Source organism: Strix aluco, chromosome 3 (assembly GCF_031877795.1).
Source record: "Strix aluco isolate bStrAlu1 chromosome 3, bStrAlu1.hap1, whole genome shotgun sequence".
In the NCBI taxonomy this organism is placed as follows: domain Eukaryota; kingdom Metazoa; phylum Chordata; class Aves; order Strigiformes; family Strigidae; genus Strix; species Strix aluco.
The window spans coordinates 52362346-52434434 of record NC_133933.1 but is presented as its reverse complement, the minus strand read 5'-3'; the positions used below and the strand labels follow the sequence as shown (position 1 = coordinate 52434434).

The 72089-nt window shown below is 42.3% G+C and overlaps 1 protein-coding gene and 1 long non-coding RNA gene across 3 annotated transcripts; one reads left to right on the top strand and one right to left on the bottom strand.

Moving 5' to 3' along the window:
- Positions 1-42470: 42470 nt before the first annotated feature.
- Positions 42471-56402, bottom strand: DACT2 (dishevelled binding antagonist of beta catenin 2). The gene is made up of 4 exons (XM_074818564.1): positions 56034-56402; positions 50024-50156; positions 48309-48596; positions 42471-45101 (listed from the first exon to the last, which is right to left on the bottom strand). The coding sequence occupies exons 1-4, from the start codon at positions 56271-56273 to the stop codon at positions 43303-43305; spliced, it is 2460 nt and encodes an 819-aa protein (XP_074674665.1). The 5' UTR covers positions 56274-56402; the 3' UTR covers positions 42471-43302.
- A 377-nt stretch (positions 56403-56779) lies between these two features.
- Positions 56780-71857, top strand: LOC141921765 (uncharacterized). 2 transcript variants are annotated; one of them, XR_012622771.1, is made up of 6 exons: positions 56780-56918; positions 65804-65891; positions 66658-66700; positions 68970-69030; positions 69327-69442; positions 70454-71857. It is a non-coding gene; the product is annotated as an uncharacterized LOC141921765 (long non-coding RNA). The 2 variants fall into 2 exon arrangements; XR_012622770.1 differs by lacking the exon at positions 56780-56918 and adding an exon at positions 58099-58248.
- Positions 71858-72089: the final 232 nt, after the last annotated feature.

Genomic DNA, 72089 nt, shown 5'->3' with positions numbered 1-72089 from the left:
GCTTATGCAACCATGTTTTCTTCTGGGTGGGTGTGGTGGTTTAACCCAGCAGGCAGCTAAACACCACACAGCCGATCGAAATTCTTCGATCCATCATTGTTCAGCTTCATTCTTCAGTGAATTAACATCTCAAATGACTATTCAGGTCACATAGGTTCAAGTCGCTAAGGCAGAAGCAGCTTTGCCTCTTGAGGACTATCAGGCAGCAGGAAAGGTAAATAAAAGGTTTTGTTTAATGTTTAAAAGAGCATACTAATGGACAATTAGACAGAGAATTTGGGAGCAGTTTTTAAATCCACAAAAAAGCAAAGCTTCAAACACTTAGCAAACTCTGCCATCCAGGCGATGTGTTTTGAGTTAACACCACAGTACACATCTTAGGCAGCGTTGATGGTGACGGTAACAGTTTCTGATGGGAAGTGGTGGAAAAGGTTGCAGGTGTCTTGAAGAGAGCAGATAATCTTAAACAAAGTAAGTTTTCAGGGTGAGGAAACATCTAAAGTATTTGCCCCAAACTTCAGGCTTTGACTGACTTGCATCTTTAGACCGTCATGGCCACAATGTTACTGTTTGTATTGCAGATGATGTGGGAAGAAACACTACATTGTCTGATGCAATGAAATCAACACAAACGTGCAATATTTTGGGTGCTGTTAAGCTCTTCAGAGACAGTAGATTATATTTTAAAGAACATGGCTTGTAGTTATTTCATTTCTTATTTACAGTGGTTGAGAAACTATTCACACAGTTATGTCGCATGTTGGTTACAGCATCCCTGCTGTGAACAAATAAATTGAAAAGAAGGAAATTTATTTTTAGAGGAAGTGTATTTCCGAGGTGTTTCAGTGAAATTCTGCCCCTGGAAACAAGGTTAGGCAGTACAATAGGACTGGCTTTTCACTGTGTCCAAATTTAGACAGTACCCTCACTACTGAAATGAAAAGTGGAAGGAAAAAAAGAAAAAAAATAGTACATGCACTTGAAAAAAACAGCTATACTCTAAGTTACTTATTTTTTAGTTTTAAGATTCTTTTACAGGTCAGGCTATTGGAGACTGTAGCTCTGTTGCAGAAACATAACCTGCTTCCAAAATTAGTTTCTCCAACTTTGTAGGAAGCTTCCTTTAAAAACAATCTTTCCACAGTGCCACTGCCGCCTAAGTCACCATCAGTGAATGGAACAGTTGTTCCTCGCTTTTGAGGAGTAATATTTTGTGTTGGTTTCCTAGTCAATTGATTGGTGGTTCCTAAGTCTACGAGCAACAGCTGAAGTCCTCACACATGAGAGATTGTTGAAGAATCCCTGGACAGGGGTGGCTAAGTATCAGGAATTTTAAAAAAATAAAATTAAGTAACCAGTAATGAACTAAACTATAGATTTTGTGTCATAAGTATCAGATCATTTCTCAATTTTCTGATCTGCAAGTGGGTTACTTGTTTCTTTGGTGAAATTGAGTGACAAGATAAAAATAAGAGGATAAACGTATTTTCTCAGCTGGGAAACTGAAACAACCCAGTCAAGATAACCGTTGTGAACCTTCCAGTGAAATTTATGTTAAAAAATAAATTCAATAAAGGACTAAATTAGTCTCAAAACTGATCTGAGACAAAGCTCCTTCTAAATTTGTTTGTCAGGTATCTGAGACATTCATTTGACATTCATCAGTCTGTTAAAAGAAATATGAAAAAAAGTCTTAAATGTTTTCTGCTGATACTATCATGTCAATGAATTATTCGGCTGCTTTGGAAAGCAGGGCATCCAGTGTTGCCTGTCAGTGATAGCAGCTGCTAATTACCAATTTTACTTCCTCCCAAGTCGCCATTTCCTAAGCGATGCTCATCAACTTTTGAAGCAGTACCCTGCTACAGTGTAGAGTGTGGTAACAAGTTAACATTTCCCAGACATTGGCTCAATTCTTGCTTTCTGTACACAACTTAGGCCCAACTGAATTCCTAGCCCAAATTTGACCAGGACAAGGATGTCAATAAAATAAAGTTTTCTCAGATGGAAATGCAGAAATGCAACCAAGAAATGTTTCCTGAGAAGTTCAAATTTATCAGATTGAGTAAATAAGCCAGTTCCCAGGAGAGGCTAGCTCACACTCTGCATTGTCAAGGCCTGGAGTTGTGTGTACATTGTATTTCTGTACACAAATGGACTGCAAGTATGTTCCCATTATGTCCATGTCAAACCTGATCAAACACCTAATTTAATCAAGATGAAGCCCTTACTAACCTTTATTATAAATGTGTCAAACAGGAAAAATTATAGTACATATTGAGGATATTATATGAGCACATCTTACTACATTCTTTTCTTACAGATTTACAAAGAAAAGATCATGATTATTCCTGCACCTTCCACAGTATAGAAACTACAGTAGAAACATGATGTGTTTAGTCCTCTCTAGACACAGCACATGTGATCTGTGAACGCTCAAGTGTTTCCTATCTGTGAACATCTTTGAGATCTAAGGATAAAAAAGAGAGAATCAGAAACTAAATACTCGTATTGCTGGAAGGAATTGAATTCTCCGTTGAGAATATTATTCAGCACTATAAAACATCTGAAACTGCTTCATCTAAACCCCTCTGTAGATATCTGTAGTTTTATCAGATCTGTGTCTGATGATGGAATTAATTTCTTGTTTGTCAAAATACCTGTGAAATCAGGCTCTTTCTTGAATCTGTAGCCATGTTTTCAAAGGAATACAGTTCTAAAAAATGTTTATTCTGCAAGTATTTCAGTAGCAATACCAGTTGTGAATTGTGCTGGAAGTTGTAACTGACCTTACAATGAGGTTATAGCTGCAATTGCATCTGTACTTAAAGGGCTGTATCACACATGACAGTGACATAGTAGCCATGGTCAGTTGTGCAGCCATTCCTGGCAGCCTGCAAATCAGGCAAAGAGCAAAATGCAGCTCTGAAATGTTTATAGGTATGACAGATTTATTGACATCTGACAGATATGTAGCTTGGGACAGCGGTAGTGATTACAGCCTCAGCGATCCTGTCCCCCACCTCCCTTCTTTGTCCTCCTCCAGAGCTGTGATCCTCCCAGTCAGGAGTGCTCTAGTGCCTGGGACCTGATCATCTCAGCCGATACATCCTTAAAAGTGTCCAGGGGTGGTTTTGGGCTGTGCCAATCAGCACTGGTTCCCAGGCACCGTTCAGGCATTAGTGTAGGGCTGGGATGGTGCCAGTCGTGCAGCTCGGCTGCAGCCTCTGTGCTGAGAGGGTTCAGTGACAGAGACCCAGGCTGCTCCATGCTTGCCAGCTCAGAGCAGGGGACAGCAGGAGGTGTACCCCAGGTGAAACCTTCACTCTGGTTCAGATGAAAACCTGAGAGGAGTCTGTTGGCAGTAGGAAGGCAGCAGGAGGACAGTGCAGATAAGGTAATGCTGTGGCCCATGAGATCTCAGCAAGTCTCAGGAATGAGTGCCACCATAACCTCTGATTTTCTCCACTTAATCTTCCTTTGGTGAGAAGAGTGATGGACTTATGTTGCTATCATGAACTTCTCAGCTGCCACTGCACTTACGGATGCAATGCATCGTCTCTTGTCTAACACTTTATTTTTTATAATCCACTCCAACTGCCACTTAATCAGAACAAAACTGAATTGTAACATAGGCAGGAGCAGAGCAGATGTTTGGAAATGTGTTTTCCTTCTAATGAGCTGTGGTGGTGCCTCAGACAGTCTCAACACACCATTTTTCATTCTCTCTGGTTTTTGGTATGGTGGTAGCCAGATGCAAATGGATGCCTTGCATCTGTACAGCTTCTAATCCTCTCTCATGGCCCATAAGAGCCTTTTCTAGACTGAAAACTCATTTTTATTCCAAGGGTGGCTTGAAGCTGCTATACTATTGTTAAGGTTTATGCAGGCTTTTCAGCAAAATTAATTCAGTGGCTGATGCTCAAAGAATAGCAAAAGACAATTTAAAGTAAGATCCATTCCAAAGAACTAGTGTTTAAAGTATTACAAATAATTAAAATTAAGTAGTAAGAAGGTTCAATGTCTTTGTGGCTTTGGAAAACTCTCATTTATCACCTGGAATGTTATGGGAAATAAAAACTGTTTGGACTATAAGGAATGTTATGATTAAAAATGAGGTGACAAACCAAACCGGAGTTATAAACTGAAAGTGAGGGTTTCCAGCACACACAACACCTTGGGCCAAGGCTTAGCTGGTCTATAGGCACTGAACTCAGTTAACAGCTTTATCACTCTTTTACACCTGATAATTTGCCTTTTTATGTAGCTATGTACTTTACACATTCAAAGAGTACTTGAGAGTTAAAGAAGTTTGCCAGTTTGGTGAGTTTTCAATTCCACCATTATCTTGCTTGTTTACACTTCCTCCCCTTATTCTGGAGCTGATCCAAGTGTCTACTTTCTCTCTTGCAGGGGTACTTTCTCAAAACACATCACTAACTTCAGTTATTTTTGCCTCACAGTACAACCTGTGAGCCAGCATTATCCCTATTGCTTACGTACGGGATGCGGGACAAACACATCAAAATAATCTGCCTCGAGTCATCTTGGAAACCTGCTTCAGACCCAGCAGCAAACTTGAAGCCCCAGGCATTGGGGTGAGCCAGAGAGAGTTAGTATTTGTAAAGCCTTTTAAGAGCCTCCAACAGCAGGCTCTGAGAGAGAGGAAGGATCCAGGCGAAAACACTTCACTATGGAAACATCAGACCAGCTCTCTGTTCTGCCTAATTTCTGAAGTGATGCCTGGCCAATCAGTTAGATCTTCTGCAGCCACCTCTGTTGTACGATGTGTAGGAGAAGGCTGTGCAGCTCTGTGGCCACTGCCTATCCCTTAACTGCTGCAATACCAACTGGTATGAAATGGCCCGAGGGTGACTGTAATACCTGCAAATTCCCCAGTTAGTCTGCCAGAGCCTATACTCCGTCTCCAGGATTAGGTCTCCCAGACCAAGGCTGCATTATACCAGTAACAGTCTTGAAAATCCACAGCTCATCTGAGTCCTCACCCCTCCCACACTTAGAAGAAACATGTCTTTAAGACTGTCAGTCTAGAATTTCTCATAAGAAAAACTCTCTAACCCCGCCACCCCCCAATCCTGTGAGCAAACCTTTTTTTACTAAATCATTTTAAAATTAATCACAACTGAGAATACTATGCAATTTAGAAACCCTCTGTACCTGTAACTCATGGCAGGTTAATATTTCAGTACTCTGCATTGAGAAGAAATGTGGAGTATTTTATAAAACAGGCAAAACCTCATTTTTCCCGAAGATATAGCTGCTGACTAGCATGACAGAAGCAGACTTGTCCTCTGATTTTTGTCAAAAAGAGGTGATCAGTAGAATCACAATTTGAGATTATAAAACACCCTTAAACTGTTGGATTTTACAGAAGTGTTTGTTCTTTTCCCCTATTGAAGAAGCACATCTACCCAGCAACAGCTACGAATGAAGCTGTGGTCTGAAGTAATGGAGTCACGTGGGTGAGGTGACTAGGGCAGTGACTAGTTATCTGCTTCCTGACTGCAAGCTTGTGTCTCTGCCAGGTCAGGACTGGGCTCAGTAAACCCATCCCATAGTCTGGGTTTTACTTACTGTCAGTAGTACTAGGCAGGACTTGTACAGTTAGTGAGGAGGTTTGTAGGGACTCATGTTACTTGTTATGAGCCTTTGCCTCTTGTTTAATATGTTTGTTTAATCCTGAGGGATACAACCTGTTGCTGAAAAATCTAATACATGAGATTCGACTTTAAAAATACAGCACTCTGTTCTGTAAATTCCAGCCAGGTGTATTTGGCTACATTTCATTCACTGTTCCCTATGAGAATTCTCTTTTGTATTTTCCACAAGCAAAAATGTGAGGGATAGTTTACTGTATTGCTGTAATGTAATGTAATGTAATGTAATGTAATGTAATTGCTCTCTGGGAAAGCTTGAATTTGATCATCACAAACCAAAAACATTTCTCAGAACTCAGACTTCACTGCAAGAAAAATGTTATGGAAAAAAACAGAAAAGCCCACAACACAGACTTTAAACCTGCAGCTGTTCTGATGGAAGGAGGTTATGGAGACGTGCCTTGAACACTTTTTTCCATGTGCACTGGGCATCAGTTGATGGTGATTAATTATTTCTTCCGCTACCACAATGTTTATTTTCTGGATGATTAGCACACATTTTTTGTGATTTAGATCTATTTACTTTTACAGTCTGCTGACGAGATGCTAGAAAATAGCATACCTGTTCCTTTTAGTTCAAAGGTGTATTGATTTCTAAACAACCTCTTTGATAGTTGACAGTTTCTACCCAGAGCTTGATGTAGATGATGCGTGAAGAATCAACTGCTTACTGCTGGACTGGTATTTATTTTTAGAGTCTACCACATAAACATGACCATGATTCATAGTTAGGGATTTTCAAAAAGCAAGACTTTTCATTCTGAACAACAAGGTGAGTGAGATGTTGATGTGAGAAAACTGATTAAAACATAGTCAGAATAAGAAAACAAAAGGGCAAACCATGTCAGTCTGATACCTGGTCTTTTGCAAGACTGAATTGCTATTAGTCAGTTATTACCTATGCAAATAAATGGTTTTCTCCCCACATATATATGCTAGATTTTATTCTTACATGAAGGAACACTTAAGCTCCAAACTGAGACTGGAGCCTCAGGATATGTGGCTCTGAATATATATGGCAATAAAAATATGGTCTAGCTCTTGTGCCAGAATAGGCCAATGTCTGTACTCCCATTTTATGCTGTCAGGAAAGAACTAAGTTTACAATACAGACAGAAATCAAACCTGCACCTCTTGATCTTGGTCCACATTGACCATCCAGCCAGACTTTTCCCTTTCCAACTTCTGGCATGCAGAAGTGGAAGCCAGGGATCTCCTAGACAAGCACCTTCCCCAAGGAGATCCCTGGCTGAGGCTCAGATAAGCCAATCCTACCAGAGACTTGCTGTGACAAAAAGGGGAGGTTTTATTCCTCTGTTCCCTTCTCCTTGGCTCTTCATATCACACAGTGTTGTAAATTTAGAGGTTGAGGGATGCTGTTTTAGCTTTGTTTGTGATACAGATATGCACAAAAACCACAGAGAGAACAACCAGGAGTGTATATGGAGGGACTCTGCTTCCCAATTGCATGGGCATGGGTCTGTTCTGCACTTGAGGTTACAGAAGAAAATAATCTCTGTGGCCTTTTGTGACTGGGATTGAACCATTTAAATAGTGACACTTAGAGAAGAAAGAGACAAACAGCTCTACGTCATTGGAGTTTCATTTTCAGAGATGAAGGCACTGTAGTAAAGTCCTGGTGTGAAACATTCCTAGAGCACCTTGCAGGGCAGTAACCATCATAAGGGAGAATTATGCCTACAGATGGTTCACAGGGACTAAATTTCATCTTATGCCTCTAATGAGGATTCTTCACAAGATCATTTTTGAATGAAGCACTAAAATCAGTACTTACATATCGCACTTTTTAATCCTGAGAGCTTCAATGTACTTGGCAGACAAGTCATTTATCTGTCATTTCTAAGTACCTGGCCTGTTGAGAGCACACATGAATTGCATTAGTGTTCAGCACTAACCCTTTCAAACATCAGAATGATGACAGTCTTGCATAGTGTCATTGCTGACAAAGGTGTCCTCTTCATGTGTATTAGCGGCCCTTGCCTGGTGAAAACAAAACACCTGTAGCAGTGAATGAGCAACCCCTGTGGCCAGGTGATTTTGCCTAGCTGTTCTGTGCCTTCTCTTTGCTCAGCACTGCGTAGCCTCCCTATTTTGTTCTAAGAAACTGAAAATAGAGCCTTACTGCTCTTTTCAGTTCACATAGAGCCCAGGGACTGCTCTAACAATTTAACTCTATGAACAGTTGAATTACATTACTCAGGAATGTCCCCTGGCACTGTTTAATTTACCAGTGTAGACATAGCCCAAGTCTCTCTCTGAGGACGGACCTTGAAAGATAGTATAGCTGTAGGTGGTAAGCTCTGAGCAGGATGGAGTGCTGAAGTACATGTGGGTGTGGAGGGTGTGTCCTCTGCCACTCCTGGGCTGATCTCCCAGGCATTGTAAGTGTTCACTGGTTGCTTCCACTGCAGAAAAGTGATGGCTAAAGCTTTCAACACACACATAAGATGCCATGTCTTTGGTGTCTCTTCTTTCATTTTCACCCTTTTTGAATGGAAACCCTTCTTGAAGCTGATAACTCTGTCCAGAAAGACTCATAGGGATGGCTGAAATCTGCCTGAGAATCCTTTTTTCTGGTTCCTGATAACAGCAAAATTCCCACTGATGTGAATGAACTTCTACTGCTGTAGATTTACTGTACATTCCTAATCCCACCTGCCCTGAGTCAAGAACATCCTCAAATACCTGAATGTTCTGCATTTCCAAACAAACAATCCTTTTTCTGATTTAAAAGCAAAAATCTGTAAGGGATGACTTTTTGAACCAACTTGGCTGAAGAGAACTTTTTTCCCAGCTTTCATGCAGATCCAAGTTCCGAAAGTGCTACGTTAGCTTTTTATTGATATTCAGCTCCCAGTTTTATCAGTCTTCTCTCCAGCACAAAAGCTCATCTGCAAACTATTAGTGTCTCACCTTTGGAGCTCAGATCAGAACATCTGTTGCTTATAAGTGGGGTTTGATACCAGTGAGAGATGACTCCATCATACACCAGATTTATCATTTTAAGGGGGAGAAAACCTGCCCAGCTGAACATGCTGTTAGAAAGCGTACATGTCCCTTAAGTAAACAGACCTTTATTTGAATTTCCTATTGGTCTGGAGACAAATGAAATAAAAATCACGGGCTTTAACTGCTACTAATAAATCTCCATGCACTGCTGTTGTCAAGGTGGGCAGGTATTATAAATTCAACATTTCTAAAAGGGGTATACTGGAAACAAAACACCTTTTCTTTCATCTTTGCATTATTTGGATCTTTCCTGCAATTTGATTCAATATTAAAGCATATTACGGTTTGTTTTAGAGTTCACCTCATAGTTAAGAATATGGAGGCAGTATTTCTGGGTAATGTATTTAGGCATATTCTTCTGCCTTATGTTGCATTATACCAATTCTTTGTTGTAGAATTGGTTTTGGTGAGAATACTTGGTGTTCACAAGGCAGAATCTGTCCATCAGGGAATATTTTTAGGAGTGAGTGAATCTGCATTGATGGTACTTCCAACAACTTTTGTTCTCTTTCTGCTTACAGGATTAGGTTATGATGTTTGTTACAACAGCAGATAGTAATAAAAAAAATACAGTGCCAAGTACTTCTTCAGGTGACTAGTGCCAAGACTTTATTCAAGAAAGCAAGCAGAAGCCCCAGTTGCACAGTCCTGGCAGTCTTGTAACCGATAGACAAGCACATATCTGCTCACAAAAAATGTGACCACATCTCCCAGTTCTTCCAAGACTGTTAGAAGTGTTGCAAGCACTTGTGTAGACACACTTGACAAGAAGTTGACTAGCTGAACTCTTTTATTTATGAAAGTGCTTGGTATTTTCTGGCCAAATGTCAGCTTGCTCCATGTAGGCTTCAACTTGTCACGTTAAGCTAAGCCTGGCTCGAGATGCCCAGTCTCACAGCAAGGCTTTCCAGTCCTGGGTCGCTGTGCTACCAGTGTTTCAAAGCTCCTGCTCATCTGGGAGCACTGGCAGTCCTCACTCACTCCTGGCTGCAGAAAATGCTGTAGACAATAGCCTCAAAAAAATTTGGCAGCAAAATTTACTCAGCTTCAAAAATCAGGCAACACTGGATGCTGGACAACAGCAAAAATCACTGAAGAGCTTGCTTACAAATTATTGACTGAACTTGTTCTGCATGGAAAGGTACTCAAGTCATGCTTTATCGATTTCGACACACAAGCAATAGAGGCTGTTTTCAGACAGATTTGTTAGAGGAAGAAGCTAGAATTGTTAAAGCAGACATTGCAAATACAGCATTAGCAGTACAATAAAGCATCCTTAGTTCTGTCAGAACTGGTGAAGTCAAGAGAAATGGAGAAACAAATAGGAAAAGAGCTAATCTGGGCATATGGTGAAGATGTATGGCTTTCTTATAGTCTCTCTCTGTGTTTTAGGGAAGGATTACTCTGGAATGCAGGAATATGCAGTATATAGCTTGTACATGCACCCATGAACACCAAATCCCTCCATTTCTTCTCTGCTTCAGTAATTAGAAGATAGATAAAATGGATATTCATATTCAGACTTCAGTGGTGTCTATTCCAGGGACTGACTAGAGACCAAAGAAAGTCCGTGGCAATATATTTCTCTTATCTGCTTGCCCTGATGTGTATGAGTGTGCACTCGAGATTTCTCTATTGTGTGTAGTATGCTAACCAGTCTAAGAAAAATATAATTTGCCCTTGCAAACCTTTCCTTGTTTATAAACAAAGGTACAGAGGGAAAAATAAATTGTGAGAATTGCAGGTATAACTATTGAGGATGCTGTAGCATAAGTACCCAATAGAGAGCTGTCACGTCCTTGTGCGAGCTGAGTTAACACAATGTCTTTTTTCATTCATGAAAAGAAATAAACTTAGGTACCTCAGTTATTGCTTTTCAGTAACTGATTAGTTTGCAATATAAAATAAGTGCAGCTCCTGGGATGCTTTGTTCTGACTGCTCCCATCATGTTTTCACTTTACTTCTATTTTCACTATAATCTGTTCCTTTTACTTGCCATTACAGATGAATGAAAGCTCAGTTATCAGCACAGGAGTTACCTCTGCTGAAGGAAACGTGTACTCAGAATAGAAGTATTGTGCCACCAGCTGTGTTAAATTGCTGCCTCTAAGCTATTGCAGGACAATTCAAGCCTGTTGTAAAATAGATAGCAGGAAGGCATGTGTGTTGCCAAGGAAACCCTTGGCTGCAAGTTTATTGTATAAATAACACCGGGGTGGAGAAGATGTGGCTAACAGAAGAGTGGGGAAAAATAAAGAAGTACCTGGCATGTCTCTGTGCCTGGGGGAGGGTCGAAAGCAGAAGCAGTGAAACAGATTTACCACTTCAAGTAGTTGACCTTTCTTCAGCTGGGGAAAGCAAGGAAAGTAGGTCCATCATTCAGAAGTGACTGGGGAAGCAAATAGGGGCTGGAGGGTAGAAATAAGACCATGACAAGCAAGTTCATGCACTGTGGTGGTGTGGAGAAGCAAGAGTGACCCCTGCACCTTCTCATACTCACTAGAGGAAGAGAAGCTTGTGTAATCCACTGCTGGATTTGCCCAGAGCTATGCAAGAGAAGTGGCAGATGACGTCTGCGATAAGGGTTGTAGTAGCAAGTAGGGAAGTAAGGGAAATAAGAGAGGAGACAGCATAGTAATACATCTAAATTTTGGGACAGATTCAAAACCAAGAGCAATACATTTATGTTCTCCAGAGATTATCTATGTATAGCTTCTCTAAGGTTTGTGTACAAGATGCTACTAGAATTCAAAGCAAAGCAGTGGGCAACGAATTCAACTCACTGCAGCAAGTCACACATAAGCCATGACAACATGAGTGTGTGCTGAAAGCTTTCCTCTTCCTCTAGACCTTATGGATAGTGTCTACAATTCATCAGTGGCTTCAACAGTCATTTGTGAAGTGGCCACATTAGCTTTCATCCGTTTTATGTGCTTTACTGCTTTGTAGCTGGAAGCTGAGCAGTGAGGTGCTGTGAGAAGTAGAGCTGGGGCAGTCAGGTCTAGCAGAGAAAGCAAAGGGCTTATAGCTCAGGAGAAGGGCTGATTTCCTCCCTGCCAGTGATGGGAATAGGTCATTTCACCTCCTCATACCTTACATGCCTCATTCAGTAAAATGGGATAACATTGCTTTATCTGTAAAGCAGTTTGAGCTATGGGTTAGAAGAGTGCTCTATAAGAGTTGACAGTATTACCTTCAGGCATCTATGTTAAGAGCGAATCAGTGCACATGCATGAGTACTCCAGAGCACACGAGCAGCAGAAGTACCCACTAGGCTATGAAACCTGGCATACTCCGGCACGTATCTTCACAGTGACAAGAAAGATCTTGCTGACCTGGACTCCTTCTTTCTGACTTCAGATGGTTGCAGCAAAGCCAGACTGGATGTGAGGCAGCAAGCACTTGACACTTGGGATCATTGTTGTTTGCCTTAGGTAACTAGCTTTGGCCACTGAGGGAGCTTGGTGTTGCTACTAACTGAACTATCTGCCCAGGTCTGCCAGTTACTGCTTGCTCTTAGTGAAACCTGCCGCCCTTCCATTTTGATGATCTGCCAGATTCCCTGACATCTGGCTATCATGGGTGATGGACATCCAACAGTCCTGGACTAATGAACACAGCCTGCGCGATGTGGTATTGCTCTGCATACATAGTTCAGGCTGTGCCAGTTTGGGTATGTACTGCTTAGCTGCCACGGGATGCAGGTCCATCGCTCCTAGACTTGCTGATGCTCATGGGTATGAGAGGGAGAGATAGGAGTTGCAGCAGGTATAAAAGCCAGTTTGGCTGATCTCTTCTGGAGTGTCCTCTTGCCACTGAGCAGAAGGGCTCAGGAAAGGGAAGAAACCAGACCAGTCTGCAACCTCAGTCTTTAACAGGAATGTAGCCATGAACTGTGATTTATCTTTTTTTAACTCAGCCAATGCTTCCAGTTTTCTTCTCCTGTACTTTTTTATATTGTAAGAGTTCACGGTTGTAATTGCCCATTTAACATCCTTGTGTGAGGATTGTTAGTCCCTTTGGAAGCATCACAGAGCTAGACATTAGATTGGGAAAACCTCCTCTGACTGTGGAAGGGCTACTGAGATCCACCCTGGAAACTCGCAGCACTGGACCCATGGTGCCCACCTGTCCCGACAAATGCAAATATTGTGAAACTAAGGCCAGACATTTGGAAACATCTGCCAAATGGTTCAAACCAAGATAGGAAACATCTGTGTTAACAAAAGTGGTCCAAAATACAGTCTCCCATTCAGGAACGTCATCAACTCTTCTCAGAGTACATGGCAAGTGGATGAGCCCTTAAGGTATTTTGCTTTGGGAAGCTGCCATGCACTATCCAGTGCCGTCATGTTTAATGCTTATACAATAGCATTTCCTTGAACTGGAAGTCACAGCTGCTGGATTTATGACACAATTTCATGAACTGGGCAAGCGTCAGAACATATTTTGAAATGACTTAGAGATAAAAAATAATCTCTCATTCTTGATTTATTAAATGAGTAAATTACGAACTAAGTTAGTATCTTTCTGCAATAAGTTGCTTTAATTTTTCAATTAAGCTGAAAATCATTCATCCAATTTTACCTTAATGAATGAATACCTCAAGTCAGCATCTGTTTTAGAAGAAAGATTTCAGAGTGAGGGTTTTTTTTCCAAAAGAGATGGTGGTTTTTTTCCACTTTCAGACATGCCATTGCTCTCAGAGGTATAAGATGGAGAATCTAGGATGAAATAGATACTGTAATTAAAAGTATATGTCATTGTCAGAAGAGCTTGGAGGATACATTCCCTTTCCAGACTACCTATCCCTATTTTTGCAGAATACTTACGGTTAGTTGATACTATACTATTCCATCTGCGTCTCTGGAATTTTAATAAATACATACTTTGTTCCATTTCATTTTCATCCTCAATACTGTCAGATCCTGTAAAGTATTAAGCTGAACTTCACTCAGAAATCCTATATTCTTTAATGTCAGACTGAGCTGTTTCCTTAATTCAGTTCCATTTTCCTGTCTCTATACAGGTAATAAATATCAGTTTTACAGGAACACTCCTTTGATCTAGTAATTTATAGACATATGGGATTTTAAGCTTTGGTGAGTTTAGGATTCCTCAGATGAAAAAATAGTAGAATAATTCCCAATGGAGAAGCTAGTAGGTCTGATATATTTTCTGGGCACTGAAAAATCAAGTATTCTTTTTATTTTTAGTATGATGAAAAGAAACTGGTTCTTCTTGCAGTTTATGTGGATTCCTACTTCATGAGAATTGTAATATTTCAGGAAAATCACCACCCTTTATTTCCCTATAAAACACATTACAATTTTTAGTACGAATTTTTGTAAGGTTTCAGATATTCAATTACAAACAATAGGAAAGCCAGACATTTCACATGTTTTCTCCCCTAAATGAGTGATTCATATTTACTTCCTCTAACAGCATCAAACCTGTTAAAAGCTGAGCTTTCAGACTGTGTTATGAATTTTGTCCTTGCTCTGGTGATTGTTCTAAGTGGTAAAGCGCAACCTAATTTATGATACAGGATTGGCAGTCAGGAAAGCGGGATGCTGAATGAAACCTCATTCTTGCTCTACCCTGTTCTGGTGTTGATTTGAGTGGGACCAGGACTTTACCTCTGTTCTCAACCCTAAGTTTCATCTGGATTCATGGAAAGGGTTTTGATGAATTAACATAGCTGAGGTTGAATTCAGGCACCTGGACTCAAGAAACTTGTAGCCAAAACTGTCACTCAATCCTAGAAAACTTTGGAAATGGAGATGGTACTGTTTGCTTAAACACCTGATGCTGTGGCATCTTCCACTCTTGCTGTGCAAATCATCTGATTTATATGGCGGATCTGTATTGTTGGACTGGTGAAGAGCAATAGGAAGACTGTGGCCCTGGTCCCTCCTCCCAGTGCATTTAGCATTGATTGTGGTACACATGAACAACAACCCAGGTGAAGAGTGCCATAGGAACACCTATACACAAAGAGGACAATGGTTTCATGTTGACTTTGTCTTGTTTAGTTGTTTTTAGAGGCTATGTGCTCTGACAAGGGCCAAATATAAAATAAAATCTTGCCAGCAAGATTCATGGGGCGACATCTGTTATTCATGACATATTTTCATTTTCTTGTGACATTCTGCATGCTGAAAAACACCTTCCTGAAGTTAAAAATATTCAAATAATCCTTGTGGAAAGGCAAGAGGGAAAGCAGAATGATTAGATATGCAAACAAAGCTCTAATGAATTCTTAAGGACTCTTGTTATCAAAGTGCATTGCAAAACATGAAGAGATCAGTGGTGTGGTGTGCCGACTACCATAGCTCTTTTCCACCAAAGAGGCATAGTCAAATTCCTTTTTTCTTTGTGTGGTCAATCTTTGTATCGTTTCTGAAAAGCATTCTCAAGTGCATCTCTACAAATCATTTCAGGCAGCTGCCCCAGCTTTCCCTTGCCTATCAGGGTTGTGCTAGCACATTAGCCTCCTTGCCTTCAGAAGAAGTGAAAGGCCAAAAGACCACAGAATAAACTGCAGATGAGGCAGACTAATTGGTCTCAAAATCGAAACATATGGCTTCTTTCGGGATCTTGACTTTTTAAATACTTGTTTAAAGTAAACATTTGCAATTCCTCATGAAAGGCACTTTCCTCCCTGAATCCTCTTGACCCTCAGTGACCTTTCTTACCAATTGCACATTGCTTTACCCTTGGGGATGATTAAATCTTGAGAGGCTTTTTTGCTTTTTTTCTTTTATTCCCCACATTTGTCTCCAAGGACTTACTTAAGAACTGGCTGGAAGAAAGCTAACGTGGGTCAGAAGAACAGAAACACGCCAGATGCCCACCTGAGCAACCCACATGGGTGTCTGAAGCTGGGGCCAGAGAAGAAGGGAGCTGCTGTTCACACGTGTTGTGACAGCAGTTTGTATTCAAAAAAATGGACCACAAAAAATAATCACCAAACACTGACTCACCAAAGCTAAGTTTTCAAGCTAATCTTTGAACTGAAAGGCAGCTGGAATGACTTGTGTCCCATGGGCAGAGGGGGAGCACAGGGAGGTAAAGGTGGCCTGAAGTAAAGTCATCACTGAGACAAGACATTTTAAAACTATGGCTTGTAGCTCTTGTCTCCTCTGACAGAAAAAGACTGACAGAAGTGATTGACTCCAGGCTGTAATCGCTGTCAAAGGCAGGCAAACCCTCCGAGTTTGTCTCTAGGGTGTCAGTATATGAAAGCTGATTGAAGTCTCTCTGGAGTCACTTTATTCATAAGTTGTATTCCGTGCTCGAAGGCACTCCCAAGCCCTCATGTAATTGTTAGGCAGTGTCAGAGTTTGTGCGAGGGCCGCACGTTGCACAGCCACTCACGCCCCGGCACAGAGGGCCCAATGTTTGCTAACAGGACTGGGAAGAGTTGTTGTCTGAGTCAGGGCAACAATTGTTCCAGTCTTTCTTTTCACTCATTTGCTGAGAAGCTATGAAGATTAGTTGTTGTAAGGCACTTCATTTTCAAAAACTCTGCTGCCTAATGCCTCTGTCTGTTGAGTTAGATGCCAGTCTGCTCCTCCAATCCTCAATGAACCAACAGAAATGTGTCTGCATGTGGCAGGCTGCACCCACTGCACAGTGGTGCAGAGGCATCAGGAGCATCTCCATGTCTCTGTATGCAGATGAGCGAGAGTCAGAGGCAACAAGACACAGCAGTGCCACACATAAATAGCCTTGTGGAGAAGTGGGCTGGTAAAATGGCTGGATACAGCACCATTGTCGCTGGAGAGATTTGCATTTGCAGCCAGATCATGCAGCCCTGTGTGACACTGCAGTGCTTCATGCCTGACACCCTGGGAAATTCCTAGCCCTGTACCTCCCCATTTTCTGTACAGAGGGAGATGGGCTGTCTATACTGCACCCGCCATTGCAACACACACCCTTACCTGAGCTGACTTCAACCTGCCTGCTGAGCAGCTTTATGCAGACTGAACAGGGATCTTGTCTAAATGAAAGGTATTTTGCTGCTTTTCATCCTCTGCTGAGCACTGTAGCTTGACCGCTATTGCTCCCCATGGTCTTCCACAGATTTCTATACTGGAGCAGAAGGTCCTACCCTGAGCCCCCAGCAAGCTGGCAAGGACCTGCAAAGCTAGGCCAGAAGATCTGTCAAGAAGGTAGTCTCTGCCTAGCCATTTGCTTCCACCTGTGATTCCTCAAACCACAGGTCCAGTAAAGGATTCAAAAGAAAAAGAGACATCTCTGTTACAGGGTGAGGGGTCTCCTTCACAAGGACTTGAGCTGTGCAGGGATTCCCCATTCCACCCACTTTGAATTAGGACCTTGAGTCCAGATTTCAAATGTTGACAGGGAGTACCCTCACTTCTGCATTGCTGGATATCTTGTCCTCCTGGTTGGACCCATTTCCAGTTTGTGTAACTCAAGATTCAGGGAAGGTACCTGGCTTGTTCTGTTGCATCTCTGCTAAGTACTTTAACCTGATCTCATTAATGTTTATTTATTCTTGAAGAGTGGATTTGCTTCAAAGGAAGAGCTCATCTCTGATTCCCACAGCCTAAATGTTACATCTCTCAGCAGATGTGGCTGCTGGCCCCTTTCTGAGCAAGGAAAAATAGGGCTTTAACACTGGGTCTCATAGATTGAAAGACAGTGTCCTCAACTAGGAAGGGAAAACAGTGGAAAAAGCTGCTTTGTTAGTAGGAGCCCACTGAGAAGATGAAGTAGAGTGTGTCCTTCAAGCAACAGACAGGGGAAAGCAGAATCTGAGCATCCCTCCAGGCCTTATGCATTTGTCTGGTCTCTGCACAGCTTGGTGGTGTCAGAATATAACTTGTCCATGTCCATGGACAAAGTCTTGGGTGTTTAGGGGCATTCACGTGTCAATTGGTCATACAGCATCTGAGCAGATGTCTAAAGCTGGATCCAACAGACATGTTAATTCAAGGCATCAAAGTGACTTTTTTGTGGACCTGCTCTTTCATAGCAGTGAGCAGGTGTGTTTTTCTGATAGAAACATATGTTCATTTCTGTTTTCTCTCATCTTGAAGTAATCTTGTTTGTCAGTCCTGGATTAGCAAGAGACTCCTACATTAAAAATCATATTTGTAGATGAAGGGATATATAACATTGCTGACACCGGGAGAGTTTAAACGCATGTGTTATTTGAAATGGATTCAGTCTTCAGAAAAAATACTATTTAGATGCTCACTTGTTTAATCAAGGAATAATTAGGAGATTGTTCAGTGAATAATGTCTTATCATAGTATTTAGAGCTAGAGATTGAACCCGTATTTATCAGACTCCTTCAGGATGTGCTCTGGTGGCTCATTTCTCCTCTGTAAAATGAAGGATTGTTTCCCACCTGTGCCCTAGGTATGACTGTATCAGAGGCCTAGATGTGATATAACCAATCTGACACCAGACAGGATTTTAGCTCATCTTAAATGCAAGAATCAATGCCAGTTAGGCTGAACAAAACTCTTGAAGTATGAGCATGACCAAACGTGAGGGCTTGCTGTGGCTTGCTTAACTGAATATCTTCATAAGCTTATTTGTCAGTTTCTTTCATATGCAAGGTCTCAAATCTAGTGCATATAGCCATACAAACTGGAAAATGTATGTCAAAAGTGTTCAACTTCATGTGCTAGCAGGCTGCCCAGCCATTTTATAGGGAACATTTCTTCACAGAGCTGAATGTACACATGCCTATGCTTATCAACTACCTTTGCTGATGAAGTTTTCCCTTCAATTATTTTTTTCCTTAAAGGATCCAGCATTTTATCTTGCATTAACATAGCTCCTGGAACAAGGTGGGGAAAGTTCTCTTCTGCATGCTGATAAGGAGGACCCACAGTTCTTATTTTCAGTGCAGGTGAGATGGAGATATGCATAAACTTGTTTCTAACTATATCTAGACTGTGGGTCTGTCTTAGTCCTTTATCTACACTTTGGTCTGGCTGGAGTGTGCTATAACTCCTTGCAGTCAGCATGCCTGAATTTCCTGCTCAGGCATTTATGAAGATTGTTCATGCACAAGTCCTTTTCAGCAAGGTGCCTGGGTGAGGCTGGGGCATCCTCTGGGGGTTCAGAGAGGAAGCTGCTGAAGAGCTACACATCAGGAAGAGCATCCTGGAGCTCTACAGAGCAGTACAAGAGAGAGTTATTAGTCTGAAGGTTTTCATAGAAAAGACTACGGCTTCATTATGAATGGAGGTTGCAATACTCATTCAAATATTGAGGCTGCCACTGTATCTGTTGGATGAAGTTGTAAAAGCAGATTGCAAACTATCTTGGAAGTAACAGACTAAAGATGTGCAAAGAGGTTTCTTCATCTAAGTTATCTTTTTAGGTGCAGATAAGAAATTCTTTCTTTCCCACTCCCACCCCAAACCTCATCATGAACCCTCAGCAAAAACAACTCTCCCAGTCTCCCAAGAGTTGAGGCAACTCCCTGCTAGCAGTGACAGTAACATATTTATGCACATATTCTTAAACCAGTATGGTTCAGGTGATGTTAAATGAGGAGACCACCCATCTCTGGGTCTGTCCCTGTGCCGCCAGGCTGCCCTGTGGTCATACCCTTGACCTTTAAGAGAATGCTTTTTAATCACAGAGGGCCATGCTGGGAGGAGGCTGTCCCGATCAATGTCAGACACATACACACAACTTCTCTGATGTAATTTGGCAATACAATATAAATAAAAGACACACTTCATGGAAAAGGCATGAGGCACACCCTGACCCAGTTGCTCTGCACACTTGTCACCCAGCATACAAAAAGGCTGCATAGCTAGACTATTTCCATTAGCTGAAGTAAACACCACTTGAGCAAAAGTAGGGGGGAGACATACCTCCTATTGAAATATTGGAGTCCTTTCAGAATTGGAGATCTTTCAAATGTTTACTGTCTTTTTCCTAAGACCCTGTTTATAGTTACTGTTAGTACCATGCAGTAGCAGTGCCACCCAGCACCTCTCTATTTTCTCATGAATGAGATTTTGAATGAATTAGTTCAGATTCTCTTGTTCGGGGAATATACCTCATGGAGAAGACAAAAAACAAAGTTACATTTATAGCCTGAATCTATTTTATTTTAGTAGTAAAAAACTTCTTATTAAGTTTTAAAATTGATCCTGTTATAGTTTTCCCTTTGTCTCAGCTTTTTCATGTCTCTTAACTGGAAAGTGAAACATATTTTGGCTATTCCGATAATCAGGTAATCAACATATGAAGAAGACTGGTACTTCTTCTGCAAAGCGTGTATCACTCAAAGCTCAAGGGCTGATTCCTGGGCTGAGCAAGAGATGTCTAGGAGCTGTCATCTCACCTTTCATTGTCCTTTGAAATCCCAGCCCCCACTATTCTCTGCGTCACTGACTGCTGCCCATAAACCTCTGTGCAGAATGAGACTAGCAGAAATACTCACCACCTTTCACATTTTTTTTTAAAAATAAGGTGGGAAGAGCATGCACAGGATCCGGAGCCCATGCCAAGCCAATGCAGAGCTAATAATCTTGCTGCCTTCTCCAGCAGCAGCACTAACCAGGCCTCTTCTTCTTTTAAACTGCTGTAAACCACATTCTGCCTCACCAGAAATTATGAGTTTTTACTCTGGTTTTCTCACTGTTAGTCTGTGAACAGAGCACATCTGTAGCAGCCTTCCCAGCAGTCAGTGGCAGTCGGTCCTGTAGCTGAGCTACTGCTCTGAAGGGTGCGGTGTGGCTGAGCTGGTAGAAATTAAGTGAGCAACGCTGCTGCTGCGGGCAATTCACAGTGAGAATTTCTTCATATGGAAATTCAACAGTGAGTAGTCTTGGGTATAAAAATCTATATTAAAATATGTCTGCCTAAAAATTACAGTTAAATAAACAGTACCCATTTTACAGACTGACTTTTAGAGTGTCATTAAGTGCTCAGGCTCCTCAGCATTTACTGCCAAAGGAAGCAGCGCAGACAGCCTGGCTTTTCTGCACCAGCTGTTTGTGCAGTTGTGCTTAGCTCTGCACTCTGCAGAGCATGGGCTCAAGCCTTTGCCCAGGCCAGGGTGGCTTCACTGCAGTAAGATCAGGGAGCTGAGGGGAAAGGACAGTGAGGAGCAGGACCTTCAGGTGTTTCCCAGCCTCTGAGCTGAGCTCCACTCCCAGCAAGCAGAGAGTCTGCTGCGGGTTTCTGAGCTGAGCAATGGCACAACTTTGCTCCTCATGCTTTTTCCAGCTGACAGGTTCTTGTCATTTTAACTCACAGCTCTGCTCTGGCAATACTCAATGCTTTCCACTTTGTTGACATACAGGAAACATCCATTTCTGGATGTCTGAATATACCAAGCTCTGCTTTGATATTCTGGCCATCCGCAGCCAGCGTTATCCCTAGTTATGTACAAATGAAGTAGCTGCCTCCTGCCATGGCCTGAGCTGACCCTAGCTTCCCTCTGCTTGTCTGTGCTACATTCTCAGTCCATAACAACAGCCCTGAGCTTAAAGAAACACAAAAGGTATATTTACAAGGGGTCTTTTCTGGGAGGTGGAAGCCTCCCTAAACCTGAAGTTGCAGAGTTGCAGACGGTGCTGCTGAGGGCACCCTGAATCGTTCACATTCCTGTTGAATGACAGGTTATTACACCTGGGCCTGAAGCTATATTAATGCAACTGTGAAGCATTGATCTGGTTTGTAGTGTGGACACAATGAATCTTCTCCTGTCCGCCAAACACTGTTAACATGCCCCAGGGCATTTCCGTTCTAAACCAGGAAGGATAATACCCTTCCAAAAATTGGGATGTTGCACAGCAAAGTTTGCAATGCTCTCAGATGCAGTTATGATTGGGGGTCACATAGATATTAGCAATAATATTTCAGGTAGGTAGATTACAAGGTGATGATTGACTTTGTGAGCTTCTAGCTTACTTTGACTATTCTATAAATTAGAAGAATTAAAGAGCTTTGCTGCTGAAAGTTTGCAAAAACATTCATCTCAAATAATGATCTATCTTGTTACAGCTAAGGGAAAGCAGCTGAAACTGTAGAATGATTTCACTAGGAGAAGCACAAGCTATTACTGTGTGCAACCGGCAGCAAAATTCAGCAGTGTGAAGGGATCAATGGGAAAAGATGTGAATATAAAGCAGATAAAATCTGGACCACTAAGGCTGTGTAATGCAAATTCACGCACATGAAGTATGTGATGCAATGAACAGCCAACTGAGAATTTCAGCCATAATTTGATAAGCCTTGAGTGGTTCTAAATAAAGTGGAATAGAAGAACAGAGCCAATAATTTGCAGTCATGTTTCAGATGAGTTTCTCCTAATATATATGCATTTTAAAAAAGCACGAGCATTATGTAGAAAGAGAAGAATGGAGAATGATTTTATGCTGCCTGCAGTGACGTGAATAATAATTTTGGCCTAGGATGTTAACCACCCACTGTTGTTTTAAATTTGCCTCTGACCTATCTATTCATCATTGCAACCTCAGCACTGTAACATGGCTGGCTTTGTTTTTTTCCAGGTTTACATAGCACAAGAAGGCAGCACACTGCAGAGTGACCTCTGCAAATAGCTTTGCAAATTTATGTTCCACACCTCTGCTTGCAATTAGACACTGGTAACCACAAATTAACCTTTCAGGGCAGTTTCATACTTTGCAAAACTCAGATGGTTGCAAAAGTGATATGTCCAAGCAATAAACATTGTTTCTGGCATTCATAGACAGTTGCAGCTGTTGAGTCAGGCAGCTGTTTCCAAAAGTTTGGTCATAAATGAGAAAAGAATTGCTTTCTTAACCGATGTAAAAATGTTAACTTAGTTGAATGTAGTAGCTACAGTTCAAAGGTGAATTAAATAAACCAGAAAAGGGGCACATGGCTTGGGGCCATATGGTTAAACTTTTCTGTCCTTAAACAGGTTGTCCAGATCTAAATTACCTATTTGGGACAGCCCCTGGCCCATGCTGCCTCCCCAAAATGTGTCCATCCCTTTTCTGGGAGAGGCTGGTCACCATGAGACCTGACTGGGAAGCCTGATATGCACATGTGCCACTGTCTGAGCCAGTGCCCTGGTCCTGTTGAGCTCACTGGTGTGAATGCAGACATCGGTGACATGGGATGATGCAACAGCAAATCACGACTGCATCACGTGGCTCCAGCAACACGAGGTGTCAATGCGGTGGTGTCAGGAAATTTGAGCCTGTCCTATAAAACTGTCTGTTATAGAGCAGTACGGGGTAATACAAGGGAAATATCTTAATGCCCTTCCTCCTTTCCTTGCCACTGAATTGCTTTGAAAGGGAGGAAGAGGAAGAAAAGTCACTGCATCACATAACAACTGAAATACTGTCCTTGCATAGGTTTACACACAGTCTTAACTTAGTATACTAGGGTGTAGTCTGACTTGACTTCAAATGTGATCTTAGAAACACTTTAGCAGCTATGTAAGAGTTTATCATCAATGCAGGAAAGTCTCCTTCCTTGTGTGCTTTAAAAGATAATCATGCTATTGATCCAGGCTGTTTCTTATAAGACTTTCACAGTCATTTTTTTTCAAAGAAAGCTGAGAGACTGACCAAATCTTAGAAATAATAATTAAAGTTTTAGACAAAAGGGTAATATTGACACAAGGAAATGTATGTACAAACCAGGTAAGTAATGATAAGAGGGTACCCAGAGTGCAACAGCTTTGTGTGGAAGTAGCAGGGTGAAACACTGCACTCCACTAGGGGATGATATAATGGTTGTGGCTGCAATAGCCAAGGACTGGACTTTAAACCCAGGGAAGACTGCCCTGCAACTGTGCTCCTGTGAGATTACTCTTTAAGTAACTTCAAAATATACACACAATTGTTTACTGGCATGAGGCCTTAGACTGCTCAGTCTTTGCTCCTCTGTGTCTTCTCTGTACAGAGAGGGTAATAAATAAGAAAGAACGCTTTTTCTTTAAAAGCTTTAGAGTTATCATAGGAAAGACAAATTATCTAGTGTATATATTCAGTCTCACATTGGTCTGGTAGGTTGATTTGAGATATAAGAGAACTCATGTCACAGTTGTTTCAATGAATGGTAGAAGAAAGCAGTTGCAATTTCTGCTCACTAAACATTTGTAGCAGAAGGGGAAAAAAAAGGAAATTAAGGAAATATAAAACACGTAAATTCCTAAGAAGGAGAATGAAAGACGTGTCACCACAGGACATAGCTGCTGTGCTCCCTCCCAGCAAGATCTCTGGGTGCAGATCATAGACTTTTCAAGGTCTGAGGCCATTATGAAGTTAGCCTGAATATATCAGAAACATTTCTCATTTTTATAATCTCTTAATAACAGACTACTCTCATAGGGTATGCCAGGGACATTAACTTCTGCTATAAATTGCAGGAATTGCATGGTTGTTTTCTTGTGCCCTAAGCACCTAAATACTCCCAAGGAGGCAGATGAGAGCCATCCATGGTCAGTGAGGGCAGCAGTATTTGCATTTATGTGGGTCAGCGTAGAAAGCATTATTAAAAACAAGCATAAAATCTGGCATTTTAATTGTAGGTGTTCCTGAGGGTAAGAGCCTTTCAAAACCCCCAGACAACATCATTAATGAGAGAGGATACGAAGGAAGAACAGTACTGCTGTAAAATGTACTGCATGCTCCCTCCGAGTGACCAACCTGCCTGAAAAGCAACTGAGTCTAGCCCCATTTTAGTGCAGTCAAAACTATCATCTGCCCAAAGACAATCAGAGCCCTAGGCAAGAAACCTATGTCCAAGCCAGAGAAAAGAGTTTATATGGATCCCAGCAGAGCCTCAAGTCTGCAGTTAGGATCAAGGGATGGTACAAATGCCAAGAAAGAGCAGAGAAATGAGTTTACCTTGCACATTACAACTGTACTTTGTCTGGCGCATACTTGCATTTACCAAGTTCTCTCCTCACCATAAATGATGATGGCACTTTTTTTTTCTTTTTTCCCCTGGAAAATGCCAGCTTATCAAAACAGAGTTTCTGTTGTAACACATTCATTTTAGCTAAATTTCTTCGGGACATCAGTTACAGAAAAGCACTTCCAGCTCAAACAGAGAAGGAAGGAGAAACACTCCAGAAAAGCCAAGTGCCCAGGAGTCACAATGCTCACCTTGTCAAGAGCAGAGTGGTTCAGTGGATTAAATCAACTGAAACAAAAAATTATTGATCTTTTCCTTGGGTTTGAGTACCCTCTGGAGCAGGATGTGGCTGGACAGGAGGAGCCAGGAGGAGAGGCAACACACAAACAACAGAGCACATGTTTACATGTTTGATCAAGCAAACCTCATCACTTAATTTATTTCAGGAAGGACAAAGACAAACTAAATTGAAAAATGGGAAGACCATGCCATGCATAGGCGCCAGGTTGCAGGGAAGGGCAGAGACCCAGCAGTAGCGCGCCTGCTCTATGCCTTTCTCAGATACCACTTCTTCACAGTCAGTATTTCACTAGCAAATTACAGCAGCCTTGTGTAGCCTTCTCCAAAGCATTTGGCTCAAGGGGTAACCTGAGACAATTGAGTTTCAGGAGGACTGCAGCCAGGGAATGCAAAATAAGTGAGGTTATTTGTTTACAGAAGAAAAGCATCTGATTGATCTGGGAGAGGAATTTCAGAAAGAGGATACTTAGGCACAAGTCTCTTGTGACCCTCAGGACAGCCTAGCACAGATGTCTTCCTACGCTAGAGTTAAAAAAAAAAAAAAGAGAAAAAGAGAGGAGTGTGAATTTAGTATTATAATAATCAACTAAAATAGTTTGTTCTAAATTCAGGAGACCTATCTAGTGTAACAATTATAATGACCTCTTAATAGGCTTGGTCACAACCCATATTCTGCCTTTCTGGTCCTTACCTATTTCCTTTCAACTACCTAATGGCTTCCTCTCGAAAGGTGAGACAACATTTTCCTTTCCTACTTCAAAAACTGCTTTTTGTTTATTAGTTAATAATTTACTAGGAGCCTCAGGTAGTTCTCCTTTGTAAAAAATGCATGGGCAATTCCAGCTGCAAAGTCAGCCTTGGCATTGTTACACCCTCACATCATCATTAAGCTACCTTATAGCTGTTCAACACAAGGTAAAGACCCTGGCTGCTCATCCCTGCTTCATCAGCACTCGTTATTAAATTATTTGCCTCCATTTGGAGGCATCCTAAAGGGCCCAAAACACTCATGTTACTTTTGCATCAGGACATGGAAGGCAGGTCTGAAAAGACCCTCTCTGCTTTTGCAGCTTCTGCTCAGAGGATCCACACTGTTTGTAGGAAAAGTAGACTTTGGTGTATTTACTGTCAAAGCACGTGGGAATACAAGTGGATGGGCCCTTGCCAGGCCATGTGGATGAGAGGTGGGGCTGTACTCTTGTATCATATACCCATGAAAAGGGAGGGCTGAAACCCAGATGAGGCATCCTGCTGAGTGAGGTCGTGAGGGTCTTCAGTGTGGGGAGTAAAAGAGGCCAATTTTCAGAGCAGGTTTCCAGCTACACTTACCTGGCAGTGCCAGTGTACTCCAAGGTGTTTAAATCCCACTGGGAACAGTCAAAAATGGTTTCCCATATACAAAATACATGTCAGTGATGGGCCAAGGAGGGGGAATGTGGCTGTTGGACAGCTGAAAGGAAATAGATAAGGATAGCTAAGGACTGGTAAGGAAATGGGTGAAGATGGTTGTCCATAAGGATGAGAGATATCAGGCCTATTTTCATGTGAGAGCTGAGGATTTGCTGCTGCAATTTAAGCATTAATTCTTTTGAAGGCCAAGTCCTCCACTACCTGAAATTGACATATTGATACTGATTTAGTTGTTTATTTGCATGTCTTGTTCTTTTCAAGCTGAAATTTTATTTAATGATAGAATTATTGGCTTGTGTAAGTTTTACTGAAACATAATCACAAAGGATGTTCTTCATGGAGTACTTTTTGTAGGAAGCCTGACTATTAATAGCACATACTATGCACAACTGAAAGGCCAGTTACTGGAGATTATGTAAGAAAAATCTCATTTACTTGATCTATGTATTCAAATAATAGAAGAAAAACATAATAAACGAAGCCAAATTCACATGCAACTTTACTGAGACAAAGATTTTGGTATGAAATATACAGTTTGAATGCTCTAAACATTCTGTTTTACTTCATAATTACATCAAACACATTCTCCCCTTTGCCCACTACACAGGGAGAACACACTTTATGTGTAAATAAATAAAATTTAGTTTATGTCTGTAAACTTGCCTTACAAATACTTTGAAAACTATGAATAATTTTATGGAAATTTTGTGTGAGTCATTGAATAGTAAGTATTAAAATGCAGAACTCATATATGTATATATATGTACATATAACTGTTCCAAGCTAAAAAATGAATGATGGCTCTGGCCCAGGATGGGCAGTATATCTATCTAGAGGAGAGTTTCCGTGCTTAATAAAAGCTTTTCTCTGTCAACTTGATTTAAAAACTGCAGCTGCTGTTTGAAGCTGCTGTATTTCTTGGAAACTCATTATAATCCCAAGAGGGTGTTTTATATTTGAACAACAGCAGTGCATTCTAAAATTTTTTTGCTCACATGATTTTCTATGATTATTATACAGAATACAACAGATTTTTGACAGTATTTGGAACTCATAAAAAGGGACAGATGTCTCAAAGAACTATGCTGAACATTTTTTATTTCCTTAATAAATTATATTTCTGTGCAATACTCCCATGAAAGCTGGATTTTTTAATGGTCTCAGTTGGTAGAGCTTTAGATGAGTTACACCAGTCTTCTAGACAATGTATAAACCCTAAACCAGATTTGCAAAGGTTGTTTTATATAGATTAAATTTTTGTAGCTATTCCTTTTGCAGGTCATTATGAAAAAAAAACCAAACTGTTTTTTGATTTTGACAAGTTCTAGTATATAACATTTTCTAAATGAAAAGATGTCTTTCCTCTTCTACTCGTTTCTTCCCCACCTTCCTACCACATATCTTTTTTACCAGGTGTAATATACTAACTGATATCTTAATGAAATTTTCCTGTTACTTCTCCTCAGTATTGTTTATGCCTTTTCCCTTTATTTACACCCCATGTACACACACTCTACTCACACTTTTTTCATAGCACAAGTGTATTGCAGTGAGAGGAAAAGAAAACGAAGCCTACCGTCAGATCCCTCCCCAGCCCCGCTCAGGCCCAGACATCTGAAACAAATTTAAGCTTTTACAAAACATTAGGCTCTTTAAAGATCAAATTACAGTTTGTATAACCTATATTTTGCCATACACACAATCCAATAAATCCCATCACCACCGCTGATAGAAATGAGAAGCCGTAATGCTGCATATGAACTAGTAATGTACCTAGAACTGTTCTGACAGATATAGCCTTAAATTGCATTTTTAATGTACTCAAGCTATACGTAATTAGGATTAACATTGCTATCCCCTGACTGATTCATGATTAGCATGTGTGGGCTTTAATATCATCTAGGAGAAGGATCAAGTGACCCTAATTGTATCCAGCTTGTCCATTTAAGTGCTTGATTTTTTCTAAAAAAGTTGTTTGTATAAACAACACATCTCAATGAAGTGAAGCTGATGTTGTTCTGGTTAAGTTTCTTTTCAGAATGGTGTAAATTACAATTTCAGTTATTCATGTCTTTTGTAGAACTGTACTTCAAAACATTTCACATTAAAACTAATAGAGATGAGGAGGCAATGCATGAAAAAGTAGGAAATGAGGTTCTGAAACCTTATTTATATGCGTCAGAATAATTACTCCAGCATGTAGAAGTGTTTCTCTCTCTTTGAGCTAAATATTTTCTTTTCCAATTCACTGTTAAAGCAAACAGAATACGTGTGGTTTTGATCTTATTGTTGATTAAGAAAACCCTCCTAAGAAAACCCTCCTAAAACCCTGAACCAGACATTAGAAGCATCATTGTGCAGTGACAAAAGCTTTTTATTGCTAATTGTAAAAGCAGGGCAGTCTCCAGCAGAGAGTTGCTGGGTTGCTGACTGATGCCTTGACAGATAACAGACAATCAGTGCGATACTCCAAGATTCCCGGTGGAAAAACAAAAGACGCTTAATTTACGAACAACAACCAGGCATCCATTTAGCGATACCATTATGCACTGGAAAAGACTCTGTGCCATGCAGACATACAATGAGCTTGCTGCAAAGTAGGGAAAGAGTGGGGTTTGTCCGTGAGTGGGCAAATAACGAAGGAATGGCCATGACACTCATTAAAAGCCCCGAACCTTTCTTTCCCAGCTTGGGTGGGGCTCTCTAGTGTTTGCACAGCAGGTCTCGGCGACAGCATAGAGGTGAACTGTGTCCACTTGGAGATTCAAACCTATTCTAAGGGATTTTCTATCCCTCTGCTTGTCAAAATGGGACTGTCAGGGATTTCAGTCCTCTATCACACTGGAATGGGAGGGTGACAGCAAGTAAAGTTACCAGAGGAATTCATAGGTCAGGCTTGAGACATTGGGACACTGGGGACACAGAACAAAGGTCCAGCAATTAATGGGGTTTCTGAAGCTTCCCAGTAGCTTATTACAGACAGGCTGCAGCTGATAATTTTTAGTTTGAATTTAAATCTCACAGCAAATGCACTGCATTTGGAGTGTGAGTATGAAATACAGAATTGTGTCACTAGCAAAGGGCAAGTTTTCCTGAAGCAACGAGGCGGATCTAAGTTTGTTATGTTTGCTTACCCCATTAACAGCCCCTTTTCACCCTTCATCAAATCCCTGTTGTTGTTGTTGTTATTATTACATGGATGCTCACTGGGATGGCATGAACTTGCTAGCCACAGGCAAGACCCTGCAGAGGCAGATGCAGGCCAAAAGGCAGAGTGGGTCTCTGCCTCAACAGCACCTATCATATGTAACAGAAAGGCTCGGGCAGATGCCAAGGAAATGTATGAGGAAAGCTGAGGATGCCAAAAATTTAGCAAACAGCTGAGGGAGCCTGGGGTCTACAGTTTTTTTCAGAGCAGGAGCTGGCTTATTGATAATGTGTGAGAAACGCTGGGTAGGGCAGAGCTATTAGAGCAGCCCTGAAAATGCAGGGTCTCTGTGCAGAGCAGTTTAGCCTTTGTTTTATTAGGCCTTCCACTTTTAATGTCACTCCAGCCTCTCCAAACTCTGTTGTCTCAGTGAGTGCTGAGGTTGGGTGTGGAGACATTTGCCTTGTGGAGTTATTTGTAGTTACAGAGCATGGGAGAAGGAAAAGATGGATAACACTCATATAAAACCTGGTTGGTTACAGGAAAGACTTGCTTCCACACCTGCTGACTATGCGATTAAAGCCACACATAGTCTGCATGGAGTGCTACAATGGAGGCTGGCATATCCAACAGCTTGTAATGAAACCAAAGGTAGGTTTGTCCAAACATGGGAAAGGGGGTACATGGGGAAACAAACCTGGCAGACCCTTGGCATGAAATCACACCAGCTGGGAAATCTCTGGAGGTGAACAGGGGCTTGACCAACAGATACCCAAAAAGCCATATGAGGAATAATAATGTGATGATAAATTACTGACTGGGCTGAGGTTTGGTTATCCCAGGCACTCTGCATCTGATGCGATGGAAAAGCTGACCAACAAATTGCTCCTCCCCAGTAGTCCCATGCAAGCACGTGCAGCTTCTTTACTGCAATTTAGATGCTCTGCAGGAGAGAAATGGCAGGTTTTGGGCAGTCCTTAGAGGGAAGCTGAGACACAAGCAGTGACCTTTTGACCATGTTTGGTGGTTTTTAACACTCTCCTGGAATGTACACTGAACAAAGAGAGCAGTTTCTATGAAAACAGGTGCATTTGAACTGGTCAACCAAATACAGACTGCTGAACAAAATGGAAATGCTACTGAGATTCCTGCCAGACCCCCTGGGTGGGGAGCTTTCAGTTAAGACCAGAGGAAGCTATCTCTTGCATAAGATACAGTTAAGTCCTGTGGCACCCTATAGCTGAATGACCTGCCATCAAAAGCTGCCCTTCTCCTCTGGCACGCAGGAAAATTGTCACTTCCCATTCATATGTACACTAAGAGCTCATGGAGCTTGCAGGAACTTGCTCTGAAGTTTGTTGTTATTTTTTTTTTTTAAACTCTCAAACAATATCTGAAACACATTCCAGAGCTGAAACAAACACAGCAGTGCAACTGTCAAAACTATTCAGCAATTTCCCTGAGTTACGAAAGTGCACCTCTTACTAAAGGAGAAAGAATGCACATTACCTTTATTCAGCCCACCCAATGGAGTATCCTGCTGGGAAAATCCCTGTCTCTGGGGCCATAAGCTTTTCCCCTTTAAACTTTTTTTCTTCAAAGTTTGTTTTTTTTGTTTTTACTGTAAATTATCTAGAAAAGTCACAGGCCTTCAAAAATTGAGTATCTGTGCATGCCTGAGTTGATACAGTTTATTACATTTGATATAGAGCTGATATAGAGTTTATTACATTTAGTATCAGCAAATGAAATGAGATACAGTACTTAATGTTTTTTGTCCCTTTTCCACACGAATATTTTGATAGTTCTGGGTTCATTACATGAAATTGTGTGTTTAGGTAAATCTACAGAGGTTTGATGTCTTGGTTCTTTCATATCCTGCATCTGGTAATGCAGACTACTGCAAACAGTATGAGAACAGGTCAGAAATATGAAAGAATTAGAATACTCATAGTTGTGGAGAGGTCCCTGTGAAACAGGCACTCCTTCTGCTGATAGAGTATATCTAGGACTAGCAGGCATCCACACTACCAAAGACATACTCTTTGTTTCCACTGAACAGTTCTATACAGTCGGAGAATGAAGCTTTGGTCATGCATTGGATTTCAGTTTTGGACAATCTTGACAGAGCTGGATAATTTATTTTTTATTGTTTTGTTTTTTTACTCTGAATTGAAGTTCAGTCATTTAACTGTCATTCAGAGAGAAAGTCTCTTTTACCTCTTTTTTTTTTTTTTCTATGGAAAGAATGGAAGTTTTCATTCCTTTGCCTTTGGAACAGTATAAAGTCATATGGAAAATAGCCATTGTAAAAGTCAGCTGAGCTTTTCAAGGTCTGTGAAAACCAATTATGTTCAGATTCCCTTTGATTTGATATAAGTGACTGTGCAAGGTGTACAGGAATAGCAAGATGGCCCCTGATTCTTAAACAGAACAGTAAACCAATTCGTAAACAGCTTATTGAACAGAACAGTAACTAAAGCCCCAAAGATAGAGGGACACATGCTAACGTCTAAAAAGGTAGACTTTCTAGACATTATTAGATATTACTGAGTTTTTGCAAGTGTGTTCAAGATTTGGTGTCGTCTGGAGTAAAAAATAATTCATCAACTCTGCAGAAGAAGAAGAAAGAAAAGCACAGGTCTAAGGGATTTTTAATGTAACAATTTTTGATTCATAGATTCCTGTTTTATTTCTTTATTCTAAGATTAATCCAGAGTTGGGATATAATTTACAACAATGCCATAGCTCTTTGTTGTGTATGTGCTATGGCTTGCCCTTACTTGTACCATCTGTACATTCATGTGCCGTGCCTACCCTGAAACTTGCTGCCAGCATTGCCAGTACTGTCTAAAATAACTCCTTTATAAAAAGCCAAAGTGTATTAATCCCCTTCCATTTCTTCTAACAATTCCTTAGATATCTCAATGACAGCTGTATACAATCAAAAGCAGCTACCCACACCCTCAGAAATCAAATGTGTCTAATCTGATGTTACTTATTCAAAAGTCAGGTATCACTGAACTGAGTCATTTTGGCTCCTTGCAGTCAGTACTTCCCAAAAACGATTGAGCCCACCCGTCTGGGAGACCTTGTTTGGAATGAGGTAATTTCCCTGCTGGCGGCGGTGCTACTCACTCTCTACTGGCAGTACAAAGTGCCTAGGAGACTGGTTTAGCCCAGATTCTTAAATTTTAGATGCCTTAAGATAGACGTAACAAATTCCATCCTAAATCCATTGATATTTGCCTTTAAGGCATTGGAAGAGACTTTTTCCCCTAGCTTGCTGGGAAATTTTAAAATTGCTTTGTGATCTAAGGATCACTCTCCCCTTAAAACAGAAATACAGTATAGGAAACAGAATAAAAGGTAATAGACTCTAAAGCTCAAAAGGATTACAAGACGATTTAGTCTGACCTCCTGCACATTACAAGCCACAGACTACAGATGAGATGATAAAGATATTTGTTTTTCTTCAGAATGACAACATGGAAATTGTTACTTTTATAGCAAAAAAAAAGGACTTTTAGCTAAATAATGGAATAATTTCCATTGAAGATAAATTCCTGGCAAGATACAACTTCACTTCGTAATTTTCTTCCTAATGTTTAACTTCAAAAAGCATTGTATTCTACTAGACATTTGGTTTGATCTGTCTTGAGCCTCACAAATGTTTATTGAAATGCTAGAGATGAGTTTAAAATGCAGAGGTAGTTTTGGCTCTGAGTGTCTTTAAAAGTCAGGTTTCTTTCAGGGAACATTTAATTATCTGTTTGCTTAAACATAGTTTTATAACTTCTCAGATTAATATTCAAAGCAAACCGCAATCATTATCCAGTGTTTTATTAAAGGAAGAACAGAATGTCTGCTAATTCAGGAAGCCAAGTAAACCATAGATAGGAGGCTCTGTATCTCAAAGAAAGACCTTTAGCTTTACAGGAACAAGACGCTTTTCCTACAGATGTTTGAATAAATGAGAGCAATTAAAACTGATGTAGCATTGTGCAGCCACAGAGGCCCAACATACGATGACTGTATTATATATTACAAGAGGTACTTTATTAGTTGTATTCATGCTGTGGATTTCTCTTAGCAGTATTTCTCTAGTGAAGACACTAATTAGCTCAGCTCCCTTCCTTATAGTCTTGTGTAAGTCTGTATAGTCATAGTATATACTTATATATATAGTATAGTCTTTATAGTCTGGATACAGACTTGGCCTTCTTATACCTTGAAAGCTGATGTGAACTGAATCCATAGGGAAATACAAACAGTGGTCCTTTGTTGAAAACCACATTATCACATTGAGTTGTGTTCTAACATGCAATTTTATTAAGGGCAATTTGTGCTCAAATTGGTCTTGGAATATGCAAAAAATAGCTCTCTGCATCAGAGAATCAGGCAGTGTAACTTCAGATTTAGAGAGAGGCAGCTCAGGAAGCAAAGTCTGCTGTGATAAAGGAAACTACAGACAGATGCCGAAAAGCATGGAGCCCAGCTTCCACAGGGCATGCTCTTACTGCAGCAGGCTGGGGTGACCATCTCAGAAAAGTCAGGGAAATCGTGTAAAGGGGAAAGTGGAAGAAATTAGATCTGTCATTGTTGTATCTAGTTATAGGTGATGGTATAAAGGAAAGTTTGTGTGGAAATAGCCAAATTTTGTTTCTATTCATTCTCATGGCTGCCTGTGGAGCTTTCAGTACATACCAACCACACAGGGCTTGATATTCCTCTGTTTTGTAAAGGTGAAAATCATCTATGCTTGTGCCAAGGAGTTGAACTGCTGGTGTGTTGAGTGTGGTCATTCACCCCTGCATAATGTGGGCCCAACATGCGACGCAACATGCATGGTGTCTGCTTTGCATGAAGTGCCTGGGTGCACCTAATAAAAAGACAGTGGAGGATCTGTTTGTTGCCTTTTGGGTTTTGACTTGTAGCCCAGGCTGCATCCTTCTCTGCAGTTGCTATCTAGGGCAGTTAACCCCCAGTGTCCTCAAATTGCATACCCCAGAGACATATGAATGAACGTGAGCCATGAGAGTGTATTTCTGCAGGATGGTTGCGGACAGATGGCCAAACATTTTCTTGTTAGAAGTCCTCTGCATGTACTGAGGTTAATCTTTATTAACTTGATGAGTCTTCTGAGAAAAAGAGGAATTCCTCTGGAGGAAGGTTCCTGGCTGCAGACACAGGACACGGCAGCCAGGGAAGTGATGGAGGCTGGGTGGAGGGGATGGACGGGGTGCAGGAACAGCCCAGCGGGAAGGTGACCCCAGGCAGCTGGCACTGCAGGCTGGGCTTGGGAGGGTGCCTTTGGCTGTGGATGATGCAAACATATTTGGGATATTTGGCTTCTAACCCTGGTGCGTTTCTGTGGCACACACTCCTCCCTGACAACCACACTGATGTTACTTAATGTGGGAGGCTGCTGTGATTATATACTAACCACAGTGCTAGAAAATTATTAACCCTCTTATAACAACAGAGCTTTAAAGTGTCCCTTTTTATCACTCTCCCTGTCTATCTTGCAGCCTGTTTCAGTCCTCTGTACTTATTTAACACCATCTGTGGAGAGCTTTTCCTCTTGATTTGCAGTAACTTATCATCAGACTGTGAAACTGTTATTTTCTCATCTCAGCTCTCCTGGAATTATTCCTGTTTCTGGATTTATAGATTCCTTGTTCTGAAGCCCTCTTCATCTTGGGCACCTAGGAGACAATATGTGGTTTTCCAGGCTTTTTTGAGTTGTGAGCTCCTAAAATTTTGACATGAAAGTTCATACTGTGGTACAGTGTAGTTAAGCCTGCTGGCATTAGGCTTACTATTCAGTTACCTTTCTCTGACCTCGTAGAAGGAGCCTGTGCACTATAAATACTGGTTATAAAGCTGTGGTTGTAGGAATACAAGTATTATATCAATTCCAGTGCCCCAGTGACAACAAAGAAGACCCAGGATGCAAGCATAATCAAAACCACAGAATCTAAATGTAGAGTGAAGAACTAGAAAAGCCATTCCACAATCATACTCATTTTATTAGACGTACTTTGTACATGTGTAACATAGGCCTACTTTTTTTGGGAGAGGGAGAAAAAGGAGCAGAATTTTCCAAAAGGTAGTTATGAGTACACTTCAGATGATTCAGAGTTCGGGTGTGTACTGGGTCTGGCTGAGCTGAAATTGGTTCTCCCCTATAGCAGCCCTCATGGTGCTGGGTTTTATGTTGGGAGCTGGCAGGGTGTTGATAGCACACTGGTGTTGTGGCTACTGCTGAGTAGTGCTTACACAGCACCAAGGCTCTTTCCGACATTTTCCCCCCCAGTGGGACGGGGTGGGCAAGATCTTGGGAGGGGACACAACCAGGACAGCTGACCCGAACTGACCAAAGGGATATTCCATACCACATGACATCTGCTTGAGTATAAAGCTGGGAAAAAGGAGGAAGGGGGCGGGCTCACCCTTGGTCCTCAGAGGCAACCACTACGCGTATTGGAGCCCTGCTTCCTGAGAAGGCCCGACATCGCCTGTTAATGGGAAGTAGAGGATAAATCTGTCTTCTTTTTTTTTGCTTCCGTGTGTGGACCTTTGCTTCGCTTTGCTTGTATTAAAACTGCTTTTGTTTTACCCACGAGGGTTGGGTTTTTTTCCTATCTTATTTTCTTTCCCCTCTTTCCCTGTTGAGAAAAAAGGGGGAAGGGGGGGGAGGGGGGGGAAGTGATAGAGTGACTTGGTGGGTACCTGGCATTTAGCCAAGGTGCAAATCAGGTAAGCACATATGAAGCTTCCTTGAACATCTTGGTTTAACAAAATACATCACGGAATTATTTTCAAGAAATTCAGCCCACTCCAAAGTCAAATTTGATAGAACCATCCCCCAACTTGTTAGCTTCAGTAGGTGTGATTAAAACAAAAAAGGGAAGTGTTCACAGTACTAATTTTAATCAGCAGCATCTCGTTCTCAGTACCTCTCCAGTATTGAGACCTATTTTCTTTGGAAAATATAGTCAAAGTCAGTGACAAGACACAGTGTAGTCCAGAACCCTTTCTGCTTTGCTTCCATGTGGACATAATCGCATCCACCCATCCACTGAACTGCCTCTTCTCAAATATCTGTGTATACATCTAATGTTATGAAGATACATGGCAGATTTCCATTCCAATAAATAACTTCATAAACCTCAATCTTTACGGAGTATAGAGAGTTCCATGCCAAGGTGAAATTCTTAGCAATCAGAGGCCACAGTGTAGCTGATGAGCACCCTGTTCTTCCATTAATGCCACAGTGAAATAACAATACTGGGGACACAAGAGGTATTGGTTTAGTTACACACAGAAGGATGGTTAGCAACACAGATAGTGAGGAAACATAGTGTATAATCAGAAAATTCTCTTTCCCTTTGCAAATAATTTCTGTTCACATAGCCCTTTGCCATAAATTGCATCTGAGATAAGGAATCTGTTTAATTCCAATGAGCTCATCATAAAAGACTTTGGGTATGCCCTAGCCATTAACTTCTTCCACTTCCTTGCCATTGAATAGGTTAAAAATGGTTTCTGCATTGCATGTTTAAGATACAACCAATTTTCATCCTGACTGCAACTGCCTCTTCTCTTGCCCTTTTGCATACCCAAGTGCATCAAGGGAGGGTCAAGTCAGATGACCCTCCTAATGAAGATCATGAAAATTAACTTCTGCTTATCTTCTTTTGATTCTATTCTTTAAGGAATGTTAAGTAGAAAATGGGGAAAAAAGTGCATTAAAAAACATACTGCTGGCATTTTCTGCGAAATTCTGTATGGCCAGACAGTGGTCAAGCCCAAAGACTGTTTTCATAATTGAACTTCTTGGCTTTCATTAGTGAATGAGCTAATAATCTTAGAAGATTAAAGATTTTTGTGTGTTTTAGCATTGCAGTGGTCCAGACAAAGTCTTGAACTTTTATATGTCAAATAGTAAAGGTCTTGTTGATGCTACGACAACTTGTTGTGTGGGTACAAGTTTCACTTTTGGATTCCTGCTGAAGGATAATTCCTGTTGTCTCAAGAGTCAATGTATCCATATTATTCCATCTTGGAAATTGTAGAAGAGTTTGGTGGAGTCTTAAATGTAATAACACATTGAGTGAATTAGAACCTTTAGCTTTTTAGACTCACTTTTTGTACATTAGGAATAGAGGAAAATATTGCATGTAAATGTAGGAGTGAAGGTTTGCTGTAACGCATATTTCTAAGAGTAACTTGTTAGACTGATCTCTCTATCTTGGATGCTGAAGACCAGGCACCCAAAGTGATTTGACAGAGTTTTTGAGCACATCCAGCTGCTCAAGTCTCCTGCTGAAATTGAGATTCTTCATTTGGGGCTTGTAAGTCTGTAGTTTGGGTTCAATATTGTCTGGTCAGCTCTGCCTGGTCAATTTGATCTGTGCGCTTTCTTCTCTCTTGGTTTGTAGCATTACAGGATCACCAGACTGCTGATATTCTTTCAATTTGTGGTTTGAAAAACAGAATAAACCTGAAATGCTATCACTGTGCACAGCCCTAACCATCTCCCCTGCTCCACCACTAACACAAATGTGACATGGCAGCAGGATTCTCCTCAGGCAAACCAGCCATAAACACAGTTACTTCCACAGCCTGCAGCCCAATCAAGAATGAAAGAGAGGTCTGAAATCTTCCCTACTTTCCATGTCATGCCAATCATCTCCCTTGCTGACACCTTGAGAATAGCATGAGGGGAATAAATGAATCCAGTGACTTCCCAGGAATAATGTTGTGGGTGAATTTGATGCACTGCATCCTCAGTTACAAATGCTGAGCCAAGAAAAGAAAGGAAAAACACTGGAATGGTTGAAAAAAATCAATATTGTCTAACAATAGTCTCCAGGCTTTATTATAATGATAACACACGGAATTAATAGAATTGATGGTGGCTGGACCTCTGCTCATTTCAGCTGTTATTCTGCTGATGATCTGCATTGCAGTATAATTAGACATACTGTGATGGTTTTAAACCTGAGAAGTACAAACATTAAAAATGGCCCTTAGCTAAGCATTTTGCTGTTGATTGCTCTTCACCTGTACCTGAAGTATCACAGTAACTATCTGTGCAGAGTAGCAGCTAATGGTGGAGTCCCAGGTCTCCTTTACATCCATATAAGATATGGGAGACTGCCTAAATGGTGTATTGGTGTCATTATATGTTTGTATTTCTCACAGGCAAGTTTCAGACATAGGACCCCTTGTTTTCCAGATTAACGTATGTTCTTTCCTTTACATGGTCATTCAAGCTGCTCATCTCAGGGCAGCTTCCTGGAGAGCATGTTCTGTGAGGATGTCTGAGTTCATGGTTAGGGAGCACTAGGTACTACAGCTCTCTGCAGGAGCTAAAGGGTTTGCTGTGGTTTGGAGGGCAGGGGCTGCTGTAGTTAAAGGCTGAGCTACTCTCTTCCACTGAGCACAGCTGGGGCTCAAAGGGGCTTGAAAATGAAAGCTGCCACTATTGCTTCAGAGTAGCAATTGGGCAGTCCTTCCCTGGCATGTGGCTGTCTTGTTCCTTCTCAGAGACAGCAGTCACAGATGCCTTCTTTTGCTGCACATTTCCTTTGAACAGTCTTTGCCTAACGAGGGATTTTGCACTTGGTAGTCTGGAAGGACTCTGGGCTGGGGGACTCCCTGACCTTGTAGCTCAGGAGTAATCGGGCTGTGGCTTTGGGTGCAGGTAGCGTGTGACTATTTCAAGTGCAGCATCCAAATCCCAGCACTGCCACATGAGCAGTGGTGGGGCTGATGAGAGTCCTAGCAGTGGTAAAGCACCTAGCAAAGGCTGCTGGGGTTGAAACTGCCAGAGCCCTCCAGTATGTGCTCAGCCTGCCTTGTCCTGGGGGCAGTGACTTCTTCCCAAAGAACCATCGCTATAGCCTGCCTTTGACTGCTCCTGGAGCACTTCTCACCTTCAGGTCTCACCCCTTCAGACCTTCAGACCAGGATGGGTAAGCAAACACAAAACAGACTTCAGCGCAGCCTCAAAATATCCACTGGATGCAAGTTCACCAGCACGGGAATCATGCATAGCTGGTTTTGAGACTTATCACATGATAACTGCCTTTCTTCTGATCAGTACCCTGCCTGACCAGAAGTCACTTCAAACAAAGGTTTGGTCTGAAGAATGGTGTCTCCAGCAAAACATCAGTTCTCTGACTCTAGCCCATGGTTTGGGTACTGGATGAGGATTTGAAAATCTACGATTCTGGGCCAAGAAGGCTGGTTATTATCCAGTTCCACAATTATTAGAGCAATAAAAGGATTAATGAAGTTTTAAAAATCATAATTCTGATCTATTCCACAAATTGCTCTTAAAGCTTCCTTATTTCCCTTTCTATTCTCTCTTTTTTTCCTTTCTTTTCTTTCCTTTGTGGTTTAGGAGCAATTTGCTCCTACACCGAAGTGTAAATGCCTGCCTTTCACAGAAGGAAACTGGTGATCTGGTGCATAGATTTCAGCAAGCAGTGGATGATTTTGATTCACTAGAGCTTGAAGGGATGATGACAGATGTTAGCTCCTGCAACAGAGACGCTGCATAAAGCTGTTCTGAAATAGCCGTCAGACCTATACACTTGCTAATCAAGTCACAGTGAAAGTGCTAAACTTCTCACTCCTAAAGTGCATCAGGTTCAGTGCTAGACTTCTAATTGAATCACCTACTGACATTTTTCACATTCTCTTAGGCCTTTATAGTACAAGATGCTGCAAGGTAAAACGATTTTGTGGATCCCCTGGAAGGGAAAATAGACAGTGAATATTTCTATTTTGTGTATTGCCATGACCACGAGAAAACTGGGCATCTCTTATTCTCACTATGAGGCTTCATATGGAGCTGAAAGCTGTTTTCATGATGTTTAGTATATACACGTAAAAGAATAGTGTATCAGAGTATTTATTGATATTTGTTGATTTTAAATATATTTCAGATCTGTTTGCTTAGGAGGCAGGTGCTCCTGGGTGCTGTCAGCAGAGCTAGCCCATAGTCTCCAATGGACTGAGCACCAACAGGCATCACACTTACCCAGCTGTTATCAAAATTCTCAGTGTACATGACAACAAAACATACTAATTTTTACCAGTGTACTGAACTACAATGACATTTTTGGTGTCGGTATAGCTGGACTGTCAGCCATCCGAGTCTCCTGCCCTGCTTTGCACTGTCCTACTTCTTCCCTCCAGAGCTCTGGTCCCAGTGAAGTTTCTGCTCCAGCAGAGGAAAGCAGTGTTTCCAAAGGGCAGTGCTAGGAACAAGGTCCAATGTCCTGGAGTAAGGAGGGGTAGCACCACCTGTTCTGACCTCCCCAGAAAGTCACAGCTCAGAAGCATCACCGCACGTGGTGATACCGCAACACTTAACTGCATTGCTGGGGTTCTCCAGTACCACAGGCTTCCCCTTGATCAAGTGTGGGTACATAATCATATTTCTGTCAAATTATCCAAGGCAGGATGATGACATTTGTGCCAGCTTTATGCTTTTATGTTGCCTTTATGCTGGCTCTGGGATGAGAGATATTATCTGACCTGGCACAAAGTGTGAGCTGTAGAGGCAGCGATACCTCACCTGGCATAAAACCTGTCAGTACAAAATTAAGTCATCATTTTTATTTGAATTGGCAGCATGAGTTCATTCTGGATCAGCACTTTCATCATGTGTCTGGCAACATTTCTGACAGAGTATTAACAGCCCTAAAGCAGGATTTACTGAGTTGTGGGACCACAGACTTATTGTTTGAGCTTACTCTGATAAAAAGGCAGGGAGCTACTGCGTGGTGGTTTTTACCTGGTTTCAGAACACTCCTACTCAGAGCAGTTTCCTAGTTAGGAACAATTTCCTCCCCCATGAAGAAAAGTCTCAAAATTCCTATCTAACCAATAAACCCCACCCAAATACAGAAAATCCATGGATTAAAGGTTCATATGTAACTTTTGACACACTCCCCCAAACGAAACCTTTTGTGTAAACGGGAAAAAGAATCCTTTTGTGGTGTAGAAAGTCAACAAGGCATAAATCATTATTTTGTTTGTTCTGTTGCTAGACAAGCCGAACAAGAAACCACCACCAGACCTGTGAAATTCTCCCATTAAACCTACCAATACTCTTGGGACCATGAAAAAAGATGTTTGAACATATTCCCCTGGCTAAAATGTAATACTTCCCTAGTTGCAGTAAGGATGGCATTATGCACTAGCTCAAATACTTGAATTGGATGACTTTACATAACTTTTTTCTCTACCTTATTTTCCAAAAACTATTTGAAAATAGAGTGGTTTAAAAACATAACATAGCTTCTGAAGAATAGAAGGCATTGGATAAAAGTTTAGTCTTTCAATAATTCTGTTTGATAATGAATGGAGTAAACAAGCACTCTTTTACCCAGAGTTTCTGCACAGCATTCGCCTTTTGTTTCAGACACAGTACACTGGGCTGAATGAGGTAATGCCTACATCTCCCAGGCCAGGAATGTATTCAGACTGGGCGCTGAAACAGGGTAGGAGGATAATACCTGCTCTTTGATAAACACAGCGAGAACTTCAGCTGAGCTTCCAGATTGCTGTGCTCAGAGGAAAGAATGAGGACTGCTTGTCTGAACACAAAAAAATCACTTCATCAGTTTAGCAACTGATTCAAAGCTTCACATAGGTGCCCTCAAATGCAGTCAAAACACATGTGTACAGAAACATATGTTTTAAGAGTGTCTTGTGAAAAAATTGCACCAATATGAGTCAGTGACACACTACCCTGTCCTAAATACAAATACTGTTTTTAAATTCACTGATTTAGAAGCAGGTGCTGAAGCAGGTTTCCTGAGATAGAGGCTGAAAGGACCCTGGTTCTGAATGAGCTATAGCAACCCTCTGAAAAATAAAAGAACACCTCTGCACAACAATCATGAAAATACAAGTCTCCTTCACCAAAGAAAGCTCCTCTGCATTACTGATGTGACGTTAGAGTTCAGAATAATTTTCTTTAGACATTAAAGTCAGACAAGCACAATTTTCAGAAGTACATTAAATAGTATTTATTGAGTTTGCAATTTCAGGGGCAAAGCTATAATCTCAGTCCCAGCTATTCACACACAGTGGCACTGAGCCATCATGTTCTTTCAGCCATTCAACAAATGAACAGTAACATGGAACATCATAAAGAGGGGGTTTGAAAAAAAAACCCTGTACTCTCAGGTTTGAAAACAGGAAACAAACTGAAGTCTTGTTCTCATTCACAAATACATTTCCCTTCTTGATTAAACATAGTACTGATTTTACAGAAGAACAGACATCCTCCTGATGTTTGGGAGAAGGTATGGGTGGTTGATCTGAAAGAAAGTAAAACTATGGACAGCACCAAGAGCTTTTCATACAAGCACAGTGACAGCTGGATGGTTAATGCAGACTTCAGACTGCAAAGAGTTCCTCACAAGAGGGAGGGATGCTACCAAATATCCAGTTGAGAAGAGCCCCTCTTCTTGGGAAGCCTTTGTGTCTGGGACTGATTCTGTGGGTGCATATCATCAACAAACCATCAAGAGCCTGCCTGTGAAATCTTATGGCAGAGGTTGTTTTCATTTTCACCATGGTGACCCTTCTGCATAGTAAAAAAGGCATCACACAATATACATGGATCCATATTTACAGAATAAATGGCAAAAAATAAAATTAGATACAGTGACATTTATGTCCAGGCAGTAACAAACAAGATCCCTTGTGTTGATTCAGAGGTTATTCACAGTTCGTTTAAGCAAGTCCTTTTCTCTGCACATGGGCTCTCTTGTTTTGCAAATGAGAGCCAGCAGGATGTCTCACTGTAAGAAACAGATGCTTCCTCTCCCTTAAACCATGGTCATGACCTTCAGAGAAGCAGGTTGGAATCTCCTAATCTTCTTCTTTAGCGCCTTTGAAGCTTTGATGCGACAGATTTTGGGCACTGGGGGAAGAGGCTTGGAAGTGGCTTCGACATTCCCGGATTGTCTGACTGAACCTTCAGGCCAAATGAGCTCACTTTCATCCCCTTCATCATAGTCAAGGGCAAAGCTGCTACTGTTACTGCTGCCATCTGAATCGCTTTCACTGGACTCACTGTCCCCAAAACGGTTAGTCGTGAAATCACTGACCTCCCCTTCACTGGTCTCTGCAATGGTGGAGTGAAAGAGGGAAGCACACTCTGCAGAGTACTCGGAGTGGTCTGACTCGCTTTTGGCATAACCTCCATGGCGCTGACTCTTGGAGCGAGCCCTCATACTGACAGTGCGCAGGACACCAGCTCTCCTTGCTGGCTGCCTGGGCGCTCCCAGGCCAAAGCTACTAGAGAGGCCAGCCAGGTGGGCCTTGGCAGAGATCTCCACCGTGGACTGCCACTTGCGCTGCTTCTTCTTGTTGGCTGTGTCTATGCAACCTGCTTCGAGGGAATACAGTGCATTGGCAGAGGCTCTGGAGAGCTCTGGCCTGGATGGCACAGTGGGGAGCCGGACCTGCACAGGGAACAGGCTAGACTCTGAGCACGATCTGCCGGTTACGTCACCAGAATACGAAGGTCTCTGCACGAGGCCCTTCGCTCCATGTGGTCTTTGGGGCTGATTCCACTCAGCAGGCAGCCTGGCAGGCCCATGGGACCCTCTTGCCTTCTCCATACAAAAGGCTTGCTTCCCAGGTCGTAGCACCCTTTCACTGTTCCTCCTCTTTATCTTCACTGCCTTTGTTTTGGAGCTGGCAAACTTGACCCGGACCTGGTGGGATTCTGCAGGGACGAACTGAGCGTGAACAAACTCACTCCGTGCCACTCGCTCATGACCTCCGGCATTAGCCAATTTGGCATTGCCACACCTTTTGAGAGGTAGCTTTCTGGGTGGGATGGCTTTAGCGTTCCAGGTGCCTGAGCTGGAGTCCTCCTGGCACAGCTGCGAGCAGGATGAACTGTGCTCCACGCTGCTCTCTGTTGTTTCTGCCAGAGGAGAGCCCCTTGCTGCTGACTTGGCAGGATAACAACTATTCACAGCTGATGGCTCTGTGTCAGGCCGAGTGGATAGCTGTTCTTCATTCATACAGTGCATGGTCTCCTGCTGCTTGGCACATTCTCCCTCCAGCACCTCTCTCTGCAGCTTCCCTTCAGCTTTGCTACTTTCCAGAGAACTTACTTGTTTTTCCAGCTGGCTACTGCTGCTGTTAATTTTCACTCCACCAGTGCTGGGTGTTATAATGAGTCTCTGGTGCGTTGTGGCTGGCTGGCTCTTTGTTGAAACCCACTCACTGGCATCAGCCCGATTGTTCCCTTTGCATCTTGTCAGCTGCAGTAATTTATTGATGTAGCCCCCTGGCTTGGCCTCAATGGCTGGCCTAGTCCTAATCAAGATGGGACCTGTCACACTAGGCACGGGTTTGCTGGGAGGAGCCTGGAGGTCTGCTTCTGGGGATGTCCCCACTAGGGAGAAAAGGGGACTTTGTAAAGCCACTGCATGAAGGGGGCTTGGGTAAGGATACACATCGATGCCATTCTTGGAGACCAAGTCGTTCTGGAATTTGGGGTCCATGCTGAGCAAATGTGTGTCTCCGGCATGGCAGAGAGGCAACATGGATTTGGGATCTGTCTCTTTCTGAAATCTAGTGTCTGCTGGAATGACTCTTTCCAAGTCACCTACACAGTGGATGAAAATAAATAACCTAATTAAATCACAGACAATTACATTCAAAATGCTTATGCTAAAACTGGTATTTCAAAGGGATGTGCTAGCTTTCACTAAAATCAGTGAAGAAAATAGTTTCAGTCCTCCAAGATCACTTAATTACTTCAAGGTTTTTATTCACCTGAGCGTAACAGGAGATTAGAATGCCTTTTACTGCCAATAATAAAACTCATGCCTTTGCAGGAAATTTTAACTGTGCTACTTGGATGAAAGTAAATCTATGCATATATTAAAATGTTCTAGAATGTCACAGACTAACAGGAAGCCAACCAACTAAACAAAAATAAGGGATTATTTTTATTTCTGAGCAGAGGTAAAAAGTGAATCCAACAACCAGAAAGCCTGAAGCTGAATGTCATGTAAAATTATCCAATACAACAGATAACAGTTTTTGAACATCTTGCCCCCAGGATAGGATAAAGACTTCCTCTGGATATATGACTGTTAACTCAAATTCCTGAAATTTCCAGCATGCAGAGTCAATAGCATTTTTTTAAAAAATGGTTAAATTTGAATTCCAGCTTTTCCTCCAACCCTTTTATATTACGTGTATTGGAAAAATCTATAGTACTCAACCAGATGCTTTAAGAGGGCTTAAGCAGACACTAGGTTATAGTGTTTCTTGACCTCTTAAATATTGGAAGCTGTGGTTGTTTATTCTTTTGCATTTTGCTTTAGTAAGACATTAGTAAACAGAAGCACTCAATGCACACGGGAGAGCCATTAAGACTCATAGGTCCCACAGACCAGAGAGTGACATGATTCTACTTTTCATTAACCCCAAATCCAATGAAACCTCCTAACTGGATCTCTCATTTCATTTGATAACATTACCAGCCTCATGCCTTTGTCAAGTAAGTAACTTCTTAAGAGATTCCAGAAATTCCAAAAAGACATATTCAGAGGTTTTATTAACAGGCACAAAATCAGGAATGTCATAATTCTATAGGTGGGTTTTTAAAAAGTCAACCTTAAGGGTGTAGAAGAATGGACTAAAGAACCTTTACTTTGAGAGAGAAAAAAATCTAAGGGTAACTACTCAGGCAGATGGGAGGCTCAGTCCCTGAAGATGGCATTTATGGCCACCAATTCAGATCTCTTAAATGTTGGGAGTACTGTCAAGGTTGCTGTAAGTTACACTTGACTGCTGCCCCTTCCTCTTAGGAGCACTTCTTGTGTGCTGTGAGGACAGGATGTATTCTTGCCTGAAGCAAGACTGTTCCACCCACACAAGGCATCCAATAGAGCACTATGGTGCTGTGTTACCTCTGGTACCAAGAGTATGGGAACCATCTGCAGTTAGCTTGGATTTCTCTGTACAACAGTGCACACTTCAGCGCCAACAAATCCTCACCTAACTGATTTACAGGCTGCTTCATGCTACCAGGAAACACAACCATCAAATCCAACCACATATTTCACTTACAGTGACTATTTCTGTGCTATGACAGGAAGCTTCTGAAAGATCTCAGGATTTGGTGTTCTCTGCAGTGTCCTACCTAAAGCATTTATAGACCTGCTACAGCAAAGGTTAGGATGATGATTTCTCAAACATATTTCCATAAAGAAAATTCTTTAGGAAATTGTTGGCAGCGCGTAGCGGTACTCTCTTGTGCAAGAAAACCAGGAAGGTGTCAAAAGAATGCTGTGCTTGTGGTGTCTCAGCAAGCTTTCCGCTTGCCACTGAAAGAAAAGGCAATCAGTTTGTACCTGCAGGTACCTGTGGGGACAAGCTAAGCAGAGGAAAAGAGAAATGTCTTCTCCTCTCCAAATGATGCTGTTCTGAAGTAAGATCTTGCCTCACTTCCTGCAATGTGGTCAACTTTGAGAGAATTGTTTCTTCAAGACTACGCCCACTGCTACCCCACTAATGTTTCATACACTGAAGGAAATAAGAGGTTGTAGCCAGGAAGAAGGGAGGTGGTGGTGGAAAAAGGAAGGAGGGCTGAAGGAGGTCTGTAGCCTCACTCCTGCACCCCTACTTAACAACAGCTATCCCTTTTTCTGCGAGTCTATCTCCATATCCAAAAAAACCCCGGGGTCTTAGCAAAATGTTGCAAGGCAGGAAAGTTCTGATTGAAGTCTGTATTCTGAACATGGAAGCCATGGATCATTAAGCTCAGCTCCATCCCCAGCCTCTGAGAAGCCTTGAGAAGATTTTGCTTTTATGCTATAATTTACCACCGTCGCTTCAGGTGTGTCTGCACAGGTAGGTACTGAAGAGGTGGCCTTTGCTTCTGCTCTGTGCAAGCCAAAGGTGAACTAGCTCAGGACAAGAAGCTGTGGAAATGACTCCAGAATGACAGAGTACTTGAAATGATGTTCCCTGTGGCCTCCTTGTTTCTATAATGGAACTGTCGCACATCTGGCTGGGTCCCCATATGAACTGCACCAACACAAGGTTGCTCTGAGGCCATGGAAGGACCCAAAATAAGAGTATGATGTCACTTCACAGATGGGTAAACAAGAGATTTGGAATATTAATGGAACTTTGTCCATTTTGTCTAAAAGTGTGATGCAAATTCATGGTTGATCCACTATTAGGCTCATGACTGGTTCCTATATAGTCAATTAACCTTTGGTGTCTGTTATCCCTAACTGTACATAATAAATAATAAAAGAGAGTACTGTTTGAGTCCACATGAATTTGAATAAATAGGGCAAGGTATATAGAAGTGTTATCATAATCATTTTACAACAGATTGAGAAAACAGGCACTAAGTCTGGAAGAGTCTCTTTCTCCTTAGATTTCTGTAAAATCTTTCTCACTCTAATTTTCAATTCACCTTGTATTTTTCATATATCCCTGCACCTTCACACAAAGTATTTAAAATACTACAATTCTCCTAGTTTCACAAACAGGCAAAATAAAAAAAGTATCTCAACATTCATTACAATTTTATCCCATGCACTTAAATATCTTTCCGTTCCTAAATGCATACATTCTCCTATTTGTTATTGTTTAAAAGTGTCTGAGTATGGGGACAAGTGAAAGTTTGACAGTAAACGGTTTGGCTCTGTGATTTCAATTAATTCTTACTTTGTGTATTGAAATTGAGTACTATATATTGATTACACATTGGTATATTGGGTGCTAAAAATAATAACCAGGATCCTGCCCTTCTCCTGAATGTGTATACAATTCTGCAGTTGATTACCTGTGGAAACTGGCCTCGGTCGGGACCTGGCAGGGGTGCCAGAAATGTCTGTGCTAGCTATAATCCGACATCCATCGCTGACATAGGTTCCCTGCTGTTGGAAGCTGGCAGTGTGCACAGTAGTTTCGTCTGCAGACTTGGGTCGGTAATCAAACACACTGAGCCTTGCTTTAGGGTGTTGAGAGCCGGGCAAGAGACTGGCGTGGGAGGAGGAGATGGACTCACTGTACACAGAGGTACAAGAATTGGAGAGTGAGCAAGAACCACCGTCGCTCAGGTCATAGAAGCCTGCAGAGTTAAAATAAATAGGAGGATATTTCTTATTACAGTAACTAAACATGCTCTGTAAAAGAAAAATGCAGAGAATAAAATAAACCTTCATTTGCTATGTGCCACAGGCCTAAATTTACATTCATTTATTTGGGTAACTTTAGCAGAGGTACACCTTTTATTGGGGTTCTGCATATTTACTTAGGCCCTAAGCCAGCTTGGCACACGCATGCATGCTTAGTTCTGAGGGTGGGATGGGGTGAAGTGCAGCACCATCACGGCCATTCTTCACTGGAGAATGTCTTTGGGGACTATTATGCAACTGGTATAAAATAGGGCCATCTTACACTGTTGCAACTTGTGCTAGGTGCATGCAAGCACAGCTTGGATGGGAAAGTAGAGTAAAACTTGCCTGTGATCAGAGCTGCCAAGTGTGTGACAGCTGGAATGTCTAAGGGCAGAGAACGGAGGCTATCCTCCCTCTCCAAGTCTTGCAATCATTGCCAATTAATTATGGAAGTATTAAAAAGGCTCTGTATAAATTCAAGATAGGAATTTTTATTATTCCTCTCTATATAAAGCAAACAGAAAAGGAAGCTGTTTCCTTTTGAACTGTGTATGTGCCTAAGTGCACAACTCCTAAACTTAAACACTCAACAGAAACCTGCACTTTTTATACCCACTCGCAGGCTGCAAATCTGTATGCTGTAAATAAAAAAATTCTTTCCTTGTCCCACTGAAGACTTAAGGCTTTTCAAAATTCAGTTTAAAAAGAAGTATTCCCACTGTCCCAGACTAGATAACAGAAACTGGTTTTAACAGACATCCTAGCTATAAAAGTCTGCAGTACAGTGGGCTCTGTGAATTAGACCAGAAACCTGAAACTCAACCTCTTTCTGTCCATGACAGCTTTGGGGTGGTTTTTCTCAAGTGTCTTTTAATACACCTGTTTCATTTTTATATAAATGATCAAACATTCATTTGGCCAGAGCACTGCAGTGGTAGTAATCTTCAAAGCCTTAGAGAACTTCAGACCTCAGGACCCTTCTTGGACTGAAGTAGAACACCGACACAGATGTTGGTCTCCTTCACTTCTAGTAAGGACTCCAGCCACTTTGCCAGTGGTCATTCTGCACTGGACAAGGTAATTAATTAATAAACTTGTCTCTTCCTCCTTCCATTTGTGGCTAAAATGTCAATTTTAAAATAAAAAAAAAAATCCCGAAAAAATACTGTTTGTGTGAATAAGCATTTTCCAACTAAATCATCTTTGCAGGAAAATTCCCACAGCTCTGTGAGTGTGCTCTGTGCCAGATGACTACTCTCTGCCTCAGCCATGGGGCACGGTTTCTGACCAAACAATACAGAGAGTTTTGCTTAGCAGTTGACATTCTTCAGTTCTCCTAGCACCACACCCCTGGAATAAAGGACCAAGTGCACATTACCTGAGCTGGGCCGGCTGTCACTATCCAAGTATTCACTGGAGGTCTTACTGACGTCCAATTTCAGCTCACTTATTCGCTGGTCTAGCTGATCCAGGTGGCTTTTCAAGCCGACATCCTGTCTCCTCAAACGAGACTAATTCACAAGTGGAGGGAAGAAGGAGGAAATGAAGAATAATCACAGTTAGCATCTCAGCGGCAACACATGAATTCAGGCCATCTGTGCCGGACAGATTCTGCTCTCATGAACTGTTTTGCTTAGCTAGGGACTGTTGCAATTGGCTCTCTGTAATGAGACTGACATAATGGACAAGTACAAAACATTCTGTTTCTCAGTATATATTGTCTTCTGCCCAGCTGGACACGTTCTCAAAACTTTTCATACTGAATATACTTATTTTAACCTTTGGGTTTTTTGTTAAACCTATGGCAGGAACTATATCTCTAAAGAGGATTGCAATCTTTTAACTAATTAACATATTAATATATGCACCGTGTTTTGCCATACATTGCCTCTGAGCAGAAGATGAGATAAACGTTACGAATTGCCTACACGAACTCTAAGATGCTGCCTGATGAAACTGCTGTATGTAAAGGTATCTTATTGCCACACAAAGTAAAGGCAGCACACTCCTTTCTGTAAAACCTTTGGCTTTGATGACGTCTTTATAGTTGAAAGGGTACACTGCACAAATTGTGACATCTGTTTTGTTTAAAGTTTTGCTTGCATGTCTTGTGGCAAGATATTTCCACACATTTTATGCAAGGAGAAGGCGGCATTTGAATACTGCTGTGAAAATGACTGTATTTAAAATAAATGGTGTCTCAAGCTTGTGAATAATAATAATCCTTCAGAGGCCAGCAACAAGGTCGTTTGCCTGCTGCAATCACTGACCAGGCTGATCTGAGGTAACAGCTCTCGCAGTTGCTCCCCCAGTATTTATGCCGTCAGCTTGGCGAGGCAGATGGTCAGGCATTAGGTACCAGCCAAAAAACCTCAGTTTGTTTCTGTCACAAACTTCTCACATGGCACTTGGCAAATTATCTAGGCCCAGTTGCTATTTAGGCAGCTTCTAATTATATCCCACCTCACCATCCATCCAACAGTACTTTACAGAAAGGTGGTCTCTTGAAGTTGGTTGTAAAGTTGAGCTCACAGCCCTTGAGAGGCCAGGTTTCCACTCAGTAATGACGAGAAAAACATGGCTAAGATTCTTCTTTATGTGTACTTTACAGATTTAAAAATACAAGTGGCAGTTCTACCAGCATTTTCAACCCCAAATATGGAAAAATACAATCTCAGTCCCTTGAACTAATTAAAGTATCTGCAAAATTAAATGACATGCAGAAAATAAAAATCAGTATGTACACATTTTGGACTCCACCTTGTGTTCAGATTATTCAGCTTTTAATATCTGCATTTTTAGGTTTCTCCATAGCTATAAATACTAAAAGAAATGAAAGCTAAGATCCTACGGTAATCAGTCAATTATTAGAAACTGGGATTCAAGGAAGATAGAAAAAAGACAGATGTCCTGAGTCTCACGAGACAACTGTTACAGCTGGTGATGCTGCTGAGATGAATGAAAAGTTATTTCTAGCATGCTTTTATGGAGAACTGGAGGAACATGTAAGACACACGAAATAAAGCCCCTTTTTGTTACTGTCACACATCTAGAAAGGTTTTAAGCTCAAGAGGCTCATTACTGCTTCCGAGGAAAACCCGTGGTGATATTCCCTCTTCCTGTTTCATATAAACAAAAAGAAAGAACTGAATAATAATGGAGATTTTCTATCCCATCTGAATGATGAATGTATGACCTCCTCAGTACTTATTTCCTTCATGGTGAAAAAGCAAAAACATGCCATGCCTCCTTCAATCCCACCTACTCAGGAAATCACAAAGTTTTGTTTTCACGGCTGGAATTAATTGCTTAATGATTAATGTTTTGCCAGCCAATCCCTCAGTCTGTGGTTTCTGATTAATGACAGAGAGGCCACAAGGCTCTCAGGTATTCAAAGATTATTTATTATACCTCCAGGTTCTGTCTGCGCTTTCACAGCATTTTACCCAACACACATGATTTACATCATCGTATTTAACCCTTTTATGGTGTCTCACACCATTGGGTTTTCATGTTTCCAGCAGACTTTGTAGCTTTGATCTTTCAGTTAACTCTTTCTGCACTTCAAGACAAGAAGCATTCCTCAAATCACTTGGATAAGGATGACTTTTCTGGTGCGTTTGCTTGAGGTTGTTATTGCTCTAATAACCACAATAAGTAGCACTCAGAACAATAAACCCTCAACACACTCCTTCTCAATTCACAACATGAATTTTACATGAGACAAAACCTTGCAGGTGAAGCCATCTGTTTGCTTTGGGCAATGCAGCTGTGAAGACTTCTGTACACTGCACAATGCAGGACCAGACTTTCCAAATCAACTTGTACTACTGATGGCCCACAGATTTTGGGAGCCAAATCTAGGATATCGTGATAACACTCATTTTTCAGAAGGAAGAACACTCTCTGAAAAGGAGGTTCCTTTAAGTCGACACAAATTGGCATACCAAATCAAGGCACCAAAACCCACTGGTCATACTTGACTATTCCTCTTAACGATTAATCTCTTCAGTTAAAGGGGGGGGTGGTGGGGGTGGTGTGTGTTTGACGTCTATTGGTTGTAGATTAGCATCTGACAATTTTATTAATCTGACTGTATTTTGGAATGGACAAAAGATACCATTAATCTTACCTAGTTTTGCACACCTAAAATCTGTTCACCCTTGCATCTTTTTGTAACTGATGGTGCAAAGCAGCCGATTTCAGATGAAAATTAATTTCACCTATCCCAGACCCTTACTTATAGAGTGAGGTGAATTCCTTCTGGAAGCACCTCTTTCTCACAGTTGACAAAAACTTTAAATTAGTTTAATATTAAAAAACCCCAACCTGGGTTAAAAGATGTTTTCTTCTATTTAAAACTATCTAAAGGGAAAAAAAAAAACTGTACAAAATGCAGGGTACCAAGAGGTTTTTTTTTTCCTCTTCAGTATAATGTGTCCCCTCTCATTTTTATATCACCATAAGACACCTGAAAGCTTGCAAAACAAAATAATCGGATTCAAATCAAATCAGCTGATTTTTATAAATATATTCTCTGACGAAACAGCTGAGAAAATACTGGATGCTGCAGCCTGAGACATCCATCCACTTTGACAGTGAAAGTGTCACAGCTTGCTTTCTTTGTATTAGCCTCAATTTGCACCTCTTTTTCTTCTATGTCACCATCATATGGTGTGACCAAAGGGCTGGTTTAGCACCTTTGGGATCAAAGACAGTAGATGGCATAACTCTGCTTCTCTTCTGCTACAGAGTTGATCCTGCCTGCACCTGAGTAACTTGCAGCTGCCAGAAGAGCCCCTGGCCACCAAAAAGAGCTCCTGGCTGGGACAAAAAAGGACATGCTGCTAGGGGCAGCAGAAAGCCTGCAGCCTTGCTGCCTACAGCAGACTGCTGGAAAGGCCAGCTGCTGGCTGTCACTGGTACCTGTTGCTGGGGAAAAGACTGGGATGCTGGAGTGGCATCCACATGTGGTTCCCACTGCATCTGAAGGCTCTGCTCCACCCATTCCTGCTAGTGGCACTCGACTCCTTTAGGCTACTGCCTCTGCTCTTCTGTTTCTCACCTTACCATTACAGGAGAAGCCCGGCTTGACTTGTCATCGGCCTTGTTTTCATTGCCGAGATGCCTTGAGCCAGCTCCAGCTGATACAGCTTCCCCATTTTATGGTGCAAGGACCACGCTTTTAATGAATTAAACCCTGACCACACTGAAGCGCAGGGCTACAGTTGGATTGAAACTTGGATCAAGATACACTGCAAGGCAAAGCTACATTTACATTGTTAATGAGTTTCTCAATCTGAAAGTTTACAGAGCAGTGATCACATACTCTATCGTCCATGGGCCAAGAACAACAACGATGAATACGTAACACTCCCTGAGCAATGCTGTGCTTTGCGTTTTCTGTTGGTTTTAGTTTTAACTTAATTTCCTGTGATCATGAACAGAATTTTCAAGGATTTTTAGTGCAATACGCTGCTCCTGAGTCACCAAGAAACAGTTTTCAGCCCATGGTCGCTGAGTTCCTAGGATCCGTGGACTATTTATAAGAGGACTGTGAAAAGCCTGTTTTCAACTGGGTTTCCTTTGCTATTAAGCAGCTTTGAGGTATGCAGCTCTACTCAAATATATGTCTGCAATTTGCAGGGGAAAAAAACAATAAAGGTACCAGGTACACCAGTCTGAAAAGCTTCCAGCAGCCATGGGTCAATCAGAAAAGCTCTGTATCACTACTTTAAGCATTTGTAGAACTGCATTTTTGCTGAAGAACCTGCCCCTGGATTTATGAAGTTCTGAGTCACTCCTCTCAAGCTTTATGAACACTTCCCTCTCAGGCACCCCCAGAAGACATGTTTCCAATAATTGCACTGGCACCTACTGGCGAAATCTGTCCCTCTCTGATGGTGTGCTGAGCTACTCTCATCCCCCCTGACTCCTGTATTTCTAAGGGCAGAAATTAAAGGCCATTTTTTAATTTCCATTTTAATGGCTAGTTCCTCCCATGTCCTTGGAAAGCCTTGTAAGGTGCCAATAAAGTCCTGACAAGCTAATCTTCTATTTTCATATTTTATTTCAAAAATACATAAACAAATTAGTAATTATAACAAAACAGATGACATGAAAAAAGAACAGTCACTATGGTCAGAGGTCATTGGGTGTTTCTGTTAGCCCAGTGGCCCCAGACAGGCAATAAATGCCTTCAATTCTTTCATTTAGCTAAAAAAAAAAAAAAAAAAGAAATAAAGTAGAGCCATTAGTTACAATTATCAATGACAGGTAATCAAGTGGTTGGCGGTCCACTTGTCCTGCATGTTTTACTTGAATCAAGATATGCCTGCTGCAGTGTTTTCACATGTGGTGGCTGGGTTTTCTTGAAGGTTAAAGCCAATTTTATTCCGAGATGCTGTCTGATAAAGCTGCCTACAGGGAGTGAATAACCGTGCTGTTTTCACACCTGATTGATAACTGATGGCCAAGCCTTGCACCCAGTACAAGGAGGGAAAGGGCTCTGAATTAAGTCTGAGTTTACTGAAGTGTGTAATTGCCCATACTAGAGATTAAAGCTCTATTCCCCTTTGATTGTTGTCTCACCTATGAAACTCGTTTCAATCGCAATTCAGATTTTTTCCTTCACAAAAAACGCGTGCAAGCGGGTGGTGCAACACTTCACAAACAAGGCCTGGCATTCGGTTATTCTTCTCTTTTGATCACGCAATCCGTGGCAAGAACAAAGTACCACTGGCCCACGAACCCCGAACCCCTTCCTAGTGGACTGGCTCTACTGGCACACAACTGCACGGGCACACATAAGTGTACACACACACAGGTGTACGCACACACACCAGAGCCCTGCGCGCTGAGTCTGTTTATGGGTATCTCGCTGTGTGTGGCTTCTGATCTCCTGTCCAGAAGGCTACTGCCGGCCGCAGCCGAGCGCTCACAAGCGTGATAAGTGTTTATTACTGAAGTTAATCATCTCCTACTCCTCGGCTCCGATGAATGAGCAAAGCCGGGTGACAACTTCTCCCCGGCGCCGCTCCTGGCACAGAGCCGCCCTCCTCCTCCTCCTCCTCCACCGCCACGCATTTCGGCTCAGGTGAGCCCCGCCTGAGGAAAAGCAGCGACCGTTATAACGGCCGCGGCGGGGACAGGCGCGGCCGCCCCCCCGGACCTGCCCGTGGGGGGGAACGGCCGCCGCCGGGCCGGTGGCGGGGGCGCGAAACGGCGCCGGCAGCTCCCGAGGGGGCCCCGGTGCCAGGCAGCCGGTGCGGGGCGGCCCGGTGGCGCTCCCCGCCGCCCGCCCGCCCTCAGCACCGCGGCCCCGCAGGACCCCCCGGAGGCGGGAAACGGACCCCGGGGGTAGCGGGGCGTCCCGTCCCGTCCCTTACCAGCTGCTCCTTCAGGGCGGTGAGGGTGGCCTCCAGCCGGTGCTCCTTGCTGTGGGCGGACGGGGGCTGCTCTCCGCCGCCCGCCGCTGGCCGCTGCGGCATGGCCAGGGCGGCCCGCACCAGCTCCCGCTGCTTCTCCCGCAGCACCTGGAGCTCCTGGAGGCCGGCCAGGGCCGCCTGCAGCCTCTCGCCCACCCGGCCGCGATCCCAGCCGCCCGCCCGCGGGGCGCCCAGCAGCATCGTCAACGCTGGGCCGCGACACCGGCCATGGCAGTGGGGCGGCGGGGAGGCGGCGGGGCTACTCCCGCCCCGGGCCGTGGCTGCGGCGAGGGCCGCCCGCCCCGCTCCGCTCCGCGGCTGGCACCGGAGCGAGTGAAGCGGTGCCGCGGCGGCTCCTGCGGTTTTGGAGGAGAGGTGGGGACGGGGGAGGTGGGGACGGGGGAGGGAAGGAAGGAGGGAGGGAGGGAAGGGAAGAGAAGAGAAGAGAAGAGAAGAGGGCTGCGGCGCCGGGGCCACCTCTCGGGGTGGATACGCGCGGAGAGGAGCCAGTGCCCGTGCGCTCCCCCCGCCCCGCGCGGGGGCGGCCCCTGCCCCGGGGGCAGCCCCCGCCCCGGCCGCCGGGCAGGACGGACCGCCCGCCCTCCCCGGTAGGGGTAGCGGCCGCCGGGCCCGCACGGAGCGGCGCCGGGGCGGGAGGGGAGGGCCCGGCCCGGCGGGGAGCGATCGCCGGGGACGCTGCGGTGAAGGGACCCGGGCCCGTCGTCGTGCTGCAGCCGCGTGCAGGCGGGAATGATGAGAGAGTGCGGTGGAGGCAGCGCTGGCGGGCACAACGCCGCCCTCACAAAACCCCGGCGCTGGTAACGCCATCCCTTCCCCGCTGGGCTGGTGAGTCCCGTCGAGCACAGGCACGGCACTGGCACTCCTCGTTTTGCTGACCAGAAACCAACCCAGCCGGGATCTAATCGCAGAAGTTTGCTTTCTTGTACTGACCTGTGGATCGTCACTTTGGAAGCAAGGCAGAGACCTGTTCTGTGAGGTCAAGGTGTGGCTCAGCCCCCCAGAAAGTCATTTGAAGGGCTCAGGATTTGCTTTAAACGGGGCCTGAAAACACAGTTGGTCACGGAAACCCAAGACTACGGTGCTGTTGCTACCAAGAAATGCCTGTGTTTACATCTCCTGAGACAGGCAGCTGCAGCTTCTTAGGAGGTCAGCAGGCAGCAAAGCCAGTGTATGTAGTGAAGCAGAGGGGCAAAAGAAGCCCTAATACCAAGAGCAGTCTGATGAACACAGTGCTAAGGGAGTCAGTCAGTGGAATAGGCTGCCCAGGGAGGTGGTGGAGTCACCATCCCTGGATGTATTTAAGGGTCGTTTGGGTGAGATGTTGGGGGATATGGTGTAAGGGAGAACTTTGCAGAGTAGGGCTGGTGGTTGGACGTGATGATCCCAAGGGTCTTTTCCAACCTGAATGATTCTGTGATTCTGTGAATCAATTTTAAAACATTTAATTTGCTGGTGCCTACACTGAAATAGGAAGCATTTGGATCCCACAGATCTTGAGATCACTATGTGCCACGCTCAAGAGATTAAAATACTTTCAGGAAGGGTGTACGATTCTCCTGAAGCGGTGAGCACACACACAACCCATCTGTCCGTGGTTATCTTCTGTTCACCCTGTGGTGTATGTTTAAAAGCTAACATGCTTTAATTTGAATGCCACTTGACTTTGTGCTGGGATACGAGTTGGGTGAGCGGGAACCAGTTGCTCTGTCATCTGTTGTTCAAGTAGCCTTCTTTCAACACCATGTGTGGGTGGCTGTTTCCGCGCTGAGCCTGCAGCCAGCCTAGCTTTCCCTGTAGCAGTCCTTAGCAGTAGGAATGTCAGAAGCAGTAATGTCAAATCCAGCACCTGCTGGAGGGGGGCAAATTATTAATGTGTTTGTTCACTAAGTCCCATGAAACACATTATTTGATAGTCCCAGTAGGATCAGGCCTTGCTTTCACCATGTCACTTTCAGCAGTTTCAACATGTAGCTTGAAGACTGGAGAACAGTATTTACCCTGCAAAGTTGAACTATGTCAGAAGGGGATCAGAGACGTCCTATTCTGACAAGTTGTGCACAAATACTCACAAATGTCTCCAGCTGCAGATGGAACTGCAAGAACAGGAAGGACTGATGGTCACAGCGCTACAGTGTGTAGTTAAAGTGTGTATGAGGTATGACATGTATGACATCATCTAAGGCGTGTTTTGTTTTTTTCTTTCTCTTCAATGAATATGCCTCTGCTCTTCTTCCTTCCCCATTCATCTTGTTGAACTACCCGTTACAGAGCAGTGCCTCAGTGCCAGGATGACTGAACTCTTCACCTACAAGGTGAAAAGAAAAACTGAGTTCAAAACTAAGATGCTCATGAAGGTGCTGACAAAAGACAGCATGAAATGCTGTCACCTTTCAGATGGAGGGTGGCAAACAACCATCAGTGTGTGGCATGTGGCAAGAATCTTGCAAAATGCCACTGTAGGTATGAGGAGCTGAAGCGTTTTTGTAAATCACCTGGCTTGGCACTTGTTAAAACAGACATACGGCACAGTTCCTTATTTTATTCAAACCATGTTCTAACATGACCAACTATAAGTCACCAACACAAATACCAGTTAGTATATACTTGCTAGGAGAATTAGATAATACAAGGTCATATATCCTTCTTTCTTTTCCTCCTTCCTTTACAAGGAGCTCTTATCCCTTGCTCTTTGTTCTTCCTCTTCTTTCATCTTTTTATCTTTTCATACATTAAATCCCAAATGGGCTATATCACAGCAGTATCTTTATTCTAATCAGCTTCCTGATTATCCCCTCGGTTGTACTGATTACTTTCTTCCCCAGAACCCTTGTGATGTCACTTAATCTCTTCAGATAACTCAACAAATAGCTTGTGTTGTCTGATTTCTGGAGGAGAGAGTACAAGGTGTGAATCGCCCCCAAATTTAAAACTATGAGATTATGTGGGGGAGTGATAGCAGTAAAGGTGAAAGCTTCATAGTAGGGACTTACAAAACTTCCTATTTTTAATGACTGATAGAGAAGAATGTTTGATATTGATGCTCTGTAAAGTTTCGTTAGCCTTTAAGAATAACTTTAAAAAAGGGAACAGTCTATAGGTAACACCCCATTTTGCTGCCTAGCTTTAGTACACTGAATCCAAATGCTGAAATGTAGCTTGCACTTTTCAGGAGCCAAAAGGTTTGACTTTTCACTTATGTTAATTTCATTAATTTCAAAGACGTTATTATTGATTTATGCAAGAGTTGGAATAAGATTACTGTTTTCCACCTATGGATCCTGAGGCAAATTAAATTTTATGAAAAAGCTGTAGTAAAGGAATGATACGATTGCAAAATCAGACACAAAACCAGTAGGAAATAAAACAATTTGTCTACATAACCTTATTTTAAGTCTTGATTTGTATGATGTGATCGCACAGTGTTGTTCCACAGGTCTATTCCTCAATAAGTGTAGAGAATGAATGATGGGTGATCAGTGGACTGAATGTCCTCTGTCCTCGTGCTCCAGCCCATGCCTTAATTACTGCTGTGCACTGCCGATAGAATTTCTTTTTGCTTTTTAAAAATATACTTGGCATTGTAGCTTTTAAGTGCCTTATGGTATGAATGAATAATGTCTTTACAGCATCCCAAAAGGCATAAAGCTGGTTTTGTTTTCTAGGAGGGGACCTGAGGCACTGAGTTTCATTTCAGAGATGCTTGCTCATTTTAGGTGCCCATTGGAGATGCCTTTGGCCTGATTTTTCAGTGTACTTAGTATTATACAGTTAATATATATCTATTTTATTGTTCCAAGCAGGGTTGCCTTTGACTTCAGTTGCAGTTCTGAGCACTCAGCACCTTGATAAATTGAATACTGGGCATTTTAATTTGAATCCCTAGAAAAATGAGGAACACAATTAGTGCTCCTCATATGGAGCCAGCTTGGGTGTGCCTGCACCTGTGGTAGAGACATGCCCTCAGAGCCTCATAAACTACCAGAAAGGAGGCAGGTGTTATTTACCCTGTTTGGCAGATGGAGATGTACAAAGAGGTTAACCCTTTTACGCAGGATCGAACAGGAAATCTGTGGTAGGACTTGAAAGTGAAGCCGCATCATTCATGTGACCACAGAAATTACTTTACTCCCTGTTTTGTGGATGCATATTAGCCAGTTTGTGTGGGACTAATGTTAAGGGTAGGACAATTTGTATTGACCTCCAGATGTGTTTAAAAGAAAAGTAGTTGAATGTTTGCTTTGGGTGAAGTCCAGAGTACACAAAATGCTTTGGTATACCAGACAACTTCAAGAGCTAAATTACAGTTTGCTTCCCGCATTTGCTTATGTGTTGTGGTGAAAAATAATTCAGAGAGTTTTTTGGTAACATTGCCTTGTGAAGAGATATAAAGTCTCTCCTCATAGACTTCAACCTGTGTGTATTTAGTTGTGTCTTTAGCCTGTACTGACGTTGGCATGTGTAGCAATAGCTGAGGAAGAATCTGTTTGTTCAGGACTATCTCTTGACATGACAGAAACTCAGTGCATGCACCAGCATCTTCCCTTTTCCAGCCAGCCTTTCTGTCCCCTGTGTTGTCCAGTTGTTCCTGGGAGCTCCACAAGCCTCTTGCCATTGATCCCGCTGAGGGTCTAAAGCAGAGATACTGCCTAAGGGAATTTTCTGAGCTGTTGACATCTGGCAGATGTTCATAAGGTTACTTGGAGGATGCAGAGCAGTCACATGTGGATTGAGCCAAGCCTAACACAAGCCATTATCCTGCTCAAGGCAAAATGCAATTCTTGTAGCTGTCACTCTTGTTCGTTGTATGCCCAGGAAGACGTGTGCTGAGCATATCCTTTCATGTAGAGGAACTGAGGCACTGCTTGGCGGAACAGGGTTCTGCTGTGACGTGGGATGGACCCTTCTGCCATTTTTTGGAAATATTAAGTTCTACCATTAAGAATATCTTGAAAGTGGACTAAACACTTATGTTGCCCACACTGGGTGGTGTTAGCTCTGCGCTAGCACTGTTTGCCGGAGAATGCATAGTATTGTATGTCCCTCTGTGGGGTGACTGTAAGTAAATTGCCATCATCCAGGCATTTTGTCTAATTAGCAGAGCAGCTGCCTTGAAAACATTCTTCTTAAGGGCTGATGTCTCAAGGATTACTTTATTTAATTAGAAAGAAACAAATCACTGGTGGGAAGGTCTCTTTCTAGAGTGCAGAGAATTTTATTTGAAATAGAAAAAAAAGACTTTTCGAATGATATCTTACATGGTAGTGGACAGGGAAAAGGAAGTGAGAGTACATCTGACAGATAATGTTTCTGCGACAAAACCAGATTTGAGTTGATGGAGGTCTTTAGAAAGAGGAATCTTCTAAAAACATGAGTAAAATCCTGCCTTCAGCTACCAGGGATTAGGGGATGTCCATCTGTTTTTGTGATTATTTCTGTTTATTTTTCGCAGGGTTGCAGATTGATTCTCTTGTATCCCTCCCAGCACAATGGTGGGGGTTGCAAGGAAGAGAGGAGGAAGAAGGCTTTGCTGAGGACTGTTACAAGCTTAGCATGAAAATTCTCATTCTTTTCTCTTTTCAGTTTACGCCCTCCAGCTGAAATCTTTGTAACTAAAAGCCCATATTTTGGACCACGTGAAAATGTGTGCATATCCATAAATGTTTGGATAGATAGGCAAACTGGGGGGGGGGGGGGTGGGGGGGGGGGTGGCACATGAGCAACTGTTGCACAGATGGGGACTCAAGAAGCACAGAATATGTAGGAGAATGGAGAAAGTGGTGGGGACCAGAAATCCAGGTAGGCAGAAGGAGTGGTACACAGTAGCCAGGATGAGTCTGGGAACAGAAGTGTTAAGAGACTTAAGCCAGAAAACAGAGTTAAGGGCATCAGTATTCAAAAAGAATGGGAGATGTGGGAACCTAATAAAGAATGGAAAAAAAGTGATACAATTTGGTGTGGCTACAATGGCTTCTTGCCAAAAATCTTGAAAGCATTGCCATCCTAAATTAACAGGGAAGAAGTCAAAGCACAAAGAAATCATTTGAACTGCAAGAGGTCTAAGTTTACAGCAGATCGTAACCAGAGGTGTCCGGGGGGCACACGTGGTGAGTTGGCCTGGGACCAGTGCTCAGAGAGTCGCTGCACCTCCACGTGTTCATGGACACACAGCTGGTGTAAGACTCTTTGGAAATAAAGGAAGCTTTTAATGTGGCTTCTCTGAGAATGAGATGCCAAATGCGGATGCTGGGTGCTTCTGCCATGGGATGGACAGACCTAAAGGGAGGAGCTGGGCCAGAAGGCTGTCCCACAGAGATACAAGTAGGGCAGTTTTTGAACAGGAGCTCTAAGTAGCTTGCTGCCAAGAGGGGCAGCAGTCCTTCCCCATCACTTCAAAACCTTATCTCTGTTCTGATGGAAGGAGCCAGGCTGGCTGCTTGGGCTGGGACGCAGGCAAAGAGGAAATGGAGGCACAGGCATTCTGCTGCTCCTGTGGTCTAGGCCTGTTTTGTCCACACTGGCACTAGCCCTGCCCTGACGTGGCTTGTAACATTGTGCTGGATTGTGCTCACTTGGTGCTGATTGCCCTTTTTCACCTCAGCTTCTGCAAAGAACAGTTTGCAGGTCAATGCCTGCCTGAAATGAGGCACACAAAGCCAGGACACAGCCTGCATTGTGCTGTTACATCAGAAGCCAAGGAGAATAATGATTATTTCTCCACATTGAGTGATACCTTTCTTTACAACTGACTACTAGTCAATCCTGATATTAGTCTCTAATTTTCTCTCAGAGCCTCCCTCCTTTCCATATTTCCTCCCACCAATTATAGCTTGTATTTTTTTCCCAGCAGAACCTCTCTTTCTTCCTGTCCTTCTGATTTCTGTTGACTCTGCAGCAATATTTTTTTGCCCTTATTATAATTCATAATGCTTAGCAAGTTCACATCACCTGGAGATTTCATTACAATATTGTTTAAAACCTTCTTCCTGATCATTAATGTTAAATGCGTATTCCAGCAACATTGCACTACAGTTCCAGACACTCCTCTCAGTTCAGTCCTTGTTTTTCATTATTGCTTTCCCTTTATTACCCTTCAACAGCTTTATAATATAGGTGATCATGTTTGCATATCCAAGCTTCCACCTTTTCTGTTTGTATGCCAGATTATTCCAAGTGATTTGCAAACTCTCATTCCAGGGTCTGCTCTCCTTCTTACATGCACAGCTTATTTTTACTTATGGGCTTTTCTGCTAATATTGGAAATATTTTTGAATTACACAGCTGTCTTCTAAAAATGTTTGAAATCAGAGTCTCTGCTGTTTTGTTGATTTAATAATTTATCATTTTTATTTTCCTGTACTCCAGGGGATCCAAATTTTCTTCTTTCACTTGTCCAGCATAAATAAGAAATGAATCCAAAGCCTTTAAATCAGAGAATTTAACAACCAATCAGAGAATTGTTGTTCCATTGCTTTATATTTCACACTGTATGCTTCACATCAAATTCTTAGCTAGCATTCACACGTGGATTTGTCTTTTCACCACTCCTTGTGTGTGTGTAACTCATCTTTCTGTTCTCAAAGTTCCATATTTCTCTGAAAAACAAAGCAAAACCCGGTGTGTGTAAGGTCTGAGCCTAATTCTTTGAAAAAGGAATGTGTTACCAACAGGAAAAGCTATATAGAATCATAAAATCATAGAACGGTTTGGATTGGAAGGGACCTTAAAGATCATGTAGTTCCAACCCCCCTGCCATGGGCAGGGACACCTTCCACTAGACCAGGCTGCTCAAAGCCCCGTCCAACCTGGCCTTGAACACTTTCAGGGAGGGGACATCTGCAGCCTTTCTGGACAACCTGTTCCAGTGCCTCACCACCCTCACAGGAAAGAATTTCTTCCTTATATCTAATCTAAATTTACCCTCTTTCAGTTGAAAACCATTACCCCTCGTCCTATCACTACACTCCCTGATGAAGAGTCCCTCCCCACCTTTCCTGTAGCCCCCTTTAGGTACTGGAAGGCCGCTATAAGGTCTCCCAGAGCCTTCTCCAGGCTGAACAACCCCAACTCTCTCAGCCTGTCCTCATAGGGAAAGGGCTCCAGCTCTACACATGCCAGTGTGCAGTTCCAGAGTATAAAGTATTCCTCCTGCCCTACTGCAGGATTCCACTCTGAGGTCTTATGAAGGAAGGACGCTGCCTTTTTACCTGGACGATGTAGCTTAAAGTTTAGTTGGTGCAAAAGAACCTCAAATAGTTTTTCCAGTGAGAATAATGCCAGAAAGAAAGAGGGAGAAAGAAGGGTCCTTTCATGGTGATGTATTGGCAAGCTTAGTTAAGAATGGCAAAAGTTTTCAGGACATATGGTTAGAAAGGCCCAAAGCCTTTCAGCAAGATACATAAACACTCACCTAGCTCTAAATAGGTGAGTGGTCCCACTGAAGTCAAAAGAACTACTTCTATGCTTAAAGTTAGGCACATACTTTAGTAACTTGCTAAACTGAAGCCTGAAGACCCACTAATTTTAATCTTGCCAAATACTTCTGGAAATTCTGGGTCAGGGCATTCAGAACAAAATAGCTTTTGTTAAAAATAGTTAGCTTAAGGATATCCAGGAGGAACATGGAAATAAAGAGGAATTCCACTTACAGTTTCACAGCATGCTGATTCTCTGGTGTTTGTATTTATTTGCATTGGTGATCTGTGCAGGTAGTGGGGGTTAGACTGCAATGCGGAGGATGGCATGGTAATGTATTTTTATTGACTAACAGGCATTGAATGCATTGAGATAATGCACCCTTAACTTGCTGGATGCTCATAGGCCTGTTCCTTTTGGATTCTTTCATTAAAAAGCAGAAAAACAAGCCAACAACCTGCTGACACGTGAGGACCGTGATTTTATTTGGTATGTTTTAAAATGCATACTCTTTTCTGGGAAAGATGAAATAGGGCAGATCTGGTTTGCTCCACTGACCTGAATGGTTAGTGGGAATATTTTTGTGAGTTTTGTAAGGTAATAAGATTTATATGATGCTGTATAAAAATCACACTGAGCACTGCAGCGACTGGGAAATGTTTTCACTTAAATGACTTGTTTTAGAAAGTGCAGGTGTGTATATCCTACAGAAGCATGTCAATGGCAGCAGCATCTGAGATGGGAGAAGAAGCCTTATCGAATTCCTTGTTTCATTCCAATAATGTTAAATCCTTTCCTTTCACTAGGATGGAAGTGTATGAAAACTCATATACTGAATCCTGTGTTTCAACCATTGCTTTGCCTCTGTTTATAAGAAGGAGCAGACATACGCAAAACATGCCTTGGGGAGTGTGCTTTCCTGCTGAGTCTACCCTGAACGAATTAATCACAGAGCTTCAATTGTGTCTCTATTTCGCAAAGCTGGGGCCTGTCTGGGCCCCATAGCTAGGTCAGTGATAAAGCCATAGCAGAGATTACTTCAGCATTATAAATTGGCAAAATTTACTGGTGTACATCACACCACTGCAGTATTGCTAAATGCATCAGTGGAGCAATATTATGGAAAACTTCTCATCAACAAAGCCTTTGCTTCATTTTTTCATGTCTAAAACGAGCAGTGGCAAACTAAACCAGTGATATTTATTTCTTTTTCACTTCTTTCTTTCCTGTAAAGGTTAACTAAACTAGCTACCGAATAAAATTGAGTTACTTTACAGACAATGGTTCTTTGCTCTTAGGCATATTGCAGAAGAAGAGCTGTGCTGGCAGGAAGATGGTGCTTGTTCTGCGAGACTGTATTTTCAGCATGTTATGCAACACCAGCAGGTTTGTAAAACTCCAGTTGTGTATTGGTACCAACAGTTAGTGTTTTGCATGCTTTGCCATTCGCATGTAGGGTCTGCTGAATTCATCATGGTCTTTGCAGCAGTGTGGTGATCAGGGGCAGTTATAAGTAATTAGTGAGCTGTGGAAAAACAAATGGAAAACTTACAAGCATGCTGAGACACTAACTGTGTGCTCAGCAATGGGATGGGCTAAAGCACATATTGCACATTCCAGGATGGGGAAGATGAATGGGAGATGCGTAGCTGATCTCTAATTCCTCTGCTACTGAGGCTGTGGAGTTTGTGCTTTAACATTTCTGTTCACATTTTTTTTTGTGTGAATAGACTGTGAACAAACACACATATACATTACCTATGCCCCAACTTTGCCATGTCATCCTCTCTACAGTTTATTCCTCTTTAGCAAATTTGTGTTTATTGTCAGGTGCCTATGAAGATTCCTTGGTTACGTTTGTAACTGGATTTTTATTAGACTAGTTTGATTTCAAAGTACGTTGCCATGTGAACACCTGAGAAAGAGAGGGGACAGGAAATTGTTACAAGAGCTTTTTATAAAATACTGGGCTCTTAAAATAACTTAAAGTTTTAGAAATGAAAATCAGCAGCCCATGCCCAAGTAATCCTAATTTGATTACAAAAAGACATAACACAGTTAATTGCACATGAAATGATTTGGTATTGTGTGAAATGCATACTACTATGTTCTGTACATACTACTGTACATAACATTTCATCCCTCACCACAGGAGACCCACATGGCCTCATTTGCTTTCCACGTGTCTTTCTGAGGTAAGAATGTGACATACAAGGCTTCTCTTATTTGTCTTGCTGTCCTTTTGGCTGCAGTGATACCAGGTACTCTTCCCACCAGTGCCAGCTATAAAATAAGCATTTTGAGTCTCACCTCCTGCTGAATGTTCTTATACTCAGCTTCAGAGGTGTTGTGGAGGGCTTGCTTGAATGGACAGGAGTAGAGGAGCTGACAGAATTGACAGAGGCCTATGTCAAGATGGTGCTGGGTTAAATCTGCATCGAGATTGAGACAGCAGAGAAATTCTCCCAAAGGATGCCACTCTCTAATTCCTGGGGAAGCACAAGTAACACTAGAGTGTATTTCAGTTATGGCACTGCTAGAAAATTTTGCCTGGTAATGACTCAGTACTTCCTACATCCCTAGATCTGTCTATTAGAGCTATGGAGCCAGGTCCACTTTGAGCATACCTGAATCCAGCTTGAAAAATGTCCAGGGAATTAAGCTTGGTCTGAGCTTGACTTATTGCCTGTAAAACAGTCTCCTGTGATTGATTATAGGTTTTCTGTACAACAGACATGCTGCCATTGGGAGTGGGTACAGCACAACTGCAGGAATTTCTAGTGCTCTTGTTCCACTGACTGATAATTATGCTTTGGTGTTGTGGGCACATGTGTTCTCTGAAATACCAATGCCAAAGAGTTGTCAAAGGAATTTCAGAGGAGCATTTACCCCTCACGTGGGGGCTTTTGTAATTATTATGTTTATGCAACACTGTAGAACAGGATGCACTGGTATACAGTTACTGCCAATTGTATTGGTGTGAGAACCAGAAAAGTATAGCACTGCCACAATGTAAGCACGACTTCTAGGTCAGTGAGGGGCAGGCATTTCTGGATCTCAGTTAAAACTTTGCCTGACTGGCTTCTCCACTACATTAAATTAACCTGGAGCTTGGAGAAGGGGTTTGAAGATGCAGCGTCTATTTGAAAGTGTTGGCACAACTAGATATTTAAGAATGATTATAGAAAAAAAATCAATAACACCATCAGGAATCCTGAATGACATGGAGAGAAACAGAGGAAATCAGAAGCCACTTAAGGGATTAACTGAACCTCCAAAAATTATTCAGGTCATGTTTGGATTTGGTGGCTTGTCCTGATCCTATCTGCACGTGTTTGCTCTTCATCTCTCAGATCTGACATTCTTCACTCTCAGGAGAGACTGCTGCTATTTCTGTTCTCACTGACCATGGGAGCACTGTGCTGTTTTGGAGATCTGGAGCGAGCTGCTACATCAGTGCAGTATGTGTCCAGAGATACTCCTTCAGGTCCTAGCAGGACTGTGTGAGTGTCATTGTGTTGGCGTCCCTGAGCTCGTTTGTGCCTCAGCACTGCTCTAGCACATCCGTGTTGTTTGTAATTGTGGTGCTAGCTCATGGCCCCATGCCATGGCTTGGGTGTCCCCTGAGAGCATTGTGCAAGCCTGCCTGAGGGACACCATAGTACTTTCACATTCATACCTTCTGCAGCAGCTTGAGTAATGTAGGATCAAGTAGCACAGACTCTTTTCTTCCCTTTTACTGAGCTGAAATTATCCATCGGGTCATTTCCATTCCTGCTTCCCATATTCCTCTTCCCTGCAGCACTGATAAATTGCCTCTCTTCTGTATAGGTGTAGTTCTTCAAAAGCTCTTTCTCAACAGAGTAGATACATGGCAGAAAGCATTACCCAGAATTTGCCTTGCAAAGGTGGAGAATTTAGTGTCCAGACTCACATTAGCAGTAAGGCAAATCTTTCTTGACCTATTCTTCTGACCTTAAGTGAGACATTAGTGCTTTTTTAAACCTTGCTATGTATGCCAGAAGCCCTAAGACCAGCCCTCTCCAAACATCACTGAGGATCAAGTTTTCTCCGATCTCTCTTCCAAAACAGAGGCAGCTGCTATCCTCGTTGCTACATGAAGAACATCTGCCATCTGTTATCAAGAGTCTGAAACCTTAGCTAACAGCTACCCTGCTGAATGTTTTTAATACCTGTAAAATAACTCTGATGCAACAGCTGCAGTACAGATTAAGGACAAACACAGAAACACTTGCAAAAAACCAAAGCATCTCCGTATGTGTGGGCACCCAAAGAAATATTTAATCTTCACAGAACAGGATGTTTTAAATTAGATGCTCAAATCTCCTTCCCTGCAAGCAAATTCTTATGTAAATCCTGTAAAGCTCTTCCCAGAGAAAATTTGGAAGGCTAGATTTGCTTTGTGTACATCTTCTGTTTGCTAATCAGCATATTCCATTGCAGATCCATCCTGGCTAGGAGACAGTAATCCACCAATCCACCCCTCCCAGGACATCAAATTAAGGTAGCAATAGGAAGTCTTCATCTTTATAGTCCTCTGTAAGCAATGTTGAAATTAATGGTGTTGTCTCCTCTCCACCACATAAGGTGAAATGCAGAGGAGATGGCAGGCGTTACTTTGCTATCCTATAACAGAGATTTGGGTTGAGATTCCGGTTGTCCTCTGGATGAATGTGGGAAAATGAGGAAAGAAGATGGGACTTAAGAGGGTCTAATGGAGGAGGAGATGCTCACTTCCCTTTCTAACATTGCTGAAGAGAATGAAGGTGGGACAAAAAGACACGCTTCGCTGTCTTGCAGGCTGAGAAGACAACTGTCTCAGACAAACCCTCAGAGCCTTCAGAGACACCAGTGGAATCATACAGAGGTTTTCTGGAGAACAGCTGCGGTTCAACTTCAGCCATCCTTTTTGAAAGGTATTGATTTCCTGCTGGAAACTGGGCCACCTCAGTTTGAAATGCTTTACTCCTACTCCAAAGAACATTTCCAACCTGATGCTGGTATCAAGTCAATATTTACGCAGCAGGCTGGACTTGGAACACTTCAGCATTTTTTGCAGCACTCCTGCAACACAAACTCCTTGGTGTTTGTGTTCAGGCTTGTCACTTTGTCTGTCTTAAGCACACTGGGAGCCCCCTAAAACAGCACAGCCAGGTGATGTGACCCCCAGGAACTTGTGCTCTGGGTACCCATCTTTGGAGGAGGGATAAGAGTTGCTTCCCTATGTAACTGTTTTCTTGGCTAAGTTCTCCAATGAAGGCTGTCATTTCTGATACGTGAGCTCTCAGCGTGACAGTGCTATGCTTCTCACTTGATTCAAAGTGAATTTTACTTACATGGCTGTCAGGGCTTATACCCCCAACCCCTGTTCTTTTGGCTTTCCACCTCTGTGTGTGTATGCAGTGTGGTTTCTGAGAGGTTATAATGCCTCTGCTATCAGAAAGCAGAACCTTTAATAACACCTGGGGTTTTATAATCCTTTCTTTCATTTCCTTTTAAATTAATCCAACCCTGTCTTGCTGCAACATATGAGGTACTCTTCTTAAAAAGACAGAATTGTGATTAGATTACAAGGTACTTCAAAGATGCCCCACCTTCAGCTGTTTGTGAGCTGCTTAGAATTAGTGGAACTATGTGGCAATGGGCAAAAGTCTTACCGCAAGCAGGACTTTTCCCTTTGATTGAAATTCCAGGATGTGCTGAAAACTGCACAGCTATTGTGTGCAATACAGTTATGTCAGCAGGAAATCTGGGGACTTTTAAAATTTGGCCTGTTTTGACATGGCAGCTCTGCTCCCTGCAGTTTATGCATAAAATGCCATGATGCCCTGGACTGGAAGGTTGGAAATATAATAAACACCATAAGTGCAGTTAGACTCTGATCCTGCCGCCACAAGAAGTCAATACGTGTTTTTTTTTTCTCCCAGGATTTCAGCATCAGCAGAATCCAGACAACAGATGTGGGAGTGCCTCATCTTGCCACTGCTATCTCTTCCCCCAAGATCAAAGTTACCATCACTCCCCCCTTCCCCTGAGGGAGTCGTAACAAACTGATGAAATGCTGGGAACAACTCAGTCAGGAGAAAACTACAAACAAACAAACCAACCAACCAACTGAAAAGACTAAAGGAAGCAGAACCCATAAGAAGCAATGCAGAAATAGAGTGGTTAGTCAGTTGGCTTCAGATCCAATCCAGCAAGCTTACCATTTGCTGGATTATTTGCTCTAAGCTCAGACACTGTGCTCAGCATTGCCCTTCGGCCGTCCCAGAGGCACCCCACAGCTGTGTTTCTTCATGGTGTCTCTGTGTGATTGAAAACTATGCACTTTAGAAATTGTTCCTTCATGAAATGGAAGGACAGGACCAAGTCTTTGCTGTATGGTACCTGACATGCTTTCCAGTGTGTGCTGCTGTGTCAGCACAGCCAGTAGCCGCAGAGGAGTGTGGAGGCCAAGGTGTACGTACTGGAGAGGGCACATAGGTAAGGTGCAGTCTTGAAAGATGTATCTTCTGTTTTCTAGCTGAGGTTATTGTTTGCTGATGGGAAGATGCTAGTTCATGCTTTGATCTTCTTTTGCATGGTCCAGAGTGACATCTAATGGCACAGTACCAGACTGCACCATGCCTGGGGAGAGCTAAGTGGACAAAAAGCTAAGTGGACAAAAGTTGCCAACCATTTATCAAGTGACAAGGGCAAGGTAAATTCTGTCAGGGGTGAAAAAACAAATAGACGGTATTAAACTAAACTGTCACACTATTTGTAGCCATACTTCGATATATATTACCTGAATAAAGCTGGGAAGTTAAGTAGTCTAAAGGTTGGAAGTGGCAGAGTTAAGCTGCCTGTGAAAATGTTAAATATTTCACATAATATGTTAGTTTAATGAAGTATCAGTGAGTTTAAACAATATGAAAGGAGGGAGTCAGGATAATATTCCAGAAGGGAGTCAATCCCAAATATTCTATTTTGAGTTTGATGTGATGTACGTCTTTCATATATAACTGCTTTTATAAAAAATAACAAGATCGTACAAAATTGTTTTGCCAGAACAACATATTCTAATAAAATATGCTCCAACAAATATTTTCAACGAGTGCTGTGTTGGGGCAATATTGTTTTGAACTGTGCAAATTGTAGATCAGAGATCTGTCTGATCTTACCAGCATGGAAATACATTTATATATGCTGTATGAATTCCCTTTTAGGCACCAGTCGAGGCAATTTTGCACCATTAATGTTGCAAGAAAAATAATTTGTGCATTGTGTTCAAGTGTTGGAGGCCAGCATTTAAAATATATAATCCCAAATAAGGGATAACAGTAGCAAGAAAAGCTTTGGAATTATTTGAGCTAGCTTTTTAGGGATATAGCAGTTTTCCTATTTACCTTAAATTGATTGAGTTTTATTTGCAGTAATGGGCATTGAATGATATTCCATTTAGAATAGTTTCAGAATTGCCAAATTAAAAGGAAAAGTTTAACTGAATTATATCTATATGCATATATCTATACACATATATGTGTGTGTGTTGGTGTATAAAATACAGTTAGTAAGTTGTGC

Excerpts from the sequence above, each read along its gene's own strand:
- DACT2 (XM_074818564.1), bottom strand. The coding sequence starts at position 56,273 with ATGCTGCTGGGCGCCCCGCGGGCGGGCGGCTGGGATCGCGGCCGGGTG. Across the intron at positions 50,157-56,033 it reads CCGCCCTGAAGGAGCAGCTG|TCTCGTTTGAGGAGACAGGA; the intron begins GTAAGGGACGGG and ends CTTGTGAATTAG. Across the intron at positions 45,102-48,308 it reads ACCGAGGCCAGTTTCCACAG|GTGACTTGGAAAGAGTCATT; the intron begins GTAATCAACTGC and ends TCCACTGTGTAG.